Here is a 72,089-nt window from a genome sequence, read left to right as displayed (position 1 = left end):
AGTGAATTGTCTAAGATTGGTGGCATTGGAATTCAAATGAACAAGTTATGATTCACTTGTAAGAGATCCTTTGGTAGCACTGAATAGTCTGATTAGAGATACATCATTATGGACTATTATGGCATCCGGATCTTTGATAATCCAGAATTCAGACAGCCGGCAGCATTCGTCTTTTGTGATGTCCGGAAGCTGATTTTGGTGCCAACCTTGGTCATAATGGGGAAAAAAATATCTGGGGATGAAAAACATCATTTTCATTTGTAATAAACAACCCAGCTGGGAATGCAGCTGCTTAATAAGGAGCAAAACAATCAAGCTTCCTTCTACCTGGAAGGCTGTCATTATATATTCACCTCCTAAATGGTTTCTCAAAGCAGCAAATTAAAAAAAAAAAGCTTGAGCTGAACTAAGAAAACAGCCTCAATGCTGAAAAAGGCATCCAGGGGAGGATATTTTATACACTGATATCAACCTAAAGGATCTGTTAAATGAAACTGAAGTAGTGAAGTTTCCAGGGATACGTAATGTGAGAGTCCTAACTGACCCATTTCGCCTGATCTCTTCATAGATTGTTGGGTGTGGGGGGCGGACCACTGCTTCACATGAATGCCACTATATCTGTACCAAACAAAATAAAGGACATCTTTATGCAGTTACCTGTAGCTGCTATACTGAATCCAGGTGCTGAACAGTAAGTACCAAAAGGTAGTGAATCTACACAGTAAAATCCTTTTATAACAAGTGCAAATGAGGTGGCAAATTAGTAAAACACTTTTCTTAGGATAGAGAAATGACCTTAAGAAACGGCCTCTTCAAATATTCACCCCTATGACAGCTGGGAAGGAAATTGCTTTAACAAGGTAACGAGAGAAATCACCTTTAACAAGGAGAGAAGGAGTTACTATCTGAATATGACAGAAAAAAAGACAAACTGTTAAAATAAAATTGCATCTATAGAAAACAACTAGTAAAATATGTGTGGGAGATGAAAAGGTACACAACAGTGCTGCTGTTATTATACCAGTGAATGAATAGTGGATGGATCGGTGATTGGATGGATGAATTTTATAATGTTATTGATGATAATATTATCATAAAATTAAGATCCCCACCATCTGTTATCAAATTTGTAAGATACCTTGCTGAAGACTGGCAACACAAAAGGATTTTCATAGATCTTTAAATTTCTTTAGTTTGCCCTTGATGTGCTTCCATTTCCATATCAAGGTAAGAAGAATGCCAATGGAAGTGCTGCTAGTCCATGAACTTTTGTGGGAATCTACCTTTGAAGAACTTGGCATGTTCAAGTACATATGTATTTCATATGTGTGTCTTTATTCATATCTATTGATTATCAAAATCCTATCCTGCAGCTTTAATGGAACACAGAGTGATTATGAATAGCGTTAGCATTAGGTAAGCCTTTCCTAATTTGATGTGGTCCAGACATTTTGAACCTATCCTCTAGACATTGTATAAACACTTTCAATGCATATAAATAAATATATACATTTAGGCAATAAGGAGTAATAAGACCATAAAAATATTTTTACTGGAGCAGAACAAAGGCCAATCTGATCAAGCATTTTCCCCCACATTGGCCTACAAGAGCATGACAGCCTGTCCTGTCCTGCATGTATCCCCTGAACACCCAAATGGTGTTCAGAGATGTAGTGCAATTAATATTGGATGCTTAGAATTAGAGTTAGATAATATGTAAACACCATGGAACAACAACAGCCACTCTTTGTGGCCTTCATAAATCCTACAAAGGCCTTTGATTTTGTTAGCAGGGATGGCCTTTTTAAAATACTTCCCAAGATTGGATGTCCACCTCGACTCCTTAACATCATCAGGTCCTTTCATGAGGGAATGAAGGGCACTGTTGTTTTTGATAGCTCAACATCAGATCCCTTCGGCATCAAAAGTGAAGTGAAACAGGGCTGTGTCCTCACCCCAACTCTGTTTGGGATCTTTTTTGCTGTCATACTGAAGCACGTTTTTGGAATTGCAACAGAAGGTATCTATCTCCGGACTAGATCAGAAGGAAAGCTCTTTAATCTCTCTATATTGAGAGCGAAGACCAAAGTCCAGCTGAAATGCATGCAGGAGTTTCTTTTCGCCATGATGCAGCTGCTGTTGCCCATTCTGCTGAAAACCTCCAACAACTTATGAATTGTTTTAGTAAGGCCTCCAAGTTTTTGGACTAACAATCAGCCTGAAGAAAACACAAGTCATGGGCCAGGGCGTGGACTCACCTCCCTCTATTACTATCTCCACACAAGAATTGGAGGTTGTTCATGATTTTGTGTAAGCTTGGCTCAATGATCTCTGACACTCTCTCCCTAGATGTTGAGCTGGATAAATGCATTGGCAAAGCAGCTATCATGTTCTCTATACTCACAAAGAGAGTATGGCTTAATAAGAAGCTGGCGGCATATACCAAGATCCAGATCTATAGAGCCTGTGTCCTGAGTACACTCCTGTACTGCAATGAGTCCTGGACCCTTTGTGCATGACAGGAGAGGAAGTTGAACACATTCCATGTGTGTTGTCTCCAACACATTTTTGGTATCACCTGGCAGGACAAAGTTCCAAATAGAGTAGTCCTAGAACGAGCTGGAATTTTTAGCATGCATACATTACTGAAACAGCGACGTCTATGTTGGCTCGGGCATGTCGTGAAAATGGCTAATGGTCAGATTCCAGAAGATCTCCTGTATGGAGAATTAGTGCAGGGAAAGCCCCCCAGAGGGAGACCACAGCTGTGATACAAGGATATCTGCAAGCAGGATCTGAAGGCCTTAGGGATGGACCTCAACAGATGGGAAACTTTGACAGGGGAGCAGCATGGTATCTCCCAATTTGAAGAGACACTTGTTCAGCAGTCCAAGGCAAAAAGGCAGTCCTGAAAGCCAGCAAAATCAGGGAGCTGTACAGGGGACAGATTGTATTTGTCTTCAGTGTGGAAGGGATTGTTACTCTCAAACTGGCCGTCTCAGCCACACTAGACGCTGTTCCAAGACCTCTATTCAGAGCATGTTACCATAGTCTCTCGAGACTGAAGGATGCCTACACCATGTCATTTAAAAAAACATTTTATTACCTGCTCATTTTTATCAGAGAGACAGAATTAGTCTTTTATTTCCCCCCCCCCCCTCAGAAACTCAAGGCCTAAACTGGTTTGGAATTAGCTGAGTTAAATAAATCTCAGTGTTTAATGTATTCGCGAAGGCTTTCACGGCCGGGATCTAATGGTTGTTGTGGGTTTTTCGGGCTTCTTACAACAGTTTGCTGTCCTCTGAAGATGCTGGCCACAGAGACTGGTGAAACGTTAGGAAGAACCACTTTCAGAACACGGCCAAGAAGCCCGAAAAACCCACAACAACCCTCAGTATTTAACATTATACTAAATTTCCTTCATACACAGGAATTTGACTTAAATGTTACAAAAGCTGAGGCAGAACTTTATGAATACTCAGAAGGGAGGAGGATGACCACTTAGCTAACATAGTCATGACCAGGGAAGGGAGAGTGAAGAGAATCAACTGAGATTTCCCCTGTCCTCAAATAAGAATTTTTATCCTAGTTGTAAGTTACACACCTCTGCTGTCAGAACTGCTAGCTGCTGGTGGTGGGGGAAATACACAAATGTCTCTTCTATCATTCTAGGGTGGCTTGAAGATAAGGGTATAGGTTATATTGTTTTCTCTTGTTATCCTGAAGGACTGTAAATAAAAATAAAAAAGGAAGAAGAAGAAGAAGAGTCCCACAGGCCCTTCAGCTTCCTCAGGCACATCTTCATTTGCCCACAGAGAGCTTCCCAAGATTAAATCTTGGGTCACCCTATTTTCAATATAGATATTTTACTTTAATAAGAAGTGACATAACTGTACAAAATTACAGGGGCAGTAATAGTAAAACTGTAACACTGCAACTCATTTGGCCTGATCAATACTCAGTCACTTACCTGCCCCCCTTCCAATTAATTTATCTTTATCAAAAATGTAAAAAGAAGCCGTCAGGAATGTGCTGCAGGTGCCACTTGTGATGAGGGTGGATCTGCATTGCTATCCCATTTTCTGGTATTCCGTTGACTTTAGTGTTTAAAAACTACATATTCAAGAGCTGGAAAGAGACACCAAGCCTATACATAATGCAGAGTGCTATAGAACAGCACAGAATTGCTTGCCAGAACACCCTACAGCTTCCAACAGTTTTTCAGTAAAAGAGTCCCATTTTAAATTTCCAATCAGTGACTCAATAACATGCATAATATCTTCTGGAAGGAACCAAGTTGCCTGCCAGCTTTTTGCCTGAGGTTGAAAAGATTTATTCCCGTCTTCACCAGATTGCCTTTTTGGTTCAGAAAAATGATGGACTTAATTGATAGTGATTGGAAGGCTGGTAAAAGACAGAAGGTGATCAAAAGAGATCTGCACAGAGACACAGCTGTGGCCTTGCTAGCGTATTACTGTTGCCAGGAAGGCTATTCTATCGATGTGGTGTGAATGATAATGCTGGGAAGTGGTGATTGTTTTAGGAGTTGGAAGGCTGTTCACCACTTTGGTCCATGCGCTCATAATCTCGAGACTAGACCACTGTAATGTGCTCTACATGGGGCTACCTTTGAAGTTGACGCGGAAACTCCAAGTGGTATAGAATGCGGTGGCCAGACTCCTTAGTGGAGTGAGAAAATTCAATCATATTTCTCCTATTTTGGCTGCACTGCATTGGCTGCCCATTTGGTTCCGCGTTGACTTTAAAGTTCTGATGCTTACCTATAAAGCCCTAAACGGTTTAGGACCTCAATACTTGGCGGAATGCTTACTCCCACCTAGTTCTACCCGTGTCACCCACGCGAGCCAGGAGGTGAGGCTGAGGAGCCTGACGCCAAGGGAGGCCCGGAAGGAAAGAACTAGAAACCGGACCTTCTCGGTGGTGGCTCCTCGCCTCTGAAATAACCTGCCTCCGGAGATTTGCACTGCACCCTCGCTGGGTACTTTTAAGAACCAACTAAAAACGTGGATGTATAGGCAGGTCTTCCCTTCCAGTTAATTCCTGACCTCTTTCCTTTTTCCCCCCTCTTTATTTGATTTATTTTGTATTTTTCCCATCTTGCAGAATCATTACTTAATTGTTATAAATTTTTCTTAAACTTGTTATGTTTTATGTTGTAAGCCACCTAGAGTGGTCGAAATGACTAGATAGGCGGGGTATAAATAAATAAATAAATAAATAAATAAATAAATAAATAAATAAATAAATAAATAAATAAATAAATAAATTCTATTCCATGGGAGAACTTCATTGGAATTCAGCGTATCATATAAACATTTGAGGGCTCACTCCCAAGTAAAAGAGATGCCCACAATCTCCTGCTTGGTGGGTACTTTTTCTTACCACACTTGGTCTGAATGGTCAAATATATAGAAAATGAGAAAGGAAAATACTCCCCCCCCAAAAAAAAAAATGACAGAGACAAGACCTTACATTATCTCTTTCACACACACACCCCCCACCTTCAAAAATCTTATTGGCCATGCAATTCTGGGAGTCACTGTCCAAAAACAAAACAAAAAAACAAAAACAAAAAACATAACCCCCAAACCATAAATTTTTCAAGCTCTGGGTTTTGCTCCATCTTGTCTGTAAGCACTATATTTCATGTGAGGGAATTTCAGAGTCTCATATGTCCAGTATGAAATGCTACAGATCAAAAGATACAGCAGAAGAGGAGTGGTGGTTTTTTGAACAGTTTTAGCTCCCTTTCTTCAGATTCCAGACTTATACAGTACTTCCCTATCTTACATTGCACCTCAGTCTATCTTTTTCAGCTAAATGTCCTCCTCTTCTGATGTTACCGCAGAAGAATAGAGCACACTGCAGTGTGGTTTCTTCCAAGTCATTCAAGTAATATCAGGAGCCCAAATCCACATGGAAAGGGCTGCTGATAAACCTGCTTCTCAGACTGCCTTGTCCATCCTGAGAGTTGGGGTAATGCTGGTGAGGGAATAAGTGGCCTCAGTGAGTTTTTCCTCATGATTTTTGGCTTCTCCGTCGACTTTTGCATGTGATAAAACACCGTTCAGCAGCTTTCCCTTTGGGCAAGCATAGTATCTGTTTCAGGATCTGGCATCTAATGAATGCTTTACCTGATACACCACCTCAAGAAGAGGCCATATTCTTCAGTTAAATGAATGTATTCTCTGCTGAGTGACTGCAAGCCTTAGATGGAGAAGGGCAATTGATTCTATATCCCTGGAAGTACAACTTGGTAAGACCACACCTCTAGCCAGCTCTCTGTGTTTGCAGTATCCATACTAGAGCATAAATAACTATAGCTGTCATGGCTTTTATTATCTGGGCAGGATGAATGTTGAACCTTTTGGATTTTTTCTCCCCCTTTTCCAATTTTGGCAACATCTAAATTAAAGGATTCAAAAGACCTTTTTCCTTTTTATCTATGTCTATTTTGGTGGCCCAATAAAGGTATTAACCAGCTCTACTTTTTCATCTCCCTAAAGTTTCTGTGTTTTGTGTGCATGAAGTATCATATGAACATGGCACACAGATACACAACTACACTGATAAACAGCAAAGCTCTGGAAACTAATATGAAAACCATGGCTTGTTCTTTCCACTATGCCTTATTTCAGCAAGCTACATATAGGAAAACAGGAAGAAAGTACTAGAATCCCTGGCTCTGGAAATCTGGTTCACCCCATGCAATATCTACTTGCCAGAGATGGCTTTAATTTGCATTTCCAACATTGTCTAATGCATCCAATTCATCCAAGCTATTTTTGCATTATAGTATAGTTTTATGTAATCACTGTGAAGCGATTCCCCTAATTTGTGCCTTAGAAATTTTGTAAAATGCATGGATTACAGACTGTACCTGTGAGTACATTTTTATCATGTGTTTTCCAAGCAGTCATTTTCAAATATATTTATGCATTCCATAAATGCAAATTAACTTCTAGGCCTCCCCACATCCCATTAGATTTCCTAACAGTGCCAAGTTTAAAGGGAATCTGATTTATTCAGCTAAAGGTTGTATAAGCTGCCTTTTAGGCTAAACCCATAAATATGTCTTGTGAATTAGATTCAGTCCATTAGAAATCTTAGCAAAGGCTCTTAAAGAGATTTTTCTTACACCTATAACAGTCTCCCAAATAACTGCTAGCTGGGATGTTTGATGGCACTACAGAGTGGTTCAGATATTTAGTCCTGTATGCAGTGCCGTTGTAAACAAGTTTACCATGCAGAGACCAGCTCTAAAAATAACATAGAAAAGAAACTAGAACATCTGGCCTTCTTCCTTGGACTGCTGGATCTACTCATCTCTGGCTGCAGTCCTATAGACATGAACTTGGGATGAAGTCATATTGAATTCAGTAGGACTGACATCTGAATAGACAACAAGCACTAGCTTTGGTCAAGGAGAGAGCTCCTTCTACCTGCTCAGAAAGTAAAAAAGAAAATCTTCCACACCAGTGCTGGCTCAGGACCTTTGTAGACTCCTGCTGCCATCATCAAGACAGCACTGGTTGATGACCCTGGAAGGTAAAGCAGGAGAAAAGGGGGGGGGGGACAAGTGCATTTGCAAAAAGCAGCTGCTCAAATTTTTTACAGCTGAAATTGAAGATGGATCCTAGCTCTAAAAAGGTGAAGACTGATGAAATATAATATTTAGTTTGAAAGGTAATATTTAGTTATGTATGAGAAATTACCTTGGATTCTATCTTAAATGACTTTTTCCAATAGTATACAAATATATTTGCCTCTATATATGTTGTTAGGTTAAAGCATATTAGGGACTGCAGAATGCTTGGACAGCTGAAGATTATATTGCTATCACTGTTGTATTATACCAATGTTACATTCACATCCCATGCTGGGAAACATCACCGTACAGATATAAATTAGAAAGGTTACACAAACTGAAGGATGTCGTCTCATGGATTAGGGGAATAGCAACTGAACTAAGAAAGCCATGGATGAAATATGAGGATGATTTCCCCCAATTTCTTGAAAAGAAATCATATAGTAAGTGGCCTACTATATTTTCAGAGTTTCAGGTTTGCCACAGGGTAAAGCTGATCTCAATAGCCTCTCCAGTCAATTTCTAAACTGCATCTGACATTAATTGTGCCAAATGTTTACATTTCTGTGTCTCAATAGCAGTCATAGAGTCTGAAGAACAGGACCATAGCTCCACAGAGACCGATGAAAAATGTTTCTTCCGGGCACAAATTGTGGGAGGCTGGAGTATGATTTTCATAAGGCCTGATGAGGGCTAAATTTGTTAGTTTTCTGTATAACCTCACACGCTGTCCCATTTGACTGGAAGGGGACTTTTCAGGGTTGGAGTAATTGTCTATCTTTCTAGCACTAATCAATTGTTCTTTCCAGCTTTTGAAATTCAGAGAGTGCTTCACCTTTCTGCTAGGTGTTCCGTCTCTCTCTTTCATTGGTTAATGGCAATTGTTTGTTGCTGTTGATCTGTTTAGTTGGTTGCTAGTATGTCTGTAGTAAAGAAAGCTGTATAGAGAAGTCTGTAATTTCAAGAAATTATGAGTAAAGATTTATAAATTATTTTTTTTCCTATAAATGTCTCAGGATGAGTTATTGAGACTTTTAAGTGCCAGTTCATCAGAAGAGAGGGACTTTGGAGAAATTGAAGCTATTCTCCTCCGTGCTCTCTGTACTTCAATTTTGTAGCAGAAAGAGAATTCTACCAGAAGTTCAGAACTCGGCAACAAAATTCCCTCTTCTCATCCCTGTTGTCCTGATACTAATCAGACTCTCCCTTTGCTGTTATGCAGCTTACTAAAAACGAAACAAACACGCATACTTTCATATTGTGTTACACTAATAACATAACATTTTATATGGTGTAGAGCACTGGTTCTTAACCTTGGGTTACTCAGGAGTTTTGGACTGCAACTCCCAGAAGCCTTCACCACCAGCTGTCCTGACTGGGGTTTCTGGGAGTTGCAGTTCAAAAGCATCCGAGTAACAAAGGTTAAGAACCACTGGTGTAGAGAATGCATTATTTGCCTAGGGTAGCAAGTTATGCATCACAAAAGCTGGAAAATCATAATTAAAACCACCCTAAATTTTGAGCGGGATGGCCATGTCAGTCTGAATCTGTTGCAGCAAAACCATCAGTTTTGTGGCAACATAAATACCGGTAGTAACACATTTTATTTGACAAAATCTTTCATGAGCCCACTTCGTGAGATATAACTGAAGAAATGTGCTGCAGTACACAAAAACCTATGCCACATAGCATTTCTATAAGACTGTTTGGTTGGTTTTGTGGTGGAAGGGGCAAAAGAGGTCTGCATAAAACATGGATACACTCATTTCTGTTGTTGATGTAAACTCTATTGAGCAGTTAGACAAACACTGTAACTTTTAGATACAAAGCACCAGAAGCTAAGAAATCTCTGAAGGCATTGTTTGTTGCAAACCGAGTTATGCAACTCGGTATGCAACACCTAATGTCTGGTGACATTTGTTAATGTACAGCAATTTGCTTCCAAAAGTTATACCATTTGCATAATGGTGCAACAGGATTTTAACTTGTAATTACTATAATTTAGAATTACATTAAATCTCACCATAATGGGGAAGATGACGGGGTGAACTGTACACCTGCTCTGTCTGCTGTTCACACTGTAGATTGTTAATGGGCAACTTTAAAGCTTCTGTTTTCCCTTCCTAAATTTCTTTATCTATAAACTGCATCTGGGACTAGATTCACCCAAATGTTTGAGAGCTTATGAAGCAGAAGAGCTGACGCAACCTTTGGTAAAGCAAGACACATGGCCACCCAAGGCTATTTAGTGAAATTTATATAGTAAAGAGAGGATGGGAGCTGAACTACACTGGTTCTGCTGAAGTCCATTGTGGTGGACTTGTCGGACCATCTTAAGCTGTATTTCAGTGCTGTTAAGTGCTAATCAAGCCAGCTGAGATTCAGCTTTGCTGTGTGATATATGAGAGGAATCAACCCCCAAACGATGCATCCATTTCAAGAATGGTAGCCAGAGAGTCACGGACTAGCTATTTCTCAAAGAAACATGTCTTCCTTATATACATTTCTGTATTTGAGAAAGTGATGCTCTACCTTTGGCTACAAGGCTTCCAGGTAGTAATTAAACCTCATTGACGAGCCCCTGGTAAACTTTCAGTGACCATCATGGTCACTATGGAATGCTGACTGAAACAGATCAAAAATACAGGAAATCTAAATATTGATTAGCAAACAAGAAAATAACTGTTCTGAAAACATAATATATAATCTGTAATGTGACTAGAAAGCAGTGTTTTGTTCTGCTTATAACAATATATTGCCCTGGATTGTACAAATAATTATGATTCAAAATGTAGAAAACAAAAAAATACATGTGCTTAAAATAGGGGCTTTGACAGCATGATACTGGGCCATTGTTGACAGGCACATAGATTTAAGGATGATTTAAGATTTAGAGAAAAAGCTTTGTAATACATTTCCCCCAGTTAAACTACATCTGCTTCTTCTGAATTCAGTCCTATTGCTTGCAAAATTGATGCCTGGCATGATTAATATCTGTTTAACACACTTCTTTTGCTGAATAAGCTCTGAATTAAAACACATATTGTTACAGCTCACAAAAAGCTGATTAGAATTTCATCCTAGGATTGTAGCAACAGGGAGAAAAAAAAGAATAAACACAAAACACACTTCTGCATCATCCTCTTCAAAGGAAATTTTAGATATAATATAATCCACAATTTGTTAAACTTTTCATTTTCTTTCTTTTAGTTTATACAGCTTAAAATAGTATATTTCAATGCCAGCTTCTCACATGTCTCCATATAATTACTGCATTTTTTAAAAAAAACTACCCCAGTTAAATAAAAATGCTAATATCAGTCTCCTGCATGTTTATTTTCCATCAATTTCCATTATAAAGGTAAGGTAAAGGTAAAGGTTCCCCTTGACATTTAGTCCAGTCGTGTCCGACTCTAGGGCGTGGTGCTCATCCCCGTTTCCAAGCCATAGAGCCAGCGTTTGTCAGTTTCCGTGTTCACGTGGCCAGCGTGACTAGACACAGAACGCCGTTACCTTCCCACCGAGGTGGTACCTATTTATCTACTTGCATTTCTACATGCTTTTGAACCGCTAGGTTGACAGGAGCTGGGACAAAGTGACGGGAGCTCACTCTGTCGCGTGGATTCGATATTACAACTACTGGTCTTCCAAACCTGCAGCACAAAGGCTTCTGCGGTTTAACCCGCAGGGCCACCGCGTGCCCTTATAAAGGTAAGAGGCCATTATTTTTCACTTCTGACTGCAACTTCAAACCCCATAAACCCATGTTCCATTTGTGGGGTAAATTTCTGGAAATATATTGCTTTTATTGCTCAGTATGCTTCATCACTATTGATAACTAATAAAAAATCTCATCACAGATGCACCACAGCAGGCTTTTTTTTGTACCTGTGATTCTGTTTTTAATAATGTAAAGTTGTGAGAAAGCAACACAGATGGACTGTAAATGTTATGCACCTACATGTGAACCTTCCAGAGCAAAGCTTAGAAAGATTGCTTTCTTGGACTACATCTCCCATAATCCTCCAACCAGAATGGCCAATAGCCCCTACTGGGTGAGAGATTCTGGGAACTATAGTCCCAAAAAGTGTCTGGGCTCTGTTTCAGAGGCACCTGCGTGGCTGTAGAAGTGGGCCAATCAGTTTGTGTTGTACGCATTCATCACTTCTCTTATTTGTGTATAGAAGATTGGGAAACCAGAAACATGTTCTGTTTATCTGCAAGATGGAAATGGATTTTTTGAATCTCACGTTTATCAGAATTGGGGGTGTGAGGAGAGAAAAACTACGAAAACTGCTGCATTGTTGAATAGTCTTTTAAAAAAATATAAGAATGAAAAGGCTTGTTTCCATTTTTGATCAATCTACTGATCCTTCATTACTTTCTTTGTATGTATGAATGAGTGAATGTGGGTGAGAAGATGTATATGCATAATCTGTGTCATCTTTTCTAAAAGAAGGAAGCACTAGTTTTGGGCAGAGATATTCTGTACAAATTCAGGAAACCTCATCGGAAAAAGCATTTCTTTTGTCCTTACACTGAAGTTCAGAAATCTCACAGTGTTTAACAGACTCTCAGTAGCTTATCTGAATATCTTGAAACAACCTGTCTCATTAGGAATAAAATATTTAAGGTTTCCTAAACTACTGAGACAAGGTAATTCAAAGCTTTGGAGTGAGAGGTGTCACGAATGTGCTGAAAACACCCAGGGTTTGTTTTGCCTCATGTCATTTCACACCAATGGGACTGTCAATATCCTTGAATACTGCCTAAACTTGATAATGAGCTGGATAAAGCTAAATAAAATAAAATTAAATCGTGCCATGATAGTGATACTGTTTGTTAAAGGAAAGTCAGGCTTGGGGATTAAGATTCAACATATTCTAGAAGAGATCAAACTCCTTTTACTTGTCAGATTCATAGTCTGAGCGTACTCTTCCATTCTGTGCTGCTCCTTAAAACTCAAGTGGTAGTGGTGACAAGATGTGCCTTTGCACAACTTAGTGTTGGCTTTCCTGAGTTAATCCAATTTGGCAGCTCTCATCCATGACTCACTTACATTGTAACATGACTAGCAAAATGCACTCTGTGTGGGGCACCTATTGAAGAAGGTCTGGGATCTTCAGTTGATGCAATATGAGGCAGCTAAGCAGCTAGCTAGTGCACAACATGAAGATCGTATGCCCCTGATATTGAAATATTTGAACAGAAAGCCAGCTGCTTATTAGACCAAATTAAAGGTGCTAGTTTCAATTTTCAAAGCCCTAAATAGCTTGGAGCCTAGCTATGTAAGGGGCTACCTTTCTGGCTGTTCAAACATTCAAGAGAAGTCCTTTTGAGAACACCAACAATTGCAATGCTTGACAGGCATGCAGAAGAGGGCTTTCTCCTGTGCGGTTCTCAGATTGTAGAATGTAACTCCCTCCCAATGTTCATCAGTTTTCATGCTTACTAGAATTCTATACCCCTTCATGGATTGCTGCCTTGTCATGGCGAAGGGGCTTGAGTAACTCAGAGAAGCTATGGGCTATGCCGTGTAGGGACACCCAAGACAGACAGGTCATAGTGGAGAGTTCTGACTAAACGCAATCCACTGGGAGTAGGAATTGGCAAGCCAGTCCAGTATCTTTGCCAAGAATACCCCATGATCAGAAACAAAAGGCTAAAAGATATGACGCTAGAAGATGAGCCCCTCAGGTCGGAAGGCATCCAACATGCTACTGAGGAAGACCGGAGGACAAGTACAAGTAGCTCCAGAGCTAATGAAGTGGTTGGGCTAAAGCCGAAAGGACGCTCAGCTGTGGACGCGCCTGGAAGTGAAAGGAAAGTCCAATGCTGCAAAGAAAAATACTACATAGGAACCTGGAATGCAAAATCTATGAACCTTGGCAAGCTGGATGTGGTCAAACAGGAGATGACAAGAATAAACATTGACATCCTGGGAGTCAGTGAACTAAAATGGACGGGAATGGGCAAATTCAATTCAGACTATTACAATATCTTCTATTGTGGGCAAGAATCCTGTAGAGCCAATGGAGCAGCCCTCATAGTCAACAAACAAATGGGAAAAGCTGTAATGGGATACAATCTCAAAAATGATAGAATGATTTCAATACGAATCCAAGGCAGACCTTTCAAAATCACAGTAATCCAAGTTTATGCACCAACCACCAATGCTGAGGAAACTGAAATTGACCAATTTTATGAAGATTTACAACACCTTCTAGAACTGACACCAAAGAAAAACCATCCCAAAGAAAAGGAAATGCAAGAAAGCAAAGTGGCTGTCCAACGAGGCCTTGCAAATAGCAGAGCAGAGAAGGGAAACAAAATGCAAGGGAGATAGGGAAAGTTACAGAAAATGAATGCAGACTTCCAAAGAATACCAAGGAGAGAGCCTTCTTAAACACACAGTGCAAAGAAATAGAGGAAATAATAGAAAGGGAAAAACTAGAGATCTGTTCAGGAAAACTGGAGATATAAAACAAACATTTTGTGCTAAGATGAACATGATAAAGGACAAAAATGGGAGAGACCTAACAGAAGCAGAAAATATCAAGAAGAGGTGGCAAGAATACACAGAGGAATTATACCCGTAAGATTTGGATACCCCAGAATATCCAGATAGTATGGTTGCTGACCTTGAGCCAGACATCCAGTCAAGTGGGCCTTAGAAAGCCTGGCTAACAACAAGGCCAGTGGAGGTGATGGCATTCCAGTTGAACTATTTAAAATCTTAAAAGAAGACACTGTTAAGGTGCTACATTCTATATGCCAGCAAGTTTGGAAAACTCAACAATGGCCAGAGGATTGGAAAATATCAGTCTACATCCCAATCACAAAGAAGGGCGGTGCCAAAGAAAGCTCCAACTACCGCACAATTGCATTCATTTCACACGCTAGCAAGGTTATGCTCAAAATCCTACAAGGTAGGCTTCAGCAGTATGTGGACCGAGAACTCCCAGAAGTACAAGCTGGATTTTGAAGGGGCAGAGGAACTAGAGACCAAATTGCTAACATTGCGCTGGATTATGGAGAAAGCCAGAGAGTTCCAGAAAAACATCTACTTCTGCTTCATTGACTACGCAAAAGCCTTTGACTGTGTAGACCACAGCAAACTATGGTAAGTGCTTAAAGAAATGCGAGTGCCTGACCACTTTATCTCCTGAGAAACCTATATGTGGGACAGGAGGCAACAGTTGGAACAACTGATTGGTTCAAAATAGGGAAAGGAGTACGACAAGGCTGTATATTGTCCCCCGGCTTTTTTAACTTATATGCAGAATACATCATGCGAAAGGCTGGACTGGAGGAATCCCAAACCGGAATTAAGATTGGCAGAAGAAATATCACTAACCTCAGATATGCAGATGATACCACTCTGATGGCAGAAAGTGAGGAGGAATTAAAGAACTTTTTAATGAGGGTGAAAGAGGAGAGCGCAAAAAATGGTCTGAAGCTCAAACATCAAAAAAACTAAGATCATGGCCATGGTCCCATCACCTCCTGGCAAATAGAAGGGGAAGATATGGAGTCGGTGACAGAGTTTACCTTCTTGCGCTCCATGATCACTGCAGATGGTGACAGCAGCCACGAAATTAAAAGATCCCTGCTTCTTGGGAGGAAAGCAATGAGAAACCTAGACAGCATCTTACAAAGCAGAGACATCTCTTCGCCAACCAAAGTACGCATAGTGAAAGCTATGGTTTTTTCAGTAGTGATGTATGGAAGTGAGAGCTGGACCATAAAGAAAGCTGACTGCCGAAGAATTGATGCTTTTGAATTGTGGTACTGGAGGAGGCTCTTGAGAGTCCCCTGGACCGCAAGGAGAACAAACCTATCAATTCTAAAGGAAATCAACCCTGAGTGCTCATTGGAAGGAGAGATCCTGAAGCTGAAGCTCCAATACTTTGGCCATCTCATGAGAAGAAAAGACTCCTTGGAAAAGACCCTGATGTTAGGAAATTGTGAAGGCAAGAGGAGAAGGGGACAACAGAGGAGGAGACGGTTGGACAGTGTCATCAAAGCAACCAAAATTAATTTGACCAAAGTCCAGGAGGCAGTGGAAGGCAGGAGGGCCTGGCGTGCTCTGGTCCATGGGGTCACAAAGAGTCGGACACGACTAAACAACTAAATAACAAGAATTCTATTCCGTTTCTATATCTTTTAAAAAAAATTAGCTAATAGTATTCTTTAACTTATTTTGATATAATTAATATAGTGGTTTTTAGGTTTTGTTTTAGTTGATTTTAATTATTCTGTAGTTAAATTTAAGTAGTTAAATTTTGAAGACAACCCACTAGTGAAAAAGCAGGGTAGAAATCCTGCCATCATCACTGTTGTCATCATTGTCATCCTCATCATCCATCCATCCATCCATCCATCCATCCATCCATCCATCCATCCATCCATCCATCCATCGAGCCTACCCCACTTTCTTTACTGAAATTGAATTGGGGGGGGGGGGAGTCCAGTTGTTTCTGCTATTCACACTTTATATTCTCATCCATGGATATGAATTTGGAAATTTAGTTGCATAACTAAATTGAAATGAGGTTTGGGAAAGGATTTTATAGCCTTAGAGCTGTTAAATGCAGAACCTGTGGTACAGCTTTGCACAGCATCAATAATTGAATGTTCCTATGCCATATTATCAGATCCATGTGATTTTGTAGAAAAAACAAGAAAGGAAAATTGTAAAACATCTGTTTTCAGAAATCTTTTATATCCTGATGTTTTCAATCTGCAAATACAGCTGCAGTCCAAACCCTGCCACTTGTATACACAATCAGACAGAAAAATTTGCATATTGTATAATGAATTCCACCACTCAAGTCATAAGCTCTTGCTTTTCTATGTAAAGTGCTGATAAAATTGCTTGTACTGTGCAAAGCAATCAGATTTGGAGACAGACCAATTGTTCTCACAACACTGACCTCATTTTGCAGATGTGAAGAATCTGATTTTTTTTTTTTTAAAAAAATCTTCCTCTATGAAATCGAAACAAGTAATTTGCTTTACATCTTTTTGTCATTCACTGATGTTATGAAGACAGGCATTTGGCCTCCAGGTGGAATTTGAAAGAAAATGTCACAGTATTTCTACCAGATGAAGAATGTGGAGGAAAAAAACCTCATAATGTCATCTACAGTCTGGACTTACAGCTGTAGCACTCTATATAGAAAATATATCTTGGTCAGATACAGGAAGGATTTCTTTTCCCACCTCTGATTCCCACATCCGAAGCCATATACATACTAGAGACTTAAACAGTCACTCATTCTCTAAGAAAGGTGGGCTAACTGGGGAGCACGGTAAGGTTTTTTCCCCCAGAATTCCTTGGAAGAAGTACTTAGGACATTTGATTGCCAAACAGCCTCATATCTTTTGTTCGATTGCAGATTGTCTTGAAGTGCTGTTGCCCCTGCTTTGCCATTACATACCAGAACAAGAAGAAGCTCCAGATCTCTGTGGAGGCACCCAGATAGGTTGGTGGCAGGGAACTTACTGAATTGCTGTATGGTTCCATCACTGAAAGAGACATCTCTTTATGTAGGGAACCTGAATTTTAGCAGGGGAAAGTTTGAAGGCTGGACTTTTTGCTTACAGAGCCAACTCTGTGGAGGTCTTCTATAGCCGAATGATCTGACCAGCAGCCTGAATGGTAAACGTTTGATCACCATTCTCCCCAGTGGCTCTGATACTCCCAGGAAAATTAGTCAGTGTGGTCCCATTTGGGCACAGGCCAGGCTGGAGATTTTGGCAGCCAGAGAGAGCTTCTTTTATCTCTGCTTGAACCTTGCCTGAGAGCCACTGCCATTCAGAGCTGACCTTCCTAGCTGGCCCAGTGGTCTGTCTTCCCTACAGTCTTCTTATATGTCCCATTTCAGTTTCTGGCCTTCCAGGCTCTCCTTCAGCTTCTTCTGATTTGAGAAACATTTTAAAGTTAAAGAAAGGGGAAATTATCCTTTACTGGTTGTTTTCCTTTCAGTTGAGAAGTCTGGCACTACACCTCCTCACGGTGGGGTAGGGTAAAGGGTCATTTTTGTTATGACTTACCAAGTATTTCACACAATAATGTTCACGGAACAATTAGTCTGGAAATATTCTTAAAGCCACAGCAGCGTTTTGCATTGTGTTGACTGGTACAGTAGTCACGAACTCGTAGCTGCCAATTTAGTCCTATTACTCCAAACAGTTGAATAACTGAAATGAAGACCAGGTGATGGTGAACTGGAACCTCATAAACCTGGCACGGGGGTGGAACAGCCAGAATTTGTAGAAACTGAACCCTTGGGGTCCTGGAGGCTGAACTCTCCACAAGCTGGTGGCACTGTCCCTGAGTCAGGGTAAGAGACTGGTCTGCCTCTCCCAGCCCCCATAAATACCTGCAGATAAAGGCCTGAGCCCAGCGGAAATCCCACAGGTGAAATGATCTGCTGCAGGGATCAACTCCATGCAGCGGAGTTCCTTTCCAGCTAAGATCTAGGGGTGGCTCCAGGAGCTCAGCTATATACTGTAAACCTTAGGGTCAGACTGGGAGGTATTTTAACTACAAGGTCTCTTCTGACTCATGAACTTGTCTTGTGTGTGCCTTGACTCTTCCTGGTTGTGTTTGATGTTATGGATTGATGTGAGTCTTGCTTCTGGGTCAATTTGTCTGGATTCCTTTATGGCCCCCTCCCCCAAGTTTCAGCCCTGAAATCGCAGAGAACATGATGTTGCTTCCTGTCATCTCTAGGAGGCCACCTGTGAGAGAAATGGAGAGTGTTGCTCTTTCAGTGCAGTTTCTTGAGGAGTTACTTCCTTTCCCTCAGAGCTTCATGTTTTGGATGAAGCAAAGGGTGGCCCAAGACATGCTACTGCTTGAGGCCTTCCCAGAAATAGGGCACCTCCCCAAGTGAAAATACACAGCACTCCAAGCTTGTCACATGACTTTAGCATGGGGGGGGGGAGAAAAACCTGCACACCTCTGTGCACATGCCTGGCAGTAAAAAGAAATTAATATCAAACTAAATAGCTTATAGTTTGCTGCCCTTTTATGACATATCAATCTTCTACAGTAGGTGGTTGCCTGACTCTTCTTAATGGTAGGGATAGCCCTGGTGAAGCACTATGACTTGTGGGATCGAAAAAAGAGTGAGGGAATTGCCCCTGGAGAAGGCAGCACATAGAAAGGCAGTAGCAATTGTACTTCAAAAGAATTATTCCGTTTCCCAGCATTTTGCAGAGGTTCTGCCTCGCCTGTGTTTTTCTTTGCTGGTGCCCCTTTCTTTCGTACACGCACAGCATGTTAACAGAGACTAAAGTAGAAACTTGTCTATTGATTTTCTGATTCTGAAGGCCTGTTGCTGCAGATGGTCATGGCATAGTTACATGATTGGTCTGAATAAATTTTCCCCCAAGGGCAGATAGAGTTATCAGCTGCGTCATGATTAGTGACTGGATTTCAGAGTGTCTAAAAATCATCCAGATGGCAAGAAGGTATTGAGGCAGTAGGCCAAACATCCCAAATGTATCCTTGGGAGCCCTGGACAGACTAAATGCAGAGGTCGGGCTTCTTTTAAAAATACTGTATAGTTGTATGGAGGGTCAACCTTTGCACTTCATTATTTTAGGACAATGCCAATGACAGCTTTAAAATCTGTGGGTGGTGCCTTTATCATGGTTTTGCCATCTCCAGAGGCCCAGCTAGTGGGGACTCCAGAGAAGGCCTTCTCAGTTTTCACATTCCCACTCTGGAATGCCTTATTAAGAGATACTAGGTTTTCCCTCTCCCTACCCTCTTTCTAGCAGCAGGTAAAAGCCTTTTTAGACCCTCAATGGGCAGACATCAAAGGGGCCCATAGGTGTGGTTGTGAAGACATCGGAGACTAGCTTCTGCCATCAACCATCACTTTCATCAGTCAGCTATACACAGACAGTCCTTTGTGGTGCAGAGCAGTCTTCCCCATCAGACTTTCATCCTCCTGCAGTCCCTCTGGTTCCAGTAAGGTGGTTTCTTTCACCCTCAGTATCTCAGTATCAGAATGGGCTTCTGAGTGATTCTCTTCACTTCGGTCCTTGAAGCAGTGTAATCTTCCAGCCACTCATGGGATAATGTCTGGGACCCATGATTTTTTCCAGCTTGGAATGATCCTATATATAAAAAGCATGGGATCCTTGGGGACCTGTGCCCGGAACCCATGGTTTTTGTGGTTTGGGATGATAACACATACAAAAAGCAAGCCTGCCAAAGTCTTGCAGTCTACAGCTTGTGAAGGGTACTTGAGGGCTTCTTCTGCTCATTCCAAGGTTGACTACACGGACATGTAGTCTGCTTTTTGGTCTGCTGCAGGGACAGACAGGTTTACTTCCAAAGAGAGCGATAAGATGATGCGTTTGCTAGAGGGAGCTCCTATCTGCACCTTTCTAAGTCTTTGTCAGGGGCTTCTTCTTTCTTAGTAGCAGACATAAACAAAAAGTGAATGTGGGGGTGCCATTCCCAAGGTTGCTAAACTGTTGGTTTAATCCACAGTAGAGGGCAAACCATCCTGGATGACGTCACAGCTGCTTCTGAGGGGCATGACTGCCCACCATTCTTCTTCTTTCTCATAGGTGCTAGAGAGCTTGCATAGAGCCTTTTCTTAGGCCCATCCTAAAGGCATGATGTAACCACTGTCCTATATGAACCCTGTAGCCTATCTGTATACTGTCCACTATCTGTGAGCTTGTAAGGTTAATAAAAGCACAATCCTCCTGGGGGCAAGGCAGAATGCATTGGCAGAATTCATTGGTGTTATTCTGCCTCTTCTACTAGCCATCCACCAGGAGCACTGCTGGCAGACATCCCTGTGTGTATGGCTGACTTCTTTAACCTCTACTTCTAAGAGACTCTTTGCTATCCTAATTATCTGGTGATCACCACAAAGCCCATCAGCCTGCTAAGTTCGTGACTCCAACAAGTGAAGTTGTGATTTACCAAAACTGTGAAGCGAATAAGACAGCCATTTCAGGATACTGGCAAATTAACCTCTTCCTTAGCTCCATACATGGGCTGAGGAAGTGATTAATCTGCCAATATTCTGAGGTAATTGTAAGCCACTTCACAATATTGGCACAGGCTGCAGACGAAATATGATTGCTTGAGATCTTTATGCCGTTTGGATGTGGAGATCTCACCAAATGGCAGACCAGACTTAGCGATCCTATTTAGCTCCATCCAGTTTGCTCCCTTCACACCATGTAGGTAAGACCTGTGTTTGCACACAACAGGGTAAAACATTTCTATAATGTAATTACAAACACTACATTGGCTGGAGGGCATGATCAAATTATATTCCCACATCAGTGCATTGAGATGGACATTATGGCAGAGAGCTCGAATACGCTTTAAGATCTCTTATTAGAAGAATACTTCAGGTTTTATGGTTCTCACCTTTTAGATGGCTAGGAAGTTATCTTTTGTATTTTAATGCTGTTTCATCATCTGATTTTTGTTGCTGCTTATATTCTACTGATTTTTTTGTTGTTATGTTGCCGTAACTCATTGGGCTTTCATGACTATATGTTTACATCACAAATCTTCATAATGGTTACATACAATATAAGTAATTCTTATACCGTACTGAAGTTCATTGTAGAAATTTGAGGAGCTCAGAAAAGTTCCTTTTTTGAAATGCCAGTTTCAGTATCCTCTAGCAGCTATGGCTAGTAACTTTTCCAAGCTCACTACATCTGATAAACCTTGTCAAAAATAAACAATATCACACTTATTTGGCAGTACAGCTTCTTCCATATGCTCACCTTGTAAGACAGGAGTCTGTGGATTAGAGTGATCCTGAATAACAGCTGTGTAAGATAACATCCACAAATCGAGGATCTTCCCCCCCCCCCGATTCATAATTAATCTGTTGGAGCTGTGTACGGACCAAATAAAGGAATAACAATCTAATATACACCAGAATCAACATTCTGTATAAAAATATAATGGCCACTTTTCTCAATTAAATGTAATAATATGTTGGAAGAACATTCTAGGCTAATCATGGCCTCCAGATCTTCTGAGCCTAAAGTTTCAGAGGAGAACCCTCATAAACCTCTTTTACTAGGAAGATGGCAGTTCCTTTTCCATGGCAATTCAGAGAGAGAAAGGGATGGGTCTGTTGTAAGGAGCTGCAGCAGCCTATCTACCATTTATTGTAGGGGAAAATCTCAAATGAAGATGATGGACACAATAATATCTGTTTTACACTGCCATGTTAAATTGCCGGCATTGCCTCTTCTTGAGGGGCAAGGTAGCTAATACTGCTTAGTGTTAGGTCTGGACCTGACATTTGTTTAGCTGCCCTATGGTTTTCTGTGGCCTAAACCAGATGAGGGACACATCTAGTATATAACAGTCCTCTTCTTGCCTTTTTAAAAAATATCCAATCCACATTCTGGAGGTTGCAGGTTTGAATTTTCCCATGTGCTGCTTTTGCTGTGTGCAACTTTCCTATCACTTTGGAATTGGGCCTGGGCTCCTGTAATTTTTAATTCAATAGTTGAGAAGTAGTTTTGAGGCTCAATTGTACTGGAGTAAGAAAAATCAAAGAGCAAACACTTCTTCACCTCACATCTAGTTTCTTGCTCCAAATTCTGCTGACTGTTGTCCTCTTTTTCAGATTGATTTTCTCCTCATCCTTAACATCCTGAGGGCTTCTTTCCTCTTTTCACCAGTGAAAACTCCAGGGGTATAATGCAAACATACCAATTTGTGAATCTACTCAGTATATTACAGGAGACTGACTGCTCTTCTCTAGTGCTTTGCCAGTCTGCTTGCACCCTTTGTCATGGATTTGAAAGGCAAATAGATTTATGCAGAGCCATGCTTATATATGAATATTGGTCTCAGTTAGGATTTCTTTGTTATGGAAATGCAAGGCCAGAGGTGTGATGATGGAGTAGAGACCGGATAGCAAAAATAGCTGATAGAGGGAAATAAAAATGCTTTTCATATGAATGGTCATGTTAACTTGCCAGCATCCACTGCTAGGATTTCATCACAGAGGAAGCACTGTATATAAAGGTGCTTCCAGTAAACAGTAGCTTTATATCAGATGAGAAGATGATTATAGCAATGGTACATGTGGCAGACTGTGGAAAGTTAGGCCACATGCCCAAAACTAGAAGATATTACAGAGGGAAAATGTAATGTCAACTGTCTCTTGGCACAAGACAAAATGTATTAGGCAAGGATTCCATTGATGGAAGATTTTTTTTTACTTAATCATTTGCCTATCAATTTAATCAATTAAATTTAAATTCATTTTCACATAAAGAGAACTTTAGAACAGGTACCTTTGGAAATGATTGAAAGACAGTCTATCCCTATATGAATCTAGAAATCAGTTAAGTTAATCAGTTAATTGTTCTGAATTTTTATTGTATTTTAAATGTTGTAAGCCGCCCAAAGACCTTTGGGTAGTGTGGGTAGCATATAAACAAACAAACAAACAAACAAACAAATAAAGTTGCTCCCACTAGCTGATAGAGGGCAGGTGGTTCCTGAAGAGAAAGCTATATTGATAGGGGTAGTGATTATAGCATTGTCTCCACAAAGCAGTTCACTGATTCCTGTTTTATTGTCATTTTGCTTCCAGGCAAAGACCTGTTCTACCCCGAGCTTTTAAAGAAACAATTTTAATCCTGTTGTTTTATGACACAGTTTTGTGGCTTTTAGTTTATTACATTTTTTGTATTGACATTTTGATTGTTGTATGCTTTTTGTATACTGCCCTGGGAATATGATTGCATACCTCTCCTAGAAAATGTGCTCTTCTTATGGGCAAGGAAGATTTATGAGAACAAGAGTCGTTATTGCATGTCCTTGTCTGGTGTTTTGTAAATTTTCTCTAACATTTTGCTTAAAAGACACAAAAAACAGGGCATACTTGAATAGTTTGGTTACTTACAGTCTGGCCATAAAATAATGTTGCTCATTCCTCCCCCCACCCCCATAGTGACAGTTTGGATGTTCTTGCTGAAGATGCAGTTAGAGATCAGTTTATCAGAACTGTCTTACATCTTCCCCTCTCCTCCCAATAATTATTGTATGTGTAAGGTCGGGGGGGGGGCTGTTGTCTTTCAAAAGTACAATTTTTCGAAGGAAAGTTCAAGAACACCAGGAAGATATTTGCCCACAGCAATGGGGACATATTTCTAAAATAAATTTATCAGGACGAGAAATATCAGGCCTCACATGCTTTGCTCCTGATTGTTTTGTTTTGTTTTTTTAAACGTGGCTATATGTTTGGTTTGAGGCCAAACTAACCATGGTATTTTGTATAAGGAATAAATGAGTATGTCTTAAAAAATGAAAATAATTGCAATGTGTTGGCAGTTCAGCAAGTGAGAACTATAGCATGCAAGGAAGGAGGCTTAATTCTATTACCTTATCGTGTCCTTCACAAAAGTCCTCCCAGGCTGCTATTTTGCATGGAAGAGAAATAACTGTGAATTAATTCACGTCACTGGCATGAATCCATCATCAACTTGCCTGCAGGGTAGCCATTGCCTTATTGCCAAAATGAAAGACAGACATCACCAAAAGGAAAGGCACAGAGGACAAATCACCAAAAAAGGAGAATATATTGGCTTTAAAATTGCAATTTTTATGCCAATTTAAGTAAAGATATGCAGATATATCACAAGTAGATATATCTGCTGTACTTTAAATTAGAACAGCAGTGTATAAGCCATCATGGAGCAGAAGACAGATCATGTGACTGCCTTAGATCCCAGCAAAAGGAGAAAAGTGGGATATACAGTACTGTAAATTAAATCAATACAGCATAGTACTTAGTAGACTCTTAATATTTTTCTACAGTACACTATGAATATACTTGGATAATAAAATCTATGTTATTGTTAATTTTTTGTTTCTGTTGAAGTAAATTCATGGATGATCAAGCTATTAATACTTACTATTTTTCAGTCACAATGGATTATTATTTTAAAATAATATTTTATTTTTAATTCATTTAATAGTGTTCAACCTTTAAATGAAATACATTACAAAACAAATGAAATGAATTATTCAAATGTTATTTATTAATTCAAATCAACTGTTTAATTAGTCGTTTTTTTAAAGCTGCTTATTAAAATTAGCAGCTCAGGTACTGATTACAACAGCGGGCAACCCAATACAGAACTCTATCCTGTCCCACTGCCAAGCCATTGCCATATGGTACCCCTGTGAGCCCTTCCTGGCAGCTTTGGTGTGAGCTCCATCCTATGTCCCCAACTCCATGGACCATAGCAAAGGTAGTTCAACACTAACAGGATTTATTTCAACAGGGATAGGGGAAACAGACAAGTAGAACCCTCCTTTCTAACAGTTGCCGTCACTTCTGCAGTCCTTTATAGAGTCTGAAGATTTTACCCAAGATTAATTTTTTATTTAGGATGCTACTAATAGAATTACCTGAAGAGGAGATAAAAGATTGCTAATCTATGATTGCTAAGTTCTGTAATGGAGATAAAAATACAAGAATTCACAAGAAGAGATGGTATAAGGCTCAGAAGGTAGGAGCGATGGGACTTCCTAATTTAAAGAATTATTATGTTGCCAGTCAGTTAAGACTTATTGGAGATATCACTGATAAAGTAATACAGTTAGGGTTTGGAGTCAATTGAGATAGACCTAAATTTTGAGAATATTATTTTTGAACTATAGAATAAAAATAGAGGAAAAATAAGTGGTAATCCTTTCCTGAAAAATACGTTATTAATTTGGAATAAGTACAAGAATATGCTCAGTCCACTAATATCGCCATTATGCCCAGTGACTGAACTGGAAACTTTTCCCAGTTATCTGCAAAATCTGGAGAGTGTGATAAGAGGACAGCAAGTAATCAGATTAAAGGATTGGGTAGAAAGGATGGGGAGTAAAGAATAAATGAAAATATAGTAGAACAGGAGAAATTGTCATGGTTCAGTGTTATGCAATTAGAGATTCAGACAAAAGACTGGTTGAGGAAAAATGATAAATATAGGGAAGTTACAAAGTTTGAGGAAATGTTATTACAAAAGGAAAATCTAGAAGAAAATAAAGCATTGAAAGGTAAGTAAAATTTACAAAATATTAATTGAAGCAGAGAATCAACAGGATTCTCTAAGAGTTTTATGAGAACATGATATGAGGGAAGTTCTAAACACTGAGAGATGGAAGAAAATACGGGATGTAAGAATAGTGAAATCCATGTCTATAAGAATTAAAGAGAACTTTTATAAGATTATTTGGCGATGGTATCTTAGTGATTTGGTGAAACTAAATCAAATAAATAAAAATTACTCTATGTTGTGCTGGAGGGGATGCCAGAAAACTGGCACATATTTTCATATGTGATGGGAATGCGAGAGTGTGATGAAATTTTGGCAAATGCTATTTGGGGAAATAAGAGAAATAACCAAACAAAATGTAGAAGTATGTCCTAGAATAGCACTTCTATCAATATTTGATAAGGTGGAAAATAATTGGGCAACTATAGAGTTAATTTCTAATTTAGTCACAGCTGCTAGATAAATTATAGCCAAGTACTGGAAAGGGACGTGGTGGCGCTGTGGGCTAAACCACAGAAGCCTGTGCTGCAGGGTCAGAAGACCAAGCAGTCGTAAGATCGAATCCACGCGACGGAGTGAGCGCCCGTCGCTTGTCCCAGCTCCTGCCAACCTAGCGGTTTGAAAGCATGCAAATGCGAGTAGATAAATAAGTACCATCTCGGTGGGAAGGTAAACAGCGTTCCGTGTCTAAATCACACTGGCCATGTGACCACGGAAAGATTGTCTTCGGACAAAACGCTGGCTCTATGGCTTGAAGAGCGGGATGAGCGCCGCCCCCTAGAGTCGGACACGACTGGACAAAAATTGTCAAGGGGAACCTTTACCTTTACCTTTACTGGAAAAGTAAACATAATTTTTAATTAAGTGAATGGTATACAGAGGTATGGAATATAGCTATTAATGACAAATTAACATGTAATATTAAACTAAAGAAAGGAGTGCTTAATGCACATACTTTTGCAGAAATTTGGGGAGATTTTATTGATTATGCATTAATAAAGGGGAAGGGCAGAGCACCATCATTAAAATTTTGGAAGGGGAATGGGAATCCTTGAAATAAAGGAAAAGGTCTAGTTGTCCATTGGTCCCGGTCGGGGGAGCACTTCGTTTCAATTTTGTTTGTGTACAATTATTGTATTTCAGCCCAACCTCTACATTGGCTTGGGCATGTTGTGAGAATTGCTGATGGTAGGATTCCAAAAGATCTCCTGTACGGAGAATTAGTGCAGGGAAACCACCCCAGAGGGAGACCACAGCTGCGATACAAGGACATCTGCAAGCGGGATTTGAAGGCCTTAGGAATGGACCTCAACAGATGGGAAATCTTGATGTCTGAGCGTTCAGCCTGAAGGCAGGCGGTGCATCATAGCCTCTCCCAATTTGAAGAGACCCTTGTCCAGCAGGCCGACGCAAAGAGGCAGTCCCGAAACAAGCAAAATCAGGGAGCTGGACAGGGGACAGATTGTATTTGTCTTCAATATGGAAGAGATTGTCACTCTTGAATTGGCCTTTTCAGCCACACTAGACGCTGTTCCAAGACCTCCATACAGAGCACGTTACCATAGTCTCTTGAGAGTGAAGAATGCCCACTAAAAAAATGTATTTTGTTTGTTGTTCTGTTTGTTATTCTTTTGTTTCTTTACAATATGTTTTCATTTAATAAAATAAAGATTTGTGTGTGTGTGTGTGTGGAGAGAGAGAGAGAGAGAGAGAGAGAGAGAGAGAGAGAGAGAGAGAGCAGGGTTTTATGCCCACATGAGGGTCAACAGTGACAGTCCCAGGTCAGGCCGGCAGATTGTCCTTCCTCAGTGGGGCATTGGTGCTCCTGCTGCCTCTGCCTCCAGCATTGTAACTTGGTGGCTGTGAATTCCCCGGGCTAGGCTTCACATTGCCAATGTGTATCCCTTCTGAGGTACTTGTAAAGCATCTTCGTAGACCCCTTCTTCCATATCCCATCTGGACAGCTTGTTCCAACTTTTCCTCCTGTTGTGTCTATCTTCCTCCTCTAATCTCCAAAGTCTCTCTTATATCTACAGTACCAGCTTCCAGGCTCCCTCTTCTCCTGGTACCTCCAGTCTGGGTCCATGACTCCTGGTCCTTGGGTCCCTTGTCCCTTGCCTCCCGGGGTGCCCATTCAGCCCAAAGCAAGTCGCCCTGGTCTATCAGGGAACTGGTGGGGACAAATTCCTGTCTCAGGTAGAACGTGAGATAGTCAGCCCAGTGGGGCACCAGTGCTAGCTTTCCTCTTCCTCACTACCCTCCATACATTGAATGGCTCTAAAAATGCCCAAATCTCTTCTCCATACAGTGTGTGCCATCGCAAGAAAAATGAGAGAAGGGAGATAAACTCTCTGAATGAAGGAGCTGCCTTTCTAGAGCTCCAGCTTCTTTTTGTTGCATAATTCCAAAGGACAAGGGTCTTCAGAATCAAGTGGTAATGGGATAGGTAATTGCTGAATTCATCTCTATCACAACACAGGTGGCCTCAGAAGTCACACTTCCCATCATGATTTGGTTTGAAGAACTTCTGCTCGGAACCTCTCCCATATTGTCTGGACACCATAAAGCCTTGAACTGAATAAGGAAACATTAAAACACACAGACACATACACAGTGGTCCTGCTAAAATCTGGATCAATGGCCACAGTATTTGACTATCCCCATCACAACATCATTTGTTGTTGAAATTCCAATACTGTAGTAACATTTAACCCCCAAATTTAATCAGTTCCATTTTGAGGCTCTGCAGACCCTTACAACAGAGGAAGACAGCTTTGGAAGATCTGGAAACTGCATTTGCTGCACATACACACACTTTAAAAACTGTGTGTGTATGTGTAACAGTCGCCTCTGGTACATCAAGGGAGCCACTAGTGGGCTTGTGATCTGGATGGAACTGTGCTTTCATGTGCATGTGTACAGAGGAAGCTAATCCAACTTGCTATATCACAGGAACTCTCTTATGAGCAAATAGCATGGTTACATGATCCTGCTGGGATTCCTCAATATTCCAGTAACTTACTGGGATACAATGCATCTGAACTAGGATCCTGGCTGTTGAGCTAGGCCTTTGGCTGCTTCTTTTTTCTTTCACCCTAAATCACACCAGTAACATCCATGTTGCTGATATGACCTACTCTGAAGCAGTACATGATTACATTTTATTTCAGAAACAACCAGATTCTGTGAATAACTAAAATTAATTACTCTCTAGGTATAATGCTATGTTTTGGCAAAACAAATGGATCCTCTTGAATCTTAGCCAGGAAGGCTAGGATGCAAGGTATAGGCTTGAAACCACACAAAGTAATTCTGTCCATTGTTTCCAGTTAAACCAACCAGAGATGTGAAATGTTCAGTTTTTTTAACTACAGCTCCCAAAACACCCTAAACAGCATGGTCATGGTAGCTGAGATCTTCTGAAAGCTGTAATCCAAAACAGTAACTTTTCCCCATTTCTGATTATAAAGTACTCATCCCATTTCCTCCAGGAAAGAGATCTAAGTTCAGCTGATGGACAGACGAAACCTAAGTGGAGAAATTTATACAGTGAGAGACCTTCAGGTATGCAAGACCTGCTGCCTTGCTACAACCAGGCCAGAAATGTTGTAAAGCAGCTTTTTCTTGGTCCTTTAGCTGGAACTTCTGTTTACAAAAATTGCACTTCCATTTAAATTTCATGAGATTTGGGGGAGGGGGGGAATAACACCTTGCATTGTGTGAGTTGTTGGATTTTTTCTGATCACAGCAAGAATCCAGAGTCTTGTTGGCCACAAAACACAAGGTGGAACACCAATAATATAAAATCAAATAAATAATAAAAATCATGATTCTGAGGGACTCAAATTTTGGTGCATAAGGTTGAACCAACTAGAGGGCAACAATTCCAAGTGTCCAGCTGGCATACTTCAGAGAGCTGGTCTGGTAACAGATCAGTGGGGGAAAGGGGTGCTGGATCCAATGAACTGAAGATCTAGGACAACAAGCTTTCAGCCATAATCTCTTCACATTGCTTGACAGCCCTTGCTATAAAACCCAGAAATCACAATCCAATTTCCCCTGCATCTCAACAGTATTCCCGTAACCGATCAAGCAATGTTGCTGTAAGTGACCCATATTACTGTTTGTATGGATGCACCTTCATGATAAAATAACCTCATGGATTTGTTTCCTTACTGCTTCCCATAGGCCACTTTTCATGGTGCAACATTATTGTTCCTACTATATCTGGTCAGCAAAAATTTAATATCATTCACTTCCAATCTCTACTATTGTCTTTTTTCTTATTGGCCACTCATAACTACCATTTTACTCAGTCTTAATTTGTCCTTCCCTTTTGTCATGATGAATGTGTGGATCAGCCTTGATCATTTCCTTGTCAAACAACTGGGGCCTTTCTACAACTGAGATCCCACTACTGTTTGCTCACAGGTACCATAGGTAAATCAGATGGGAACTAATATATTACAGTTAATTAAGTTATCAATAAAGATGGGCATTTGCAAAGTTAGGTGGGCAAATATTTTAAAAACAAAAGTGATTGGCTTAAATTAAATATTTTGCACTAATGTTTCTGTAGGAAGTTGGTTAATCCAGCAGCTTGATTCCCAGTGTGGTGTAGTGGATAGAGTTATTGACTAGGGCTCTGGAGAACAGAGTTCAAATCCCAGCTCAGCCATGGAAACTAGTAGGAGAGTAGAACTGGTAAAACCACTCCTTAAATATCTCACTTACCTTGAAAGCCCAATCATGGCCACTGGTCCCATCACCTCCTGGCAAACAGAGGGGGAAGATATGGAGGCAGTGACAGATTTTACTTTCTTGGACTCCATGTTCACTGCAGATGGTGACAGCAGCCACAAAATTAAAAGATGCCTGCTTCTTGAGAGGAAAGCGATGACAAATCTAGACAGCATCTTAAAAAGCAGAGACATCACCTTGCCGACAAAGGTCCGCATAATCAAAGCTATGGTTTTTCCAGCAGCGATGTATGGAAATGAGAGCTGGACCATAAAGAAGGCTGACCGCCGAAGAATTGATGCTTTTGAATTGTGGTGCTGGAGGAGACTCTTGAGAGTCCCCTGGACTGCAAAGAGAACAAACCTATCCATTCTGAAGGAAATCAACCCTGAGTGCTCACTGGAAGGACAGAACCTGAACCTGAGGCTCCAGTACTTTGGCCATCTCATGAGAAGACTCGACTCCCTGGAAAAGACCCTGATACTGGGAAAGTGTGTAGGCAAGAGGAGAAGGGGACGACAGAGGATGAGATGGTTGAACAGTGTCATCGACGCAACCAAAATGAATTTGACCCAACTCCGGGAGGCAGTGGAAGACAGGAGGGCCTGGCATGCTTTGGTCCATGGGGTCACAAAGAGTCAGACACGACTTAATGACTAAACAACAACAAAAACCTTGAGAGCCGTGTTACAGTTGCTGTAAGTCAGTTCCAACTTGAGGGCACAGGACACACAAATCAGCAGCAGGAAGAACTAAAGCTGTCACTTTTGAATAACAAAAGCTGTTGCTGCTTGGAAAAAAGTGAATTCCAGCAACCCCCAGGTCTCATAAACTATTGCCAAGCCAGTTTTATTTGTGAGGATAAAGTGGAAAGGAGAGTCCTGTACTGCCATGATGTCATTATGGGGAAAGTGGACTATAAATGTAAATCATAGAACTGTGCTCAGCATGGCAGTAATATACAGTATACATCTCTCTTTCAATATCCCACTTAAATAACAAAGTCATTGATACATATTTAAAACACTGTTTGCTTTGGGAATTGATCATAGAAGCCTAATGTGGAAATGTTATGTGGATTACGGTTTGGTTTGGGAGTAGCTCTGTAGCGGACAAAAAAGCTCTACAGAGAACCATTAAAATTGCCCAGAATATCATCGGGCTCCAGCTACCAACCCTGGATGATATCTTCACGTCCCGCTGTCTGAGGAAGTCACACAGCATCCTGAGAGACTCTTCCCATCCTGCTTATAACTTTTTTGAACTATTGCCATCTGGCAGAAGATATAGAACAATTAAGACTCGGACCACATGTTTTCTGAATAGTTTTTATTCCAGAGCTATAATTGCACTTAATAATGAGCTTAAAGACCACCAGTAGTGAATAATTAGTTGGACTGTATTACTTGGCCTGCGGTGTAGATGTTTGTATTTTTAGTGGGGGACTTTTAGTGGGTGGGGAGTGTTTGGGGAATTTTATGTGTGTGCATGTGTCTGGTCTCTGGGTGTCTGCGAATTTCGTTGTATGTGTATATACTTACAATGACAATAAATTATTATTAAATTAAATTAAATTAAATTTAATTTAATTTAACTTAATTAGGGTATTGGACTGGGACTTGTGTGATCCAGGTTCAAGTGCTCATAGAGCCAGGAAAAATTATTGGGTATCCTTGAGCTAGCCCCTCTTTTCTAAGCTGACTATCTTCACCGGAAAACAGAAAAGAAACAAAGCTTTTTGGATGTGACCTCTTTTGCCCAATCCTGTCTTTAGATTAGTAAAATTCAAAAACAATGTTGGCAAAATCCATATGGGAGCACTAAAACATACAAATACAAGTCCTCCAAGATTCTAGCTTGTCCTTGCATTGCTCAGAAGTGAGTAGGGTGGAAGAAAGAACGGAGAATTCCATCACCCTAGCTAAACGCTGAAGCTACAGGATGCAATTGAATTTTAGTTAATTTTAATCTCCACCTATTCTAATGTGGGAATTGCCATGCTTCTGGGTGCTTCTGCTTCCAGGCAGCAGAGGTGCAGTCTTTTGTCTACAAAACTGAGAGAGAAAATGGATTCTTTATCCCCTGAAGTGAAACTTGATGTGACCCACATCTGAAACATTTTCTTCAAGTTTTCAGTTTGCAAAGGAACTTTAGCTTGGCTGCAGATCCTGCCAGGAAGATTTTTTCCTTTCTTTCACCACTCAGCAATGTATTCTCTTATTCTAGATGAAGCGTCCTAATAGAAGCTAAATGAAATGAGGGGTAAGAAGACAAAATTCAGAGGACAGGAGAAGGGAAAATGAGATAATGATTTTTAATGGAGGTAGATGAGAATGGCCATTAAGTTCTCATCGCCCAGCAAGATACTACACTATTGAAGAGGATGTGATTTGTGGAGATGGATATCGTGCTGAAGATATGCATGGGGGGGGGGGATGGAACCAGCTGGCTAGGAAAAAAACATCACTCATTCCATTAAAGCAGCTGCATTATTCAGATGTGCAATTTGTGGTAAAGTATATACAACAATATCACAGTGAATGAAAAGATTTGCAGAAAGAGCCATTTGCCTCTTGGACAGAGTCCATAGAACTTCCTTTTGTAGTCTGCAACTCCTAGGATCCCTCAGACAATGGCATGCTGGGGAAAGAGTCGGAGTGTTTAAAAAGTCATTCTTACAAGCTTTGATAGAAGACACTTCATGGGAAAGAGAACCTCATTTGGTAGTTGTCACTGTTAGGACGGTTGGTGTTGTCAGAGGCTCTAGGCCTCTTTTAGGAAGCCAATACAATTTCCAGTATAACCAGTTAGCAGGTATTGAAAATACCCGAGGTACTGCCAGCCAAAGTGGACAGTATTGGACTTGATGGATCGAAAGTTTGATTGGATATGAGGCAGCATCATGTGGTAAAGGTTAAGGCCAGAAACAGCAGTGACTTAGTTGCTGCTGCTTCTGTAGTTGAGTCCATGCACTTCTGGTAATGTAGATGTAATGTAAGCAGTGGCATGAGAATGATACACAGTAAGGTGAACCATTTGGGTACAATTGTTATGTATTTCACTGTGACAACATTGGAGCAGCTCCCAGAGTAATTGTAACCAATATGCTAAGACTGTTGGGAGTGACTGGGTGCAACTCAGCTTACACTCAAAAAGATGCATGTCCTTTAATGGAGGAGGTGGCGATCTCCTAAGATTTCCTACACTGTTCTTTACCTGCTCTGGCCTGTGCTGACTTTCCTTTGACCTTAGATTGCTATTCTTAGGGTTGCTGATTTCACTTCCTTCCCTCTTACACATCTTATCCCTCTTATCCCTCCAAGGAAGAGACACCTTGCCTTTGTTCTGTAGAGATGAAAGGGGCAGCCATGGTTCCTGACATCTCCATGTTAGGCCCTGGTCACACAAGGGAAATATTATGTAGTTATCCACCTGTTATGATGGTATTTCTTTTCCTGGAAAATAAACCAGGACCATGGTGTAGCTGGCCATAACGATTCAAATAGGAGGAAATAAATTGGTACTGCTAAAAGTTCTTGGGACATTAATCCTGGGATATAAACCACATGACCATGATTCAGTACAACAGAGGCATGGAAAGTATCGGAAGAACTAGAAAACATTTCCCTTGTGTGACCAGGGCCTTAGTTAGCTAGAACTGGAACTTCTATCATCTTTCTCTAGTGTATTTCTCTAATAAATACAAGCTTTTAATATTTTCTTAGAATTGTGGACCTGATTTCTTTGCAAAAGGGGAACTGTGCTCTGGTAATTATTACATATTTTAAGGGCACATCCATAAATTCCAGTACTGCTGCATGTGTACTCTCCAATACAAATAACACATAAACCAGATTTTATTTTCCTGACGATGTTGAGAGGGGCACTGTGACAAAGACTGAGAACCTTTTTTTCCCATAATGTTAATTTTATTCTACAAAGTTCTTACCTTGCACTATATTGACTGGCTCCACATTATTATATTTCATGTGTTGCAATTTTTTTCTGTGAATGTATTCTTCCTATGAATGTATTGTCAGTTTCTTCCTCATCAAAAGCTGAGCTTTGTACATTACCGAGTCAGCTTCAATTCTGGCCTCTAAGAGACGTATTTAGGAATTACCTTGGCTCCGCAAAGGCTGTTTCCGCTGTGACAGCAGGTGGTAGTTTAGTGGCAATCTGAGAATCAAACATTGTTGTACATTACGTGCACGACAATGGAAATTTACAGAACCATTTCTCTTTTTTATAAAAAACAGAAACAGTAACCTGATGGGATGAAATTCATAGTTTGCTCATGTTCTGCTCTAATAACATGATCTTGACACCCTGTCCTGTTACAATAATTCTTCGGCATCAGAGTAATTTCATATTAAATACATTTTGCATACCTGAACAAACTGTTCCTATGAAGTGCCAAGGCAGAACTAGGCTTGTAGTATTGAAAACCAGACATGTGCAGAAAAAGATTTGGTGAGTCTAATCAATATGCAAGATTCAGTGAATATGTGGAACCAGATTCGTTTGTGAGTATCCCTTGTTAGTGTTGATGTTTCCTATCAAACAGACTATAAATTCTCCAGACAAAGGACCTATTTTTTGGTTGATGCTATTCTAGTAAAGTATTGTGTACACTGTTGTTGCTAGTAGTAGTGCTGGTGTTAGTAGTAGCGCTAATGAACACCACCTCCCTTATTCTAACAGCCTTCCTCTTTATACTTCTTCTTTTTACATGGGATTCACTGGTGATGGTGCACCTGAGCAAAATCCAGTGATGGCTATCCACCAGTGAAATGGTAGAATCCAGCAGAAGTGGGAGGCAGTGATCTCATTTCCTATTGCATCTTCAAATCACCCTCACAACTAGCTCGATTGATTGATTGATTGATTGATTGATTGATTGATTGATTGATTGATTGATTGATTGATTGATTTATATCCCGCCCATCTGGTATATTCTACCACTCTGGGCAGCTTACAGAATATCAAAAACAATTTTAAAAAAACATAAAAACATAGGGCCAAGTAATTCTTCAGAGCAGTTTTCTCATAGTTTGGAGTGCTTCATGGGTGCAGAATGTTGCATTTAGCTCAGAATATCCTACAGTCATGAGAGTTTAAGTGGTCGTCACAAGCACACTTAATTTCTGCCATAATGATCAGTTTGGGTGAACCCACATCTCTCTGTATGAAAGGGGTGGGACAGAAGTAGATTATATTTTGACATGCATTGAGCAGTACACCACCTTGCTATCTGTTAAGTGTGAACCCTTAGCAAACATTTTCAGATAAATTTCCACCCAGCAACCTGAAAGTGCCCCATGTTTTGTGACTGCCATCCACCCTGTTCTGTGTCCCAAAGAGAGCCCTGATGAGTCTAAACTACTGAGCTATCTGGTGTCATGCAACATTGGCAGGATGCAGCTGGCTTGGAGGAGGGTTTCGAAACAGGGCAGACTTGATTTAAATTTGTCCTATATGGTAGAGTTGGGAGGAGGGAACCAAAAAGTGTCCTGCCAAATCTTTTCCATTGGCTATGGACTCAGATGAAACTTCACCTGAGAGAAATCCAGGCTGCAATCCAGCTACAGCTTAGCCTATGGTAATCAATGTCCTCATAAAACCTTCATTGATTTCAGTGGAGCTTTAGCATGACAACTGAATTATCTCATGACTTATGTTTAAAACAGTTTGTGCTAGTAATATGAATGAGGGGAAACAGCTCTAATAGGCCAGCATGTCGAAAATGAGATTGTATTTGTCCATTGGACTATGACATATTGTACAAGAACAATGCTCATCTTTTCTGGCCACTTTCAGTGTTACCAATTGCTCTCCTCATGGAAAGAGTGTATTCTTATAATGAAGAAACAAAAAAAAGTGTGTTTTGTAGAGCCACCCAATTTAAGTGATTTAAAAATTGATATACATACTTCAGCACACTTGGCAGGTAAAGTGTCTTCTGTCTTCTTTGTTTGCACAGGCTCACAAATCTAGGAAGTAATGAATTACACATAACACAGCTACCTCTAATGAGTTCCTTTTCCTTTTGGTAATGAGGGTGTAACAAAGTCACATTTCAAAAGGCACATAATGAACCAGAATGAAGTTAAGATTATTTGTGTAATGAGCAACAGTTCTTGTTAAGTTTACAAATTTAATATTAAAGAGCGTATTTAGAGGTTATTTCACAGGATTTTCCAAGTTTTATGCCATTCTCCTATCAGTCCTAAGCAGTCAGTGCAAAAAGCAATGAAAAGTAGAGAAAAACTAATAAGAAATGAAATGAATAATGAAACAGCTAACATTTTAAAGACTGTATATTAATTGGAGATTTTCTTCTAGTTAAACTTCAGAAGCCCATTTTTTAAAATTATTATTACTGATGAAGACACACTAATGTGGTAGATTTATTGCATACATATTTTTAACAGGAATGCAGCTTGCTACAGTGTGCCAAAACCTCTATTTCCTTCAAGCTTTGGGGCCTCATGACCAAAGGAAGTCCAGAATGTCTTGCATTTTCTTCCCACCAAAGATGAGAACAGAATCAAACAGTTAACAAGGTGTTTTTTGTTTGTTTGTTTGTTTTGCTTCACCTCCTCTCCTTCTGGGAGCTTTGAAAAGCTGCAATGATGGGGAGGGACAAAAGCAGATCCAACCAACTCCAGCAGTCAGGGATTGGGGGAATTTTCCTACATAATTAACATGATGACTCCATTTTTCTGAAAGAAGCAGAGATTTTCAGCTGTACGTAGAATCCTCATAGATAAGGCAGTTGCATCCAAGGGGGGAAAATCAGAGGAACCAGTTGAGACTGACCATAGCCTTATCATATCTGCCTGCTTCTGTACATACTACGTTCCTTGGGTTGGGTGGCAACCTGTGTTGTATCATTATTATGCCACCATTCCTTGATTAAGATAACAGTGAAATGAGAGGCTTGAGACAGATTAAATGACTATTTGGATATGCATCTTTTTTCCATTCCTGACACACCACTGGGATAAATTTCTTCCCAACACTGTAATGAATAATGTGAACTGACCTAATAAAAGTGCAAACTTGGAGGGCTTGTTCAAACATCATGAGGAATCCAACACAATCACCTCGTGCTCAAAAGCACAGATGCAGTTTGTGTGAACTGTTGCTTCCATGTGGATGATATTGTTGGGGACAATAATTTCTGCCAGAGCCATTGGACTTATTCAGAAAACCAGCACCACAATATTCACAGCAACAGTTGTCCCAGATCATATGAATGTTGCCTGGCAAGGAGCTTCTCATCAGCCACATAATGCCTCCTCTTGCTATCTCAAGGTATTTTGCTGCCTGAAGCAGAAAATGTCCAACCACTTCATTTGCTCAAGAGCCCGATGGCATGACATTGTGTGTTCTCCCATTCAGACAGCAGCTTCTGACTTCATCCGTAGCACTCTCCTTTATGAACGGAAGAACTAGAAATCATGCATGTGTATTTTTTACCAAAACACTGCCCAAATATCAAAATGTGTTTTAAAATGCATTTTAATGTTTTCCCTGATATTTTTACAGCTATATTTTAAAAAAGAAGAAACAATTATTTAAATACAAGACCTTTAAAAGCAAATATTTACAGCTTAATGCTTTCATCGATCAATTAACATTTCCTCACTGATTTTATTTCATCTTTATCCTTTAAATAAATAAAATATAAATCATGTAATCTAACTTTGTCAATGGAAATTAATACAGGTTGGATGAGAGGGAAGCAGAAAACATTAGGATGTTATTAGAAGAAATGGAGAGCTGCAAAAATTAATGCATATCTCTGTTGCTATGTATGGAGACAATTCTGTATCCTCCCCCCCTACAGAAGCTGTTTATAACACACACGATTTTCACACTATTGCGATAGAGAACATTCATAGTCTATTACTGAGAGTGCTTCCATACCTTTTCCACTACAGACTTTTCCATTAACAACAGATTTCCATCTGTCTCTACCTAGACAATGTATACTGGCTTCCCCCATCCTCCAAAACTGAGCATTTGAAATAGTCATATACAGTCCGTAACATATCAGCAACTGAGCCAATGGCTAAACAAGGGCTCACTTGTATCAAACAAAATCAGTTACCATAGAGGTTTGAAGAAAGATGCCATTTCTTTCTTCAGTTTTCAAAAGCATTAGACTAACTAGTAGGGCTTGGTGCATGCATATTATCCACATGTTCTGCTGTTGGTATTGTTAACATTACAGAGAAATGAATAAGGTGCAAAACAGTGATGAATGAACTTTCACCTCAATTTGGAACTAGATAATTACACACTTTCTCAGTGAGCATTTGGAGAGGAGAAAAATCTTTGCCTGCCTTATGAGAATTCTCTCCAGGGGCGTAATTCAATCCTTCAGAAACAAACAAACAAATAACCCTCCAATATTGTGCCTGCATTGCCACAGGAAAAAGGATGCCAAGCTTTATATTGCAAAGGACAGTCTTCATGTTAACAAGACTTAGGGTAGCAGTCAAGATGTTCTACAGGATACCCTTTTTTGCATACTACCATCCAGAAAGTGACACCACGCAAGGGAAAATCCCATAAGCTTATTCCTTTTTTGCATCAGTTAACCACTTCTCACCCACAAAGCAATTGTCAGGGCTGTTTTTCAACAAGCATGAATGACAGTGTACAGAAGAGGGTATCCTGTAGGCCAGCCATTCTCAACTTTTTTTGGCCACAGCCATAAACACAATATGAAAGAAATACAGGCTGAATCAGGATTCTATAAGTTGTGTAATGAACCTTATGAGGTGATGTGTGAAGAATTGTTTCCAGTCTGTGACCTGCCCAATGTGCCCAGATCATCTACCCAGAGGGCCATACGGCCCCTGTCGAGAATGGCTGCTATAGACCATCTTGACTGCTGCCATTGGTGTTGTCAACATTCAAGCTGCCTTTTGCTATGCAAAACTTGGCATCGTTTTTCCTGCTGGCAATGTGGTCACGATATTGTGCAGCAATACCAGACCATTTTCTGGAGTTTACAAAAGGACAGTATCCCACATTCATAAAATAAAGGTTCTTTGAAGAATTTAATTTCCTGGTTTTATTTTGGAAGTTTTTGTACACATACACTACACACAGTTCCAACAGAAACTTCCCCCGTGTAGAGTTACATGAGGATCCCAGAAGATAAGTGCATGATCTGTACTATAGTTGTTGGAAGGGGACAGAAGTAAGAACAACTGGGATGTAATCGCTCTGTGCCAAAATATTTTGAAGGGCTGTTTTTGGACTTAATGAAATGGTAAAGCAAATGTGTGAGTAAGTGCAATACCTACAGTGGAGAAACATACACATCCTTTAACCTCTCAGGTAAACAAATATAGCCAGATGCAGACTAGAAAGCAAACTTCCAAGTTTATTTATTTATTTCTATTTATTTATTAATTATATTTATATCCTGCCCATCTAGTCATTCAACTATTCTGGGTGGCATACATCAAACAAAATAGATTAAAATTACATCAATATCCAAAAATAATTAATCATTCAAGATGGAAATAAACAAAGAGGATAGATCAAACAGTGCCTGGAGGGAAGGCCTGCCTAAATAGCTAGATTTTTAATTGGCTTTTGAAAATACCCAGTGAGGGGGGCCATACGGATCTCTGAAGGTAGATTATTCCATAACCAAGGAACCACTGTCGAGAAGGCCCGGTTTCTTGTTTTTTCCTTCCAGACCTCCTGAATAGATCAAGTGATATGGGTAGATTTTGGTGGGAGAAGGCATTCTGTCAGATAGCAAGGTCCTAAACCGTTTAGGGCTTTGTATGTCATCATTAAAACTTTGAAACCAATGTGGAAGTGCACGGGCAGCCAGTACAATGCGGCCAAATTGGGAGAGATATGATGGTGTTTTCTCACCCCACTAAGAAGTCTGCCCGCCACATTCTGCTCCATTTGAAGCTTCCGCATCAGTCTCCAAGGTAGCCCCACATAGAACACATTACAGTGGTCTAATCTCAAGATTACAAGTGCGTGTACCAAAGTGGTGAGCGCCCCAGCATCAAGATAGAGACGCAGCTGGGCAATCCGCCAAAGGTGGAAGTAGGAGGAGCAGACCACTGATGCCACCTGGGTTTCCGTGGTGAGCACCAGGTCCAGATGGACCCCCAAGCTACAAACCTCACTCTTTGTGGTGAGAGTCACCCCCTGAAAAAGAGAGGGAGTTTCCCAAACCGCTGATGGTGGAACTGCCCACCCTCAGTACCTCTGTCTTGTCCAGGTTCAGCCTCAACTCATTTTCCTGCATCCATTGCAGAACAGCCTCCAAGCAGTGCTGACGGGACAGAACGGCATCCACTGTAGTTGGAGAAAAGGAGAAGTAGAGCTGTGTGTCATCAGCATACTGATGGCATGATGCCCCACATCCCGATGACCCCTCCCAGCGGCCTCATATAGATATTGAACAGCATTGGGGAGATGATCGAGCCCTGCAGAACCCAACAATTGAGGCTCCATGGGGCCAGAACCCTCTCCCCAATCTGTACTCTCTGAGGATGGTCCTCCAAGAAGGATTGGAGCCAAGCAAACATCAGGCCACCAATTCCCAACTTGGAGAGCCTCCTCAGGAGGATACTGTGGTCGATGGCATCAAAGGTGGCTGAGATATTGAGGAGGACTAACAGGGACCTTTTCCCCCTGTCAGCCTCCCCCAATAGGTCATCGTACAGGGTGACTAATGCCGTTTCTGTACCATGGTGCGGCCTGAAGCCCATCTGGAATGGATCCAGGGCATTTGTTTCATCCAAGTGCACTTGAAGCCACCACCCTCTCCACCACTTTGCTAATGAAAGAAACATTGGCAACAGGCCGGTAATTGCCAGTATCGTCCGCCGCCAAATTTAGTTTCTTTCTTATGGGCCTAATGAGTGTCTCCTTGAGGGCAAGGAGAACCCTGCCCTCAAGGAAAGACCCATTAATTATCGCCGTTGCCCATTCTGTTGTTATTGGCCTGGATGCTTTGATTAGCCAGGCCGGGCAAGGGTCAAGAGATGAGGTGATGGCATGACAGCGATCAAGTGCCTTGTCCACAATCTCTGGTGTCACTGTCTGAAAATGATCAATTCTCACCGGGCAAGATGGAGCGCTGGACATCTCTGCTTGACTCACTGTATCCAAAAAAGGAGAAACGGAGGGCCTCCACTTTAGATTTTAAAAATGCTGCAAATCAGTCTGGTGAAATACTAGAGGGAGGCCCATCACCTAGACCAATTCCGGATAGGTTCCAAAACCTTTCCTTGGGGTATATAACCTGAGGAAGAAGAGCTATATTGGACCAAAAGCTCTACTAATATGTTATTTATGTGTTTTACAAAATATGTCCCTTTGCCTTTTGAAATAATAAAAAAGGGAGAGCTGGGAGTTAGCAAAGGTTGTCAGTGGAAACCAAGGTCAAAATCACACATACTATGTGAAAGAAAGACAGTGAAGAAAGACAGGGACAAAATCAACTCATTTGATATGTGGTGTTGAAGGAGAGCCTTATAGATACTACAGAAAGGCGGAAAAGCAGGTGCCGAATCGAGTCAACCTGAACTCTCACTAGAGCAAAATGAGTAAACTGAGGCTATCCTGCCATGCATATATAATGAAATGTAGAACTGATCATAGAAGACAATATTGCTGGGAAGTGGGGAGGGGAGCAGCAGTAGGAAAAGAGGAAGACCTAACATGAGAGATGTTGTCTCAATAAAAGAAGCCCCAGCTATTAGTTTGCAAGAACTGAGCAGAGCCTATTGGAAAAGACAATATTACTGAGAAGTGACTTGATAGTGCATTTTTGGAGGGTTTTTTTTCTTAATTGCCAGACAATTATGTAGTAACAGGATGGGTGGAATGGATGAAACTATAACAGGATACAGTCACCGAAGCTCTGCTAACAATGAGAAAGACCATCTCCAGCCTCAAAGCAAAAAACAAACAAACAAACAAAAAAACAAAACAGTAATTTCACAACTTCTGAATTTTTGTTCTCTATTCTTTTCAAAATATCTTTTAAAATATTTTTACAATTAGACACAGAATTCCTTTCCAAGCACAAATGCATGCTTGGCCAGGAAGGATGTTAAATGTTCTCCTCCTAAGAGTGAATTAAATGGGCCCTGACTGACATGGTCAAAATTTCAAATTACCTGAGTCCTGGAGATGATTTCCCCTTTGAAGACCTACGTCAGGAGGCTAGTTTCAGAAATCCTGAGATATTGTTTACTGAAAGCCCTCGGGGCTGGGAAAAACACAACTGCTCTGTGATTCTGTAATGCAAAAATACTTTGAATATGCCTTACAAAATTGTATGCAAATTCCCAGGACATACATGGCAAAATGTATTTTTTGAGAACTGTCTCCCCATTACTTGCTCTAAAGCAACTCTGTGGTTTTCACTCTTTAAAGAAAACCTGTCTTTTTACTCTGTTTCTGTTACCTTTACGTTGTCCTACATGAAGTTGCAACATTGTACCTACTTTGCAATGTTGTAGCTGGTAAGCATGTCCCACACATACTCAGTCTAACAACAAAGTGGTTGGTTTTCCCTTTTGAAAGACCTTTTTTGAGGATCTGTATTTTAGCTCCTGCAGCCCTTCCAAAAATTCAAAAAAGGGGGTGGGGCCAACCATTCTTTTTCAATATAAGCAAGATTGGTCTTTTCAATTTTCATGAGCTGTTTAAATCTGGGGGCATTTAGATTCACTTATTTCTGAATAGAGGAGAAATAATTTTACTTTTTAAAAATCATAACTTAAAATTCCTTTGTGCAATCTTTTCCATATTTGGCACAGAGAAAGAACACATTGTCTGTTACATCTGTGCCAAATATGGTGCAGATTCAAACTTCAGTTTCAAAAGTACATTTTTTTAAAATTTGGGCTGCCCACATTTTTTGAATTGTCTCATAGAATGTTGATTCACTCTGCTGCAAAAAAGCATTAGGGCATGTGCAATAATGTGTTGTTTGCAAAAGCCTAGCCCCCTTGCTGCATGGAATATATGATTGCTGCCATTAGTAATGGTGTACAACAGCCTTCTGCATCCTGGTGCCCTCATGTTCTAAATGTTTTGTGCGTGTTCCTTGAGAACAACATGGTGAAACAACAATCCTGTGACTGATTGCATGTGTGTAGAACATCACCTAAACAGTCAAAGAGAAACATTCAGAGAAAAAAGTGCAATACATCAAGCCTTATGTATGAGACAAATTCTTATTCCGAACGTACACTGGGAGCACCTCTGAGAGTTCATCTAGTCATTGTCTTGATTTGTGCAGCTAGATACAGAGATGGGGCAGAAAGGCCAAAGTTCAGAAAACCGTCATCAGTGCAAAAAGACCGTAGAGTAAAGCACAAGGATAGGCAACCAGGAACTGCTGACCTTCCATTGCCAAAGCAGAAGTGAATATTTTGGAGGCTGAGAGGCTGCACCATCCAATGATGATCAGAGCTAGCACAGTTCCTAGACTTCCCCTGTAGGACCATCATCAACAACAAAAAGAAAACATTATTATTATTATTATTATTATTATTATTATTATTATTATTATTATTATTATTATTATTATTATTATTATTATTATTATTATTATTATTATTATTATTATTATTATTATTATTAATGATAATAAAAAGAAACCAAAATGAGAACATCTCAAGATTCCTATTCATCAGGGTTGCCATGATAGGGGAGGGCTACCAGCAAATGTTTTAGGATGACAGGACAAACAAAGGAGGACAGGGCATACGGGAACATTTTTCAATTTGGATGAAAAACAACTCCATAATTTGCAGCTTCAAAAGACTAAGCAGCAAGTAGTAAATTAGTGAGCTGCTCATTTGTTACAACTGCAAGATAAACAACCTCAGCAATGTTCATTTTTAGGAGAAGCAGAAACCTGCAGCAGATAAAGAGAAAGTATGTATGATGCAATATTTGCACTGCAGAGTTGAGTGGTATATCAACTCTACCAAAAATACCTACCTACCTACCTACCTACCTACCTGCCTGCCTGCCTGCCTGCCTGCCTGCCTGCCTGCCTGCCTGTATACCTACATGCATACATACATACCTACATACCTACATACCTACATACCTGCATACATGCATACAGACATACAGACATACAAAACCAATTTGACTAATGTAGCTTTATCCAGAGAGTACTGGTAATTGTATTTCAGGGAGGATGCCATGGATTCTCCATTAGTATTCTCCAGCATGTGTTTCTTTCACAGCATTACACTTGCCAGTATTCTCTGGGTAGAGGGAATACCTAGTAAACCAGCTGAGTCCTGTTGTAATGATATGCTTGCTGTGTCTACTCACTGCAGAAAGAAAACAGACACATTGCATTTATTTATTTGTTTGTTCGTCATGTTTATACCCTATCTCCTCCTCATCTTACAGGCTCAGTACAGCCCATAACAATTTCATCAATGCCTAATGATTGCCTTGAGGAAACGAAGGACAGCATAAAAAGAAAGAAAAATTTTTTTTGTTCACATCCACTTGCATTTTTGGTCCCCTTTAGGTTCTTTCTTCCAAAACGCAGCTCTCTCAGAGAATAAGCCAAACTCAGCTTTCAGTCTCCTCTTTCTCTTTGGCCTCAAACAGTGGGCAGGGGACACCATGTTTTTTGGAAAAGTTCTATCACTTCTTTATGTGAATAATCTGCAGACCAGACTTGGCCCTAGCTGATGAGGATGCCTCAGCAGAGAAGATGATGTCTGCCAATTTGCCATTGTGACTTTTCTTTTTTTGATCTGAGGATGTCAGATGCTATTTATCACTCTTCTTCAAGTGACCTTCCATCTGGTGTTCAGCTTGTCAAGGTTTGAAATGTTGTGTATAGAGTGTTAAAATAATTAAGGGAGGTATACAAAAAGTAGCCATGGAAAAGAAAGTGCTTTTAAAATTGAGGATTGAACAATAGTTTACTATAGTTATTTCAAAATAAATAGCTAGCACTCCAGCCAATCCTGGCAGCTGAATTATGTTATGTTACAGATTATGTTATATATGTTATAATCTGTAAATATAGAGGTGGCGTTTGCATATCTTATGGTAGGCACACTTTGCAGTTCCAATATCTTGGAGCTAAAATATTATGTTGTTGTAATATTCTGACTTTCCTGGGATTCTAGATTTCCAGATCTTTTATGCTACAGGACATTGTCCCCAAAATTTTTTATCCATAAGAATGACTTTATCATCATAGTGGCAGCTTGCAAGATATTATTTAACAGAGGTGTAGGAACAGTTGAGATTCCTATTGAAAAATTATTCTTCGCTCTCCAGGCTCTCTCTTGGATCTCCTAGCCCTGCAGGAATAGATCGTTCACAAACTGGGTGGAGGTATGGACAATATTCAGGAATTCAACTGAATATTGAGCACATGGTGGCTTGGAAGGGCAAGAACCTTATTTAGATTTTTTCTTTGTGTGTATTTTTAATATGTTTTAAGGCTAAAGATTATTTAAAGTTATAATGCTTTTTACTTTTAAGACCATTAATATTTTAAGAGATGTATTCGCTGTCTTTTGTTTTTAAATTTGCTTTTTAAGCTATAAGCTCTTTCCTTGTTACAGAGATTAGACAGAATGAAGAGCTCCTTCAGCAAAAACAATGTTTGGCATACCAGAGAATCAAGAAATTCTTAATTGTTTGGATAATTGCCAAGACAAGCTTTAGTCAGTCAGTGAAAACATGGGGTGAGCCATTAAGTAGCCACAGCGGAGGAGGTCATGGTGGTAGTTGAGAATGATATCATAATATATTTATGGGCAACTGTTTTGCTTTTTGCTTCCCCCCCCCCTAAAGAACCATAGGTATTTTTCATTCCCAGCAGCTGTTTTCCTGAACTGTTCCGTAACTTCCACTTTAACACTCAATGAAGCAGAAAGAAAGATGGAGAGCATTTTGCACTTCTGAATATAGAGTACTGTAGATAGATTCATGGTGGAGAAACCCATCTAATATGGAACTCGAGTGGTCAAGCATTACTTTCTATAGATGAGAAACAAGTTCATTTTAAAAAAGAACTTTCTAAATACAATGGAAAATTCCTGGCTGTTCAAAATATAGAAAGATAGATAGACATAGACATATTTATATCTGCACTAAACACACGCGCACATGTTCAACACGGTCCACTGAGCTACCAGGGTTTGTCTATCAATTACTCAATGGCTGAGAGAACATATAAAGTAACAGAAAAGTGGGAAAAGAAAATAGAGGGCAGAGGTGGAGGGAGCAGTTTACAGCTGCCATTCTAGAGCAGGGATGAGGATGATTGCTGTAAAGTTTAAAAAACTAACTTGAACCAAGCCCTTCGCTGCACAAGGCTAGCTGTAATCCTGGACAGGAACATCAGTTATAGTGGCCCACATGTTAGCTTTGCTCTCAGGGAGATATCCCCTTAGTCCACCAGCCACCTATGCATACTAAAAGATGACGGTCACCCTCATATACTAGTTACTGATACATAAATATCTGACTGGCTTTGTCTGGAAAGAAATTCTGACCAAAACAAACCTTTAGAGTGATCCAAAAAACACATCTTACTTTCTTAAGCCACCACGGCTACCAACACTTGTAGACTGAGCACTGAGAACACGTTTGCCCTTGTTCTGTGAGGCAGCTGTTCCCACCATTCTTCTACCTCCTTATTCCTCTCCTTGCCTATCTCAACCAGTCTCTTATTAATACCCCTCCCTTACTAGTCATGCTGCCCTGTCGGCATTTCAGATGACCATACTTACTGCAGAGAGAAAAAGACAGCATAGGTGGACAGGATGACCATCGGCAGCAGGCAGTAACCCAGGACACTTGCTACACATCCATAGGAAACACTGGCTATGCTCATCAGGTTCAGCAAAGCATGGATTGCTATGCACCCAATTGCACTCATGCCATAAACGTAGCCAAAGTGAACTTTTCCTGCCTGTGGAAATGAACAAAATTAAGACCGTATCACTGTGCTAAGCATGAACATGACCAGAAGTGAGGAAAGCAGATGTTTTAAATGCACAGTTTATTAAATTCTGTACAATCAAATTTTCACTATATTATTATCAACAATCGGAGGCAGGGTAGTTTGGTTAGTCTGTAGTCAGTTCTGGGAAAACTGACAAAGAATCTTGTTACACCTGTTTTATTTAATAGAAGTTTTCATAGGCTGCAGCTTCTGATGAAGTGGACAGCAATGCACAAATGCTTATATTACCGGTGCTCTTAAAACTATATGGAATATTGCTTAGCAGAATTCAGAATAAGAAGGGAAGTTAGCTAATTTGGAAGATATATCATACTTAACAGCAGGATTACAAGATAATGACACCATAATAAAACAGGATACAGAGAGAATAAAAAGACTGTATACAGATGAAAATTACACTTCGAGGGGAAAACCTTCTTTATAGGTGATTGAAGGAGAATGTTTTCTATTTTTCCAAACAAACAAATGAAAGCAACCAAACACACACTCCTCCATGCTATTCAAAACATTATTTAACATCGTGCAGAGAGTTAAGATCAACAGAATGAGTCAAGTAATCTCATCCTGGTAAGAATATATCCCCAGATGCTCTGGGAATTAAGACCAACAAAGAAAGTTTAGTTTAAAAGCTTTCAATTATTATTTTAATTTTAATATTGTTACTATATATATGTCACCTTGAATATCCCTTGCTCCAAAACCTGGGTTATACATTGAAATAAACAAGACAACAACATGATGTAATTTGGGAGGGCTGCTAAAAGTAATCCCAGTATGAGACTGGGGGATGGTATAGAGGGAGGACTGTTTTCCCCATGCACGGCATTAAGCAGAAAATATATTAAAATGTATTAAGAATACTTTACTAGTTTAACAGCTAATTCACACTCTTAGCTCAGTGAGGGGGTGACTACAATAGCCATTTATACCACAGTTTCCACTGGATTTGGCACAAATAAAACTGATTTAAAAAGCAGTGATTACAAGACATAAAGCAAAGAATGTGGAAGCCCCATGGAGCTTCTTTTCGGTGGGAAATTGTCTCTTTTCGTTTACTTGGCACAAGTAATTTATTTTACTCTTATTTGGCTGGCATCACTTTTCTCTGAAAAGGAAATTGCTCTGTGTAATCACCTGATCTGATGCAAAAGGGTGGTCACAGAGGTCCCCGTTCCCCCCACTTAACTATTCAGTCTTCCTCTTTTTAGAAGCAAACATGTTTTTCCGAAGTTAGCAATACTTCAGGTAAGTGTTTTGTCACAGATAAGCACTATGAAAAGAGCCCCTCTCCCTGATGATTCCTGAAACACAATAATTGTTCCTATTCATCTGGATGGCTACACTGATTTCACCTGTGGAAACTAAAAGAGATTCAATTTGAAAAAACTTTGTATCAAAGTGGGTTTTCTACACAGTGTAGTTATACCAGTTAGGTATCTGCTGCAGGGTCAGAAACCGGGTGTTTGATTCCCCATCTCAAGAGACAGCATGTGTAACCTTGGGCTACCTGCACCATTCCAGAATGCTCTCAGAAGAGACTGGTAAACCACTTCTGGATTTGTCTATCTAGAAGACCCTGGAAAAAAAAGTCAGAATTGACCCCCTATTATTATTATTAACTAATAAAACCTCTAGATAATTTTTTTTACAGAGAATTGGGATGAAGGGTGGGTATCCTGGTTCAAAATGCCCACCCAGCTCTTTTTTTCATTTTTTTCTAAAATAACTTTTTTTTTCATTTGTTACTGTATCTCAAAAATAATATTGCAGAGATGAGAGAAATGCAGGAAGAGGGAATGAAAATGATCAGGGTCTGGAGCAAATTCCCTAAAAGTTAATAGGCAGTTTGACTATTATAGAGTTGTATAATATTGTATGTATTATCAAGCAAGTAAAGAATGATACATTTTTCTCCCTGACTTAAGAGATCACACCCCTGGGTCATCTAATGAAACTGAATTAGAAGGAAGTACTTTCCACTTCTGACTGCCTGGTTAGACAGGAATTCACCTCTAGAAGGTGGAAGTGGAGCAGACACCAATGCAGGTGATGTTGAAAGGCAATTAGACAAATTCAGGGGTGTTCAGGGGACCTAGTGGCTGCTAGTCATCATAATGGCTATACTGTAAACCAGGGGTGTCCAACCTTTCACTTTCCCTGGGCCACATTAGAAGATGAAAATTTGGTTTGGGCCGCACATAAATTTGGTTTGGGCCGCATGGGAGGGCAGCCCTAGCCATCCTCCGCAGCCCCGCTCCAAGCGCGCTTACCGGCAGCTGCGATCTCAGACAGCAGAGGCTGCCAGCTTTGACTCTGGTGGCTTTATGGGGCCTGGAGGGGGTCCACCTATTGATGGGGATGGTGCAATGCAGTCACGCAGCCCCCCTCTCCCCTCCCCTCCTGCCCCTTCCTTCCTTCCCTCTCTCCTCCCCCCCACCGTTGTGACATGCCCCAGCCGCATTCCAGCCGCAAGCACCGGCAGTGTAACTTGAAACTTTGGAATTTCTTTTAAAATAAAAAATTGCACTGGGCTGCATTATGAGCCGACCTGGGCCACATATGGTCCTCGGGCCGCAGGTTGGACAAGCCTGCTGTAAACTGTCTCCAAGATCAAAGGTACCATATCTCTCAACACCAGTGGTTGTGGTACAAAGATAGAAGAGGTCTATTGCTTTCACATCTCTCTTCTGGCTAATCCATGGGCATATGATTATTCATGGTGAGAAACAGAACTCTGCATGACGCAGGCTTTCTTAGCATGGCTCTTTTGGCCTTATCTCTGACCTGACCAGTTTGACCTGACTTTGTATTAAAATGAAGCAGACTTTAAGGACTTTACTAGATGAAATGCTGATTCTATATGCAGAAGAAGCAAGCCTGTAAGTAAGAATGTCTATTTATTCATCAACTTGCCTAGCTATGCATCTGGGAAATTAATGTGCATTTGTTTTGTAACGGATCAGTTGATATAGCTTTGTTTGCATGTTTGTTGTCTCAGGTATGCAGCATTGAAACATTTGTATTTCTGGGAGCAAAAGTTGTAAGAGGAAGAAATAAGCTTTTGGCTTAAAATTACTCACAACAGAATAATGATACAGTACCTTCCAGATAGAAAATCACCATGTCAGAGGTACCTAAATGCCTCTGTGATGTGATAAACCTAAACTCCTCTGTGATATCTAGTTTGCTGTATGAGTAACCCCCCACTCATCCGCCAAGGAGAAATTTTAAACCATGTGTTTTCCTGAATTCTGAAGTGGTAGAGCTTAGGCATAGATTTACCATCTCAATGAGAAGCAGAGAGGCCGTAGTTATGGTCAAGTTGTGCCTACTATTTAATTTGCTCTATATTGAACAGTTTGGCATATACCATAGATGTTTTCTCCTCACATCTAATCTACAGTACATCACTTGTAAAAGAAGTGTTAAATGCTCTTAGTAAGTATAAAAAGGTGACCTGAATATGTATGCTTGGGCATTGTGAACAAAGTAAATTTCAGAATAATTCTATGCTGATGTTGTGAATTTCTAAGAAAATTCACATAGTTTTCAGAGAACAACAATTTCTTCCTGAAGCATTGCAGTCAGCTCTGCAGAAAGCTGCTGCTGCTACATTGCCCCATTAATGAAAACTGCCTTTTTTGGGGGGGAGGGATTGGTTTAATTCCATTAAGACATCTTCCAGATGATGGAAAATTCCACTCCTGTTTCTCTGACTTTAGTCACGAAGAATTGCAGGGTTTCCTGGGATTTGCATCTGTCATGAATTTGATTATGAAAATTGTAAAAGTAGAATAGAGATGGATTTTGTTTCATTACAGCAACGAAACAACTAGAAGCTAACTGATGTCCAGGTGTTAATTAGGAAGAAAAAATTGTACAAGGTCAGTTCTTTTTCCAGCAGAAGAAAAAAAAAGTAAAGAAGAACAAGATGACCCTTATCTTATCAAAATTCCAACGGACAAGGACACAACAGCTTAATTTAAGAAAGATGGGCGAAGAGAGAAAGAGAAGGACGGAGAAGAGAGATGGGGGAGAGTTTGCCTGCACGACAGCCAGAGACGACACACGGAGAGAGATGCATCTGGCAGAACTTTAATTTGAAGACTGCGGAAGAATGTTAATTTAAGATATCGTTAGACTGTTTATTGTTTTCATTTTATAGAGGAAATATCTGGTGGTGAAAGCTGGGGTATTGGAAATAATTAATGACGTTATTATGCTTTAGTATGTTTGTTAGAATGCTATCTTGTTTTAATAAAAGATAAAAAGACAATTTGTCTGTAAGTTGGCTCCTTGTTTAGACCACAGCTACTATGGTAAAATTGGCTACTTTAAAAATATATTATTTGATCTGGCCGCGTTTACGCTACCAAATTAGGGTCCTAAAGTAATAAAAAAGGAAGAGCAGACCTTCCAGATTGTTTATTTAAAATCGAGACAGACTTGGGTGAAGGAGTGAGAAGTCGCCTAGGGCAAAATTACAGGACCCGATTTTGCTGGCAATAGGGACAGATCATTCTGAATCCCTCTCTGTTTCGTGTAAAGGCAGTTCTAAGGAATGTTTTTACCACAGCATCTATAAAGGTAAAGGTAAAAGTTCCCCTTGACATTTTCAGTCCAGTCGTGTCCGACTTTAGGGGGCGGTGCTCATCCCATTTTCAAGCCGTAAAGGCAGCGCTTGTCCGAAGACAGTTTCCATTGTCATGTGGCCAGCGTGACTAGGAAACACTGTTTTACCTTCCCACCGAGGTGGTACCTATTTATCTACTCACATTTGCATGCTTTCGAACTGCCAGGTTGGCGAGGAGCTGGGACAAAGTGACGAGAGCTCACTCCATCGCGTGGATTCGATCTTACGACTCCCTGTGCAGCACAGGCTTCTATACCTTCATTTAAACATCAACTTGTCTTAAACATGGATCCCCAGTGTGCTGTAGTGGATAGAGTTACAGACAAGGACTCTGGAGAACAGGGTTCAAATCCATGGAAACCGACTGGGGGACACCACTCCTGAAATATCTTACGTTGCCTTGAAATCCCTATTAGGGTTGCTGACGGCACAGAACATAGACACACTTAAAATTGCTTCTCTTCAAGAAATCTTAGACATCTTTTAAACATGTGTAGAAAACCCATTTCTTTAAGAGTGCTTTTTTTCTGAAGGTAGGGTTTGTTTGTTTTTAAAGTAGTAGTAGTTGTTTGTAGCTCATTGAATGCTTACTTGAAAGCTTCCAAATGTGAAGGCTTTGGCTGCAGAAATGAACTTTGCTGGGAAATGTGATGGTACTAAACTCTACTCCTTAGAACAAAAATAAATCATGCCCTCAGGAGCACAGAAATGCCCAGAAACTGTACTAACGAAGACATGGGAAACGTTGTATGCACTGTGGGGAAAATACAGATAAAATCAGTACTAAAACATGTATGTTACGGAGAACAAATTCTCTACCTGGATGATGCTCATGTTGCTGTTTATTTCTCTGAATTTTTTATAGCCTGTAATCCTATATACCTATACCTAGGAGCAATTCTCAGTAAACCTATTGAGGCTTACTTGTGATTAGACATGTCTAGGCTTTATTTATTTATTGCTCAGTAATGAGTTACTAAATTATTCACAATTGGTTATTTTTAGTTACATTCTGCCTTTTCTCCAATAAGATTAAGGTAGTATATATATTGTTCTACTTCTCCCCACTTTATCCTTATAAGATGAAGAAGTAGGTTAAACTGAGAGAATGTGGTTGCTCCAAAGTCACTCTGTTAGTTTCATGCCTCTCACTGCACTCACTTGGCTAGGAGTATGAGTTCATTGAAAGTCCATTTTTCCTGGCTCCAGAACAAGCCTGTCATGAAATTATGAGGGAAAACTTTATGTATTAAATAAAATTAATATGCCGCTGCCTTCACTAAGACTAATCTTTCCAGCACTCCCAAGACTGTGTCTGACATGTTGTTGGTATACAATGCCACTCGTTTAATAGATTACTCTCAACTGCCTCTGCAGTCATTAAAGGTTTCCAATAGCTTTAACATTTTCAATTTGGACAGGGAGGCTTGATCTGCAATATTTCCTACACAGATGCCCTATATAAACACAATGCCAGTAATAATCAGCTAATATTTTAACTTGTTTGTTCCAGAGGGTTTGATTAATTGACACAGCCATACTTAGCAGCTTAATCTAAGATTAACAGATTGCTGTGCCAGAGGCAGGAGGACAGAAGACAGTGGCTAAATGAAAACTCCTCTTGATATATTGCTTGATGGAAGAGGGAGGCTTGGTGCAATAAGGAGGGGACTGAGGGTAGTTATGCAGGAGAGAAGGAAAATGAAATTGGAACTGATCAAGTTAAATTGTCTCCCCATTTATCCCATTTTGCACATTTTATTTCCTTGACTTCCATTAGAGACTCATTTTCGATGAGGCCGGGAACAGACTGAGAAAAACATCAACTGATTGGAGCTTAATATAATGGGGGTTGATGCACGTATACCACAATATGTAAACATACATTACATTACTGTTTTTAGAAGTAACCTTTCACAACCCAACCTTCAGACTGCCTCTCTTTCTGAAATGGCAATATCTGTCCAAAATATAGAAATAAGAGGAAATATACCATAGTTCTTTCTATACAGGAAGAATAAAGACAGGCTCTGTCTTTGCAGAGAGGAAGAAAAAAAGCCTCAGCTTGAGAGGTAGCAGTGGCAGCTTCTCAGCATTTCCTCCTGGATGCCCAAAATGTTTCCCTCTGCGGCAGGATAGAGCTGTATGTGCAACAAACCCATTCGGGACTCTGAAACTAGACTGACAAATGAGGTATGGCGGCAAAGACTATCCTATCAAGAGTAGTGAAGCAGATCTTAGATCATTTGTAATCTGCAGACTAGATGGGGTCTCTGTCCATCATACAACTGTGGTTGACTAGAAGTTTGTATGTTGTTGTTGTTTAGTCATTTAGTCATGTCCGACTCTTTGTAACCCCATGGACCAAAGCATGCCAGGCCATCCTGTCTTCCATTGCCTCCCAGAGTTTGGTCAAATTCATTCTGGTAGCTTCAATGACACTGTCCAGCCATCTCGTCCTCTGTCGTCTCCTTCTCCTCTTTTCCAGGGAGTCTTCTCATGAGATGGCCAAAGTATTTGGAGCCTCAACTTCAGGATCTGTCCTTCCAGTGAGCATTCAGGGTTGATTTCCTTCAGAATGAACAAGTTTATTCTCTTTGCAGCCCAGGGAACTCTAAAGAGTCTCCCTCAGCACCACAATTCAAAAGCATCAATTCTCCGGCGGTCAGCCTTCTTTATGGTCCAGCTCTCACTTCCATACATCGCTACTGGAAAAACCATAGCTTTGACTATGCAGACCTTTGTTGGCAAGGTGATGTCTCTGCTTTTTAAGATGCTGTCAAGGTTTGTCATCGCTTTCCTCCCAAGAAGCAGGCATCTTTTAATTTGGTGGCGGCTGTCACCATTTGCAGGGTTTTTTTTTTACCCAGGAAGGTAAACTCTGTCACTGCCTCCTTATCTTCCCCTTCTATTTGTCAGGAGGTGATGGGGTCCGTGGCCATGATCTTAGTTTTTTTACGTGGAGCTTCAGACCATTCTTTGTGCTCTCCTCTTTCACTCCCATTAAGAGTTTCTTTAATTCCTCCTCAATCAGTTTGTATGTTATCTCTTCTATAAAAAGAAAAGGTGCAGATTGTGCTCCTTTATTTATTTTTGCATTCCAAGAAAAACTTTTTGATTCTCTACAGGGAGAATGGAATACTGCCTATCAGGGACTAAACCCACTAAATACAATGAGACTTTCTTCTCCCAAATGCAGATCACTTATGCTAGTAAATATTATATAGCCGTGTATATCAGTGGTTCTTAACCTTGGGTTACTCAGATGTTTTTTTAACTGCATCTCCCAGAAACCCCAGCCAGCACAGTTGGTGGTGAAGGCTTCTGGGAGTTGCAGTCCAAAAACACCTGAGTAAACCAAGGTTAAGAACCACTGATGTATATGACAGTGCTGCAAATCTACTAGTTCTAGATGTTGTCACTATTTCATTTTAGCTCTTCCATACCACCAGTGATGCACTACACAGAGAACAGGATGGCAGGGTACATTGAGTCAAATGTATAGATTCCTGCTTGATCGAGAAGAAGAACAGACTGAAAAAGAAGGATTGAAGTTAGTGTGGGAACAAGACTTAGGAAAAAGAATAAATGATGAAGAATGGAGGAAGATGTGGAAAATGAGGGTTTTACGATTTATGTCGGTGAGAATAAGAGAAAAAGTTTTCAAATTGGGTTCAAGATGGTATTTGACACTGACAAAATTGAATAAAATTAACACTAGCTATCTGAATGTCTGCAGAATCCATCCATAATATGACAATAGCTCTGCGACCTGAACTTAGAAAAGTTCAGCCAGCACAAAGAAAGTTAAATTTTCAAGACATGATCTGGCCCCTATGCTGCAGTCTATAGCAGTATATTTTGTCAGGACCACAAGAATGCTAAGCACAGCTCTTCAGTCTGTGATAATAACTTCCAGAACTATACATTGCAATTTGTTTTTTAGGTGCAGATGGTTGAGCTGATTAGGCAAATACAGAAGTATTTTTTCTGGTTTGTCCAATTAATATATTTCATACTGTGTGCCAGTTGTGCAACATTATTATATTCCATAACAGAAAAAAAAATTCTGAGTATTGCCACATTATTCTAGGTTGCAGCCTCAGGTTCTAAGTTTCATGGTTCAAGAGCTCGCATCTCTAATTTGTTTACAGAATAGACCTAAATAAGTACAGTTGTACCTGCTATGGCCATGGCATAACTATAACATCACTGATTAAGGATGGGGCAAATGAGAAAAAAAAACCTCAGTTCTCAAAAGTTTGTGGCTATTTCTTTTGAGTTCTCTCAGTGTATTCCTGGATTATCAAATTCCATCTTTGTTTGAAAATGAATCCTCTTTATTTTGTACTGGGGAAAGCTTGTCTCCTAAAAGAAATTGCCAAAAGATGGCAAGTACTGCAGTGTTTGCACAAATGCGCACAGTGTACTCATAGGGAATCATAGAATTCACTTCAGTCTCTACAGGCGGAGATTAATAATATGATTCAAGAGAAGGGATGGCTAGCCTTGGGAAAGGTGTAATCAACTGGCCCTCGCATATTCTTTTCCTTTCTACAATTTTAAAAACATTTTTCACCTATTCATTTTTATTGGAGGGACCAAATAGGACATTTATTTCAGGCAATGAAAACCTAAATTACTTTTCTTAGGAATTAGAGTCAATAAGTTATTTGACCTGCTGTGTTTTGTGTTATCATAAACTTTCTTCAGACACATGACCAGAACGTGAATTTGGTTTTAATGCAACAAAGGTAAGAACAGAAGTTTGTAGGAGGCATTATCACAAAGGAGGGAGATAAATTCTGAGCTGGTGTGTTTATGAAAGAACTTAAATACGTAAAGTCTCAGAAGTCTTTCATTAAGGTCTTCATGTTATATAGTTTGAATACTATATCATAGACATATTATTTATCATTGTAGAAGAACATGTTCCACACTCCATTTTTTCAATTTTTCCAGAAAAAGCAAAAAAAAAAAAAAAAAAAAAAAAAAAAAGGCTTTTGAAGAAAAAAAAGGGGGGGAAACTGTTTTTCCCCATTTTTTCCATTTCCCTGCCCCCAGGCCTTCCCGTCTCTATTTAAGACCAAGAAAAGAAAAAGAAGCAGCTAAAAATTCTATTGCTTTCAAATAAGAGTTCCTGTCCCTGATGTTGATACATGATCCTCTGCAGCCATTTTCATTGAAATCTCATAAAGAAGACAGTGAGTGAGGGTATCAGTGTTGGAAGAGGGCAAGAAATGCAATACTTGCAACACATGGGAATACCCTGACCGTTTTTGGTAGATAACATCTCTGAAACAAGAGTCCCTGTCCACTTGATCCAAACATAGACCCCTAATCCTTTGCTCTTATTTTCAATTAAATCTAAATGATTCCATTCTGAAAGCCAGATACTCCTGATAAGGCCGCTTGTGTTCAGCTCTAAGATTAATTATTCAGGCTAAAAGAGTTGTGGACAAAGATGGAGAACATCTTCTGCTATTGCTTATAAAGAGACATTAAAATGGTCCAATGGAAAGACCTCTATATTGTTTGCAGTCCCTCAGTTATAGATTGGCAAATGGACTTATTACTATACTGTACCAGAAGCAGGGTTCCTCCAAGGGCCAAACAGAAAACCATAGGCCCTGTCAGGTCTGTCTCGTTCATAATGCTGGCATCTGCTGGCTTCATTGGATTTAGGACTGTTAGCGTTTTTTGCCAGATGTGATCAAAGTTGATCCCTAGTTCTGCAACAGAAAACCACATCAAAATGGCCTGTTATCCTAAGGGAAAACCTTGGTACAACACTTCATCAGGGAGACTGAAGCCCTAAATATCAAAGCAATTAATTGACTGTAGGCAGACTCTTGTAATGACATATGAATTGTAGCCAAGACCTAATTTGGATTCCAGATTGGGAGTTACTGATTACTTGGTTATGAAAGGAGAAACTATGCACACCAGATGTCAAAACTAACCCCACACGGCCTTGATAAACCTGCATGCACCTGCGCTCAGGCATGCATGCATGCATGCATGCAAAGACCAACAAATGTATAAACAAAAATTTCAGTACCTAGCCAAGTACTTTTAAAAACATTGACGATATTGAAGCTGCATATTTTGGTTCTCTTGTACCAGTCTCAAAACATGGATGTAATCAGACATTTTTTCCTTATGAATGCTAATAGACATGCTGTTTCCGTATAAATCTAATGGGACAAGATTATGTCTAACAATTGCACTCTGCTTTTCATGTTGTTGTTGCTTGGTTGTTAAGTTGTGTCTGACTCTTCGTGACCCCATAGACCAGAGCACGCCAGGCCCTCCTGTCTTCCACTGCCTCCTGGACTTTGGTCAAATTAATTTTGGTTGCTTTGATGACACTGTCCAACCGTCTCCTCCTCTGTTGTCCCCTTCTCCTCTTGCCTTCACAATTTCCTAACATCAGGGTCTTTTCCAAGGAGTCTTTTCTTCTCATGAGATGGCCAAAGTATTTGGAGCCTCAGCTTCAGGATCTGTCCTTCCAGTGACCACTCAGGGTTGATTTCCTTCAAAATGGGCAGGTTTGTTCTCTTTGCAGTCCAGGGGACTCTCAAGAGTCTCCTCCAGCACCACAATTCAAAAGCATCAATTCTTCAGTGGTCAGCCCTCTTAATGGTCCAGCTCTCACTTCCATACATCACTAATGGAAAAACCATAGCTTTGACTATGCGGACCTTTATCGGCAAGGTAATGTCTCTGCTTTTTAAGATGGTGTCTAGATTTCTCATTGCTTTCCTCCCAAGAAGCAGGTGTCCTTTAATTTGGTGACTGCTGTCACCATCTGCAGTGATCATGGAGCCCAGGAAGGTAAACTCTGTCACTGCCTCCATATTTTCCCCTTCTATTTGCCAGGAGGTGATGGGACCAGTGGCCATGGTCTTGTTTGTTTGTTTGTGATGTTGAGCTTCAGACCATTTTTTGCGCCCTCCTCTTTCACCCTCATTAAGAGGTTCTTTAATTTCTCCTCACTTTCTGTCACCAGAGTGGTAGATTTTTTCTGGAACTCTCTGGCTTTCTCCATAATCCAGCGCATGTTAACAATTTGGTCTCTAGTTCCTCTGCCCCTTCGAAATCCAGCTTGTACTTCTGGGAGTTCTCGGTCCACATACTGCTGAAGCCTACCTTGTAGGATTTTGATCATAACCTTCTTAGCGTGTGAAATGAGTGCAATTGTACAGTAGTTGGAGCATTCTTTGGCACTGCCCTTCTTTGGGATTGGGATGTAGACTGATCTTTTCCAATCCTCTGGCCACTGCTGAGTTTTCCAAACATGCTTTTCATATCCTAGTATATAAGATAGTGCTTTGTGTTCACTAGCCATTTCTCAGACAAGAAAGTTGGTGAATGCAGAGATCTTCTCACTCCAGAGTCTGGGTATAAGGGGTGTTAGAATTCACAGCTGCTCATGATCCACCAAGCCAAATGCAGGCCAGTAGCCCCGTGTGGTAGAAATCATCTGATTTTTCAGCCTGCCTATGAATGCGAAAATAGATTGTGTGCTAGTGTACTTAGCCAGCATTTTGTTCTAAGTAGTGAGGTAGTGAGGATGGCCTGTCTGAGTGCAAGCAGAAGTTGGGGTTTCTGTGACTTTTTGGATCATGCTGGATAGGAGTGTTTTGGAGTTGTAGTCCAATTTTTGGGGAAAAATAACATTTCTAAGCTCTGGTTCAGGCATCATTAAAATGTCAGCAGCAGCAGCATAGTTTGAAGCAAAAAATTCCCACACAAGCAAAAACAAGGCAAAAGCAGGACTGCAGACACCAGTGGGACTTGGGGAGCTGCAGGTGTCACACAGATTACATACAAATTAATCCACAAGCAAAGTAGCCTCAGAAGCTACTCAGAAGGTGACATGGATACTCATGAAGCCATGAATTGCCCAACCCCAGAGTTATGACAGGCCAGTTGTGTTCCGTTTCATAGTTCACAGACTGTACAGACCATCAGCTCTGTCACCAAAGAGTAACAGAAGGAGGCCAGTTTGATAGTCTAATTTGATAGTTTACTCTCATCCTAAAGACCAACCAATCCATAGGTAGCTACTGTACTCTTGTTTAGGCTACTAGGATATATAACATGCAAGAGAGGTCTTATGTAGCACTGAGTAGTGTTTAGAAAAGTATGAGGGAGGTTGTTCATGTTTACTTAGAAATACATGCTACTGAGTTCAGTGGAGCTTACTTTCAGTTAAGTGGATATATGATTGCCTTTATCTATCTTGACTATGAATTTCACTATAGGTTATTAAGACTTTAAAAAAACTAGCATAGCTGATACTACAGTTATGTAAGCCCAGGGCGATTCACAGGAAATGCTTAGTTTTTATCTTAGAATAAGTCACCTTATTTTAAAAGGAATGAAATTTATTATAAGTTATGTAAACAAGATTATAACAAGTGTTTATTAATTATAGGTACCCTAACATGATATCTGATTATGCAGTATAAATACAGAGGGAAAGGCATAGCTGTGAAATTCAGAAATGAAATTTATTGCAGTCCTGTCATCTAGAGGTAGTAAACTCTGTGATGTATGTGCTATAAAAATGAGTTAATGCCTTTATTTTCCATGCAAATTGTGCTACTGGCCTTTCAGACATAAACATGTGCCTGTGTTACAAATGCAAGACAACAAATTAACCAGAGTTGTGGGTTTTTTTTATTTGACAGCCTTGGATTGAATACTTCAAAAAATATGTTTTATCTAAGATTCTGACTATATGACCATCAGTGCAGTTACAGTTTTGCTCTAGGCAACTCAACATTGGGTTTCATTTGAAAAATACTGAATAGAATGTTCATTGACCTTTAGTCTGCCCCACATTTGTTTATTTATGAGACTAAGAGTTTCAGTGCTGTTGTGCAATATCACATCTTGGACATTATACAGTCTTTGCTAATAGGCTGTGATCTGTGACTGAATTTTTACATAAAGAATCTGTGGCAATGGAACTGAGCAACGAGCCAAAATCTTGGTTTAAAATTCCAAGCAAGAAGATTTATGGAGGACTGTACAATGCATGGGGGGGGGTATGTCTTGTGTAGGAAAGTATGCACTTCTCCTGTTTGTTATTTCAAGGAAAAGTGTGGAGAAGAGAACCTGTTGGCTGGATAGAACATGCTTTATAATTAAATGTTATCTAATGAGGGTGGAGTAAGTGGCTTACTCAATAGCACAGAAATCTTTGATGGGTATTAGCAGATTCTGCCTTAAACATAAGCTGCCAGAACATGCAAAAAGTGTAATTAATTGTTTTAATTCCACACCTTCTAGCAATGGAGGTTCTTCATCAAAGCTGTCAGAATAAACAGTATTTGATAGAAACTCAGAAGCATGTGCTGGTTGAAAGATTTGGCCAGTGTACGGCTGAGAAGATGAAAGCGTTCCTGGAGAGGCAAAGGCTTCAGACTGGGGCATGGCCCCCATCCAACCTCTACAATGAAGAGGACATTAAAATAAATCAAAAGCAACCCTACCAGACACAGTCCTGAAGCCAGTGGTGTATATGTTTAGACATTACCTAATTTCACATACATAAATATTCCAGCTCTCACAAGTGCAGTTCAGCCCTTTCAATATCATAGTAAGTAAAAACATAAACCATTCTTAACTTGAACTATTTGCCCTTATCAGATTGACTCAGTTCCATTATCATTAATGATATCATAGCCAGTTCTATTTTATTCTAGTAATGTCAGTGTGGAAGAATCATATCAATAAGGCTATGGATAGGGTTCTTTTTTGTCTCACCTCCTTTTTCCGCTATGTTTATGGAGCAATTAAAATTTGCTTTGGTGACACCTAAGCAGTTCCCTGTGCGCATATTATCAGACCAACACAGTCTGAAATAGTTGAAATATGGTGTTAAAAGTAACATCTTAAAGTTAAACCTATTACTTTCCCCATTAGATGAGAGGAAATGCACCAATTTATCTGATGCTTTAAAATAAATCTTTAAAAGTAATACAGACACTTTTTTTCTGAGCTAAAACCATTACTAATGCTATTTCTGTGTCCATGTCTCCACCAGAACTAGCTCTATAAAATTAGGAAGAACAAACAATACACCTTATCACTTCAGATTTTGTGGACTGCAACTCTCAAAAACCTGAAGTTCTCGGCTTGGAAGACAAGTAAGCAGTCTTTAAAGAAATGCATTTAAAAGTGGTGAAATAAGTTATTGGCCAAAATCCTATTGCATAAACTACACCTGTGGAAGAGTGATTGCTTCACCGGTATGGGAAGATTCTTGGTAATTAAAGAGTTTCTACTTCTATCATGTGGCATGTCTGTAATCAGTTCTGATGTATGTGAACCATGGAAAGCCCAGGACAGAATCTCCTCCTGCCAGTGATGTCATTACTCATTACCCTTCTGCAAGAATGACTTACACAACATGATTTTGGCCATTGAATCTATGTATTCAGAATTATTATTAATTTAGATTATATAACCTGTACAATATTACAAGATTTCAGGGCAGGATGCATCAAGAACCATATTCGTTTTTTAAAAGCAATTGTATGTTTTAAAATAACAATTTACAATTATTTATACCATATATATTACAATAAACTAAACTTTGAAATAATTTAAACCATGATTCTTAAAACCCAAAGGCTCTGGCGAACAAGCATATTTTAATTTGGCAAAACAAAACTAATATTGGTGTCAAATGAGGTTCTGGAGGTAGACACACCACAGCTGAGATACTGTAGTTATGAAAAGTCCTCTTTCCTTTCTTCACATAATGTAGTGCTCTCAATGATGGGACAAGGATGATGGGTCCACCAGCAGATCTTAACAACACTCATAGCTAAGACAAAGTTGAATTACAAAGACTAGGACATGCTTCTTGTGTTAACTGTTGTAGTTGCTCCCAAAGATTAGAAGAGCTGGACCTATTCATGAGTCGACCATCCAAGGACCAGCTTTCATCTGTCATGCAACCCAACAGATCCATTCTACCAAGGTCTCCTACACATGAGACTACACCCTAACTACTCTTGGAACAATACAATGTCTTGTGAGCTGTGATATTCATCCAGTTGTGACATGAGCCAGGTGACAGGGAGAACATTGTTTTTCATATTGCCATTACTGCACAAGGTGAGAGAGTACACTGCAGAAGAAAATTCTGGTGCTTGCTTTTTGGGCCGTATGCTCCTCTGTCTTATGTGATCCATACCCTATTACACAGGTCTAAGGTCTTCCTGTTCCAGACATACAGATCTGGCTTCTGCTAATCTGGCCTAAAACTAAAAAGAACAATTATTTGTGAAATTCAATGTCATTTATTTCCTCTGTTTGAAAGTACAACATCTAATATGGTTAACGAATGCAAGTTTTCTTGGATATCAGATTTTGAATGCAAATCTAGTTTTCAGTTTTGGGAAACTTGATGTTTAGAACTTTTGGCCATGTAAACCAAAATATTTATTATTATTTATTTAAAATATTTTTATTCCACCTTTCTCCTTAGAAAGAACCCAAGGTGTGTTACATCATTGAAAGACAGTATTTGAAACAGAAAACAAGTACACAGTGGTGGTTTCCATCAATAAAAGGCAACATTTCATGTTCCTTGCTGATGCACTCCTTAATTTATTTATGCACCAATAAAAGGCAATATTTAAACCTAAGAACCAGTATAAAAAGACAGCTTAAATCATATATAAACCACAATGCATTTCAGTCTATATAACTATACAGTGGACCCTCGACTTACAGACGGCTGGACTTACAGACTTTTCGAGTTACAGACTTCTCTGGCCGCAAAATTTAGATTCGACTTGCAGCCAGAGAATCGACTTACAGACCAGAAAAAAACCAAAATGGAATAAAAATAGAATAAAAACCACTGGTTATGGGATTAATCGGTTTTCATTGCATTGTAGGTCAATGGAGATTCGACTTACAGACTTTTCGACTTGCAGCCACCATTCCAATACGGATTAATTCCTTAAGTAGAGGGTCCACTGTAGATATAATTAAAATTACTTCAAACGATTCCTTCATCAATTAACCAAAACTATCTCATAACATTTATTTATTTATTTAAAATATTTTTACCCCGCCTTTTCCTTACAAAGGGCCCAAGGTGGCTTACATAATTGAAAGACAATATTTTAAACAGAATATAATGAGTATGCAATGGTGGTTTACATAATTAAAAGACAATATTAAAGCTAAGAGCAATGAGCTTGCATCATTAAAAGACAATATTAAAGCTAAAAAATATAAGTAGACAAATAATAAAAGGTACTAATATCACTCTGAGAAATGGTAAACACAAGTAGTACCGAAAATCCAGTCAAAGCAATAATTTATAACATTCCATCTAAGAATCACACTTATGTAGCCAGTCACTGAGGGAAAGCTTGCTTCAAGATGCAAAAAGGACAGCAAAGATGGGGCCAGCCTAGCCTCCTGTGGGAGGAAGTTTCAGAGTCTAGGAGCAGCAACAGAGACTGCCCTCTCCCATGTCCCCTTCAAATGCACCTGTAAAGGTGGTGGGACTAATAGAAAGGCCTCTCCTGATGATTTTCACACCAGCCAGCTCAAAATGGGAGGCACAGTCTTTGAAATAGCTTGGATACAGCCCATTTAGGGCTTTATAGGTTAAAATCAGTATTGAATTCCACCCATAAATGAATTGGCAGTCAGTGCAGCTGCTGCTAATGGCGGGGTGATGTGGTCCCTGTAACCAGCCCCAGGCATCAATCTGGCTGCTGCATTTTGGATTCGTTGAATTTTCCTGAATCTTTCCATTGGCAGCCACTCATAGAATGTGTTATAGCAATCCAGCCGGGATATGACTAGAATGTGTGTCACAATAGCCAGAGCAGATCTCTCAAGAAATGGATGTAGCTGCACACTAGTTTTAGTTGCGCAAATGTAGTCCCGGTCACCATCAAAACCTGGGCACCCAGGCTCTGAGATGAATCCAGGAGCACCCTCAAGCTGTGTACCTGTGTTTTCAGGTGGAGTGTAATCCCATCCAGCACAGGTTGCATCTTATTCCTTAATCTGCCTTTTGAGTGACCAGAAGCACCTCTGTCTTGTCTGGATTAAGTTTCAATTTATTCATCCTCATCCAGTCCATTACTGATACGAAATACTGATCTAGAGCCAAAACAGCTTCACCAAATTTAGTTGGCAAGGAGAGGTAGAGTTAGGTGTTACTGGCATACTGGTGACACGGAAACCCCAAACAATCTCTCCCAATGATTTCATGTAGATGTTAAATAACACAGGAGACAGAACAGAACCCTAAGGGCCCCCACAAGCCAGCAGCCAATGATTCTAGGAGGAATTCCCCAGCACCACCTTCTGGGTTCTCTCCTCCAGGAAGGACTGGAGCCACTGTAAAACAGTGCCCCGAGTCCCATTTTAGAGAGATGGGTCAGGAGGATACTATGGTTGATAGTATCAAAAGTCACTGAGAGGTTCAGTAAAACCAACAGGGACAAAGTCCACCTATCCAGTTCCTGGCGTAGGTCATCCACGAAGGTGATCAAAGCAGTCTCTGTCCAATAACCAGGCCTGAAGCCAGATTGAAATAGATCTAAAAAATCTGTCTCATCCAGGGGCCTCTGGAGCTGGGAGGCCACATCCTGTTCTAGCATCTTCCCCAAGAATAGAATATTATACTGGTCAGTAATAAAGAGACCAATCTGTATAGCAATTGACCTTTTGAAAAAAGTATTGACAAGGGTTTTCATTCTGTACCACAGCTGTATATAGATATCTGTGCTTTAAGATAAAGGAGATTGTGAAGTATCTATCTCCACCATACATTTAACATGCTTTTTGTTTTATTATTACTATAGTTACTGATAAGCCATATGGGAGCTGAAATGTAAGGAGCACTTTTTTATCTTCTAACAGTGAAGTAAATACTGTACTTAGGATCATACTTCTGCACTATTAGAGAGCAAGCCGGGTAGGTGGGGCTCATCAGCCATGGAAGGCAGCCCATCTAGGAGAAGGAAAACTCTGATTTCAAACCTCCACTGCCCTGTGGCTACATCCACTCACGGAAAAGGCTTCAGGAGTTAACCTTGAGGCAAAATCCGGAGCTGGAGTCCCGGAGGCAGTTCGTGTCGTTCTGCCAACTCCTGCGATATTGCTGGAACCAGTTGTATTGGCTCTTGCCTTTCCATTGGACGTGGAGAGGGGGGTCTGCTGCCTGGGTAACAGCCAATCCTCCATATTACTTTATCCAGGCTTCATGCTCTGGAGAGGACACTCCTCGATACACAGCACATTACCATGGTCTCTTGAGATTGAAGGATGCCTATTCATATGCCTATTGATTGACTGATAGACCAACTGTAATACTGTAAGCAAAAAATGAATGCTATAATTCATTGTAGCTAAAATGCAATGTTAAAGCTTAAAAACACATTTCCCCTATTGCAAGCACTCACCTTTTGCTTCCATAGACATGGCTGGTGTCTCCAGACTCACTATAATCTTGCTCTTGGTTATCTGGAGGGTAATTTGATTTGTAAAAATCTATATCAAATTGTCCGAAGTCTGACATTCTGTAGAGAAGGAAAACAGATTTCTTATCACCTATTAAGTGCTTTGTTTTCAGTGTATGTCTTCTGTGGTGGATTATAGAAGTTCAAGGGCTTTTCCCCCCCTATATTAGTCATTTCCCCTATATTTATGACTTGTTTATTCACTTTGTGGAGTATTTAAACAAAGTTGTTCCCAAACTGTTGTATTCCTTATTTCCTCTCCCAGCATTATATTTTTAAAGACTGAGCCTAAGTATAGTTGCTAGACCCAACTAAAGTAGACCCACTGAATCAATGTGAGTTGCATAAGCATTGGATTACCATTCAGGAATTGATTCAATGGGTCTATTCCACAGGGACCAACCATGGGGTTTAGGCCCAGGTACATGGCAATTTCTCTGTCTTTAAATGCAGGTGTGCAACCAGTCTACCCAAAGAGCACTAACTAAGCAGAGTAATGTGGTTTAACAAAGGCATTATTCTTTATCTCTTGCCTGAGTTTTGAGGTACCCCTTTGTTGCGTCCACCCTCATGCCCCCTTGCTTGACCTTCAAGCCCCAGAGCACACGAAGGTAAACAAACCTCACTCTTTTCACTTGCTGCCACCAGGTGATCTCTAAATCACCATTTACTTCAGAAAGATTCAGGTCCACACCTCAATTTCTGGTAAATAAAACTTTGGTTTATTGAGTACATAGAAATATTCGAGCTAATTTTCTGAAAGCCATTGCAATCAATTGTGTGGGAGATTCCCAGATATGAAGGGTCTCTTATTTTACATGTCTTTGATTTTATCATGATTTTACTTGACCATTTTTGTATTTTAAATAATTGCGACGGCTTTTATCCTGTTTTTATCTGACCATTTCTGTATTCAATAATTGTGACGGCTTTTAGCTAATACAATAAACTTGATCTGAATAAACATAGATTGATTCATGAATATCTTCAGTAGTTAATCATTCCTCAGAATTTCCCCAAACTACACATTCTATTACACTCTCTGACTCCACTCTTACTGACTCAATCTGATTTAAACTCTACACACTGACTTGAACTCTCTTAATCTCACACTCTGACTGAAATATTGACTCAGGCTCCGCCTCTTATAGTATCTGTCTTGGCTCCGCCTTTCAGCAACATGAATATTCAAAAATCATTACATTATAGAACAAGAACCATAGATCAACTAAATAGAGAATGCTACACCCTTGTTTCTTCCAACAATTTAACCCTTTATTAACTGATCACTGTTCACTCTCATCCATGGCATTGCTTAGTTAGCCCCTCTGTTGATCATTTCATGTTCCTTGCTGATGCACCCCTTAATTTATTTTTTGCAGCCAAAGCAATTGCTTGTCCCTGTGCTTTCTACCTTCAGTTTTTCTTATCATACATGATGTAGCAAAGTATGAAACAAATAACAAGCAAACAAAAAAATAAATAGACATGGAAGGGGCAGCTAGGAAAAAACTAGAGTTCAATAAGTGATTGCTTACATAGATATACTCTTAAGATGACAAAGAAATTGATCTACCCCACCTCCACTTTTGGCATGTTTCTGCAACTTGCAGAGGTTGATGAGTCTGATGAGCCCTTCTCTATCTGTACATACTTTCTATGGGAACTAGGACCCTAATTTTCAAGGTCCTAATGGACAGCGTTCATGATGAATAGTGAGCTTTCCCTCTTTAAATGTCTCATTCTTGATGTACCTTATTTTGAGTAAACTAGATATGGATAGAGATGGGCACGAATCAGAAAAATTGGGATTCATTTTAAGTCATTATTCATCAAGGTCAACAAATAACGAGTTCAAGATTTTTTTCTGACAAATTGACAAATCAATTTGTCAATTCATTTTTAATATAAAACCATATAAAACAGTTCCCCAAGAACCTAGAGAATCTAAATTTACAGGGAAACTTCTCACGACTCTCCTCTACTACCCCTGCATGTTTGATGAAGATTTGATTTCAGACATATGAGTTATACACCCACAAGTAGCCCCCCCCGGAAAGTCCCCCCAAGGACCTAGAGACACCATTCTTAGAGAAGTTTCCTATGAAGCTTCTCCTCTACAATCCCTCCATGTTTGGCGAAGATTGAGTTTCAGATATCCAAGTCATACCCACAAAGCGGGTGTCCCCTCAGAATTGTGCCCGCTAAAAATTCATTGATTCGTATTTGTTGGGGCATTGTTTTGTATGAATATGAACTGATGAATTAGTAATTTTTGAATGAATTTGGTGATTCATTTTTAAAATTCATGCCCACTTCTAATACTGAGGGATGAGGCTAGAGTGTTCCCCTCTATACATGATAAGCATACCTGCTCAGATACTGACTAAATAAGGCCCATGTCTTCTTTGATGTAAGGAAATTCAGACATTTTAATAGAAAACAGCAACAAACAAAAGTACCGTAAGTAACAAGAAATCAGCAGTAATAATAACAGCAAAAGAGAGCAGACACCTGTAAAATTTATTGTGTAATTGTGGCCTAAATATTATATTGTAAGTGTCTGAAGAAAGCTGACTGTATTCTGTGGAAGCCCACACTTGAAAAAAAATTGTTAGACTTAAAGGTATCAGAATGGTTGTTTTAATTCTATACAGTCGTGCCCCACAGGACCATCACCCTGCTCTATGATGAATCTGCTTTACGTTGATGTTTTTGCGATCGCTTTTGTGATCGCAAAATGATGTTTTAAATGGGGTTTCGTCGCTGTGCGATGATCGGTTCCCTGCTTCGGGAACCGATTTTCGCTTTACGACGATCAGCAAACAGCTGATAGTCGGGTTTCAAAATGGCCACCGGCTGATGAAAATGGCCCCCGTTGTTTTCTAGGATGGATTCCTCACTTTACAGGCACCAAAAATGGCCGCCGTATGGAGAATCTTCGCTGGATGAGCAGGTATTCAGCCCATTGGAACGCATTGAACGGTTTTCAATGCGTTTCAATGGGTTTTTTATTTCGTTTGATGACGTTTTCGCTCTACAGCCATTTCGTTGGAACGAATTAACGTCGTCAAGCGAGGCACCATTGTATACCAAAACAGAACATGTTGATTTTGGGAATACTCAGATATTTTGTTTGCTGTTTACAGCTTAGAATATATGTCAATGTCCTGGATCTTCCTGGTGTCTGTGTAAGATTTGTGTAACTTTTAAGATCTGTATAATTCTACATGAGATAAGTTTCTGTGATATTATGTGCAGTGTATGTATGGTTATATTCCCCACCACCACTACAAAAGCCAGGAAATCCAATTCTTTCAAAAACCTCCATTTTATGAATATGGGATATTGTGCTTCTTTATCCATGATTTAAAACTCCAATGAAAAATGAAACATTTCTTTCAGAAAAAAGGCTAATTATTCCCTTAGGGTTACAAAAAGCACAGAAAGTTACAGATCACTGTATTAATCTGGACAAAGTAAATGTTATGTGGATGGCAGAAAAAAGCCTGATACACATCAGTGCTGAATCAAGTATGTAACAAAGAATAATGCTTGCTCTGTTGAAGTACTAACATTGTACAGTAATTCTTTGCCTGTTTACTTAAGAATAACTTAAACAGTTTAACATACAGTCTTGAACACCAAGTTAATGCTGCCAAATAAATGTTGGAGTGCAAGCAGAGACATGAGAAATTGAGGTTGCGCGTCAGTAGATGATGCCACCTTTGCCAGGAGGTTGAGGAACAAAATACCTTCCTTTTACAACATCCTGTGTAATCATGGTTGTAGCTCCATCATACAAAATAGCGACTTCATCCTCAATTTATGTTTTCAGCCCATGTCCAGGAATTTAAAATTTCCCATCAAATCTAACATTTCCTTGAATAAACAAACATCCAGAGTTCTCTTCTTCTATAGCTGCAGAAAGGGACCTCCCAACTGCAATTTTACACATTCAGTTGTTGGGAAGAACTGTGGGAAGATTAAAAAATGTTTTGGAGTCTGTACACCACTTTGTACAGATATTAGGGTCTACACTACAACTAGGGTAAGAACTGTATAACGAGAGAGAAGGAGCAAAATGTATGAAAAAAATGTTCATGAGTAGATACCAATTTTTAATTTGCCCTTCACAATTGCTATTCAACCAAAATTGTTTTCTGGACAAATGCAAATGTATACTTCTAGATTTTTAGATACCAAACTACATTTTACATTTTATAAATATATATATATATATATATATATATATATAGAACACTGTATATATATATATATATAGGGAAGAGGGCAGTTTGCAGCCCCTCCTGCCCCATTTGGCTTTAAGCTATGCAAAATGAAATTTTGGAATAGCCCTTAAATGTCCGGAGAAAAAAAATTAAATATGATTGTTTTTTAATTTCGGCTTGTTCTGGTATTTATTTATTTTGCTTAAAAACACACTGCATCTTTAAAAATATACAGTAGTCAAATTAATCTGCTTCATTGGGATGTCTTCATTTATTTTTTTTTTTTTAAATAACAAAACAGTTATGCCATACAGTTATGCTGCTTCTTACTGGTGAACAAATCATGCCTGTTTCCAAATTCAGAACAAAAAAAAATCTGATTTATTTTTAATAAGTCTAGTAAATTAAGAGGGTTTTTTATTAGGCATCTGACATTTTCTATGAATTATGCACACATAAAATTATGAGTCAAAGTATAATAATTCTTAAACTATCACAAGTTAATATTTTAAATTTTAATTTTCAGTACAATTTTAATGCCTTTAATATTTCTCAGAAGTAACCCCCTCATCAAACAAGTCATTGATAACAGTCATGATGTATAAATTGTATATTTGTTATCAGTTGGGACTACAGAACTATTATGTTTAAATATTTAAATGCAACGCCCATACCTCTTAAAACTGCAGTTGAAAATGTCCTACCATAGATTTAGATCATACACAGAGAAACCAGCCAAGTATTCTGGTGCGTCAAGCAGGGTGAACTTGAGCTATTTATAAAGTCCTAAATTTGGCCTTCAAACAGATGCATGACAGAATGAAATATGTTCAGTGGCATGAGCAACATTTCCAACATGATTTGTTGGATCACAACAATAAATGAAAGAAAAGAGTCATTTTTTTGCCTATGCTTTAAAACATGAGGGTTAAATAGAAAAAATATCCTTGCTAGAGTGGTCAGGTATAAAAGAGAACCAGGGTCATATACTGTAAAATTGCACAAACAGAGAAGATTAGAAGGTGGTGGCTTTTCTCTCAGTGCTAGGAAAAACTATCCATGCAAACATTTCCTCTTCTATTCAAGCAGCCAAGAGCGCAAACCTATAACATTTCCTGAGAGTTAGTCTCCTTCAAGTTCATGTGACTTAAAAAGACATGTACAGAATTAACAGCTTGAAATATTTCACGGAAATAATTTGTTGCATTAGATATTATTAATTCATTATTGGCAGGCC

General features: G+C 39.8%; 1 protein-coding gene across 1 annotated transcript; it reads right to left on the bottom strand.

The window, feature by feature from the left end:
- Positions 1-39,509: 39,509 nt before the first annotated feature.
- Positions 39,510-71,627, bottom strand: YIPF7 (Yip1 domain family member 7). The gene is made up of 6 exons (XM_073001200.2): positions 71,527-71,627; positions 66,564-66,680; positions 61,398-61,564; positions 57,688-57,833; positions 47,233-47,414; positions 39,510-43,941 (listed from the first exon to the last, which is right to left on the bottom strand). Exons 2-6 carry the CDS (start codon positions 66,677-66,679, stop codon positions 43,779-43,781), a joined length of 774 nt encoding a protein of 257 aa, XP_072857301.2. The 5' UTR covers position 66,680; positions 71,527-71,627; the 3' UTR covers positions 39,510-43,778.
- Between the last annotated feature and the right edge of the window lie 462 nt (positions 71,628-72,089).

This window comes from Pogona vitticeps, chromosome 5, assembly GCF_051106095.1.
Source record: "Pogona vitticeps strain Pit_001003342236 chromosome 5, PviZW2.1, whole genome shotgun sequence".
Classification (NCBI taxonomy): Eukaryota; Metazoa; Chordata; class Lepidosauria; order Squamata; family Agamidae; genus Pogona; species Pogona vitticeps.
Note: the sequence above shows the minus strand (reverse complement) of the source record. Positions and strands in the feature narration are given on the sequence as shown.

Coding starts and splice junctions, on each gene's coding strand:
- YIPF7 (XM_073001200.2), bottom strand. CDS start 66,679: ATGTCAGACTTCGGACAATTTGATATAGATTTTTACAAATCAAATTAC. Junction 47,415..57,687: donor TTGGAGGAACCCTGCTTCTG/GTACAGTATAGT, acceptor TCATTTCCACAG/GCAGGAAAAGTTCACTTTGG. Junction 43,942..47,232: donor GCTGTCTTTTTCTCTCTGCA/GTAAGTATGGTC, acceptor ATGGTCCTACAG/GGGAAGTCTAGGAACTGTGC.